The 54,870-nt window shown below is 55.2% G+C and overlaps 1 protein-coding gene across 2 annotated transcripts; it reads right to left on the bottom strand.

The window, feature by feature from the left end:
- Window positions 1-12,800: 12,800 nt before the first annotated feature.
- Window positions 12,801-51,975, bottom strand: SLC6A3 (solute carrier family 6 member 3). 2 transcript variants are annotated; one of them, XM_070519888.1, is made up of 15 exons: window positions 51,846-51,975; window positions 49,638-49,966; window positions 48,079-48,210; window positions 39,671-39,896; window positions 36,579-36,717; window positions 35,138-35,272; window positions 33,440-33,543; window positions 31,881-32,005; window positions 29,081-29,193; window positions 27,639-27,767; window positions 26,919-27,018; window positions 24,444-24,544; window positions 21,568-21,735; window positions 18,952-19,023; window positions 12,801-14,256 (listed from the first exon to the last, which is right to left on the bottom strand). In XM_070519888.1, the coding sequence occupies exons 2-15, from the start codon at window positions 49,921-49,923 to the stop codon at window positions 14,233-14,235; spliced, it is 1,854 nt and encodes a 617-aa protein (XP_070375989.1). In that variant the 5' UTR covers window positions 49,924-49,966; window positions 51,846-51,975; the 3' UTR covers window positions 12,801-14,232. The 2 variants fall into 2 exon arrangements, with proteins under 2 accessions (XP_070375989.1, XP_044634064.1); XM_044778129.2 differs by having other exon boundaries at window positions 49,638-49,961; window positions 51,846-51,964.
- Between the last annotated feature and the right edge of the window lie 2,895 nt (window positions 51,976-54,870).

Here is a 54,870-nt window from a genome sequence, read left to right as displayed (position 1 = left end):
CACACCCATAGACATGTGCACACTCCCCCACACGCACACAGATAGACATGTGCACAGACGTGCATACACACACATGCAAGCACACACACCCATAGACATGTGCACACTCCCCCACACGCACACAGATAGACATGTGCACAGACGTGCATACACACACATGCAAGCACACACACCCATAGACATGTGCACACTCCCCCACACGCACACAGATAGACATGTGCACAGACGTGCATACACACACATGCAAGCACACACACCCATAGACATGTGCACACTCCCCCACACGCACACAGATAGACATGAGCACAGACGTGCATACACACACATGCAGGCACACACCCATAGACATGTGCACACTCCCCCACACGCACACAGATAGACATGTGCACAGACGTGCATACACACACATGCAGGCACACACCCATAGACATGTGCACACTCCCCCACACGCACACAGATAGACATGTGCACAGACGTGCATACACACACATGCAGGCACACACCCATAGACATGTGCACACTCCCCCACACGCACACAGATAGACATGTGCACAGACGTGCATACACACACATGCAGGCACACACCCATAGACATGTGCACACTCCCCCACACGCACACAGATAGACATGTGCACAGACGTGCATACACACACATGCAGGCACACACCCATAGACATGTGCACACTCCCCCACACGCACACAGATAGACATGAGCACAGACGTGCATACACACACATGCAAGCACACACACCCATAGACATGTGCACACTCCCCCACACGCACACAGATAGACATGAGCACAGACGTGCATACACACACATGCAGGCACACACCCATAGACATGTGCACACTCCCCCACACGCACACAGATAGACATGTGCACAGACGTGCATACACACACATGCAGGCACACACCCATAGACATGTGCACACTCCCCCACACGCACACAGATAGACATGTGCACAGACGTGCATACACACACATGCAGGCACACACCCATAGACATGTGCACACTCCCCCACACGCACACAGATAGACATGTGCACAGACGTGCATACACACACATGCAGGCACACACCCATAGACATGTGCACACTCCCCCACACGCACACAGATAGACATGAGCACAGACGTGCATACACACACATGCAGGCACACACCCATAGACATGTGCACACTCCCCCACACGCACACAGATAGACATGTGCACAGACGTGCATACACACACATGCAAGCACACACACCCATAGACATGTGCACACTCCCCCACACGCACACAGATAGACATGTGCACAGACGTGCATACACACACATGCAAGCACACACACCCATAGACATGTGCACACTCCCCCACACGCACACAGATAGACATGTGCACAGACGTGCATACACACACATGCAAGCACACACACCCATAGACATGTGCACACTCCCCCACACGCACACAGATAGACATGAGCACAGACGTGCATACACACACATGCAGGCACACACCCATAGACATGTGCACACTCCCCCACACGCACACAGATAGACATGTGCACAGACGTGCATACACACACATGCAGGCACACACCCATAGACATGTGCACACTCCCCCACACGCACACAGATAGACATGTGCACAGACGTGCATACACACACATGCAGGCACACACCCATAGACATGTGCACACTCCCCCACACGCACACAGATAGACATGTGCACAGACGTGCATACACACACATGCAGGCACACACCCATAGACATGTGCACACTCCCCCACACGCACACAGATAGACATGAGCACAGACGTGCATACACACACATGCAGGCACACACCCATAGACATGTGCACACTCCCCCACACGCACACAGATAGACATGTGCACAGACGTGCATACACACACATGCAGGCACACACCCATAGACATGTGCACACTCCCCCACACGCACACAGATAGACATGTGCACAGACGTGCATACACACACATGCAGGCACACACCCATAGACATGTGCACACTCCCCCACACGCACACAGATAGACATGTGCACAGACGTGCATACACACACATGCAGGCACACACACCCATAGACATGTGCACACTCCCCCACACGCACACAGATAGACATGAGCACAGACGTGCATACACACACATGCAGGCACACACACCCATAGACATGTGCACACTCCCCCACACGCACACAGATAGACATGAGCACAGACGTGCATACACACACATGCAGGCACACACCCATAGACATGTGCACACTCACCCATAGACGTGCACATACACACATGCACTGGCATATGCACACCTGACCCACTCCTCTGACGTGTAATGGGGCTTCCTGACCGTGACACTGGTGGCACGGGGAGGAGATTCTCTTTGCAGTGGCCGTCCTGCCCACTCCAGATGCAAGAGCTGGAGGCCGTGGGCCAGCCCTGGGTCCCGTGGAGGCTTAGATGTGGAACACCAGCAGGGTACACACCCCTCGGTGCAGGAGGATTGAGATTCGAGCCCCCCAGGGTTCTGACCTGTGGCAATTGCTGAGGAGGAGATGACGGGTGTGGGCCCCAGATCGCTGTGCAGCCACTGGTGAGAGGCGTTGGGGCCGTCCCAGGGCCCAGGTGCAGCCGTTGCTTTGGGAAGGACATCGACAGTGCAGTCAGACATAGCGATCTGGTTCCTGGGGAGCCACTTGCTTCCTGTCGTCTGACTCGCAGCCTCAGACAGGAAACACAGCTCACTTCTCGGTCCTGTGCACACATAACGCGCACACATGAACGGAAACAATTCTCACCTTTGTTACATACAACATGCGGTGGTGTTTCCTAATATAAAAAAAGAGTCACTACCCACTGTGTGGATTACCCCTTGATCCACTACTGGTCACGACCTGCAGCTGGGAAACGCTGCCCTTGACCCCTCCTGTCGCAGGAAGGACGTGGTCTGCGCATTTCAGGCGGGAACCCCAGAGCAGGCAGGAAGGTTCCACTCCTGTACACCCCACCAAGTTTCAGGCCCCTGCCACAGGGCCTTGGCACGTGCCAGCCTGTTTCCTCTTCTCTCCCACGTTTCCCATGAGCTCTTCGCATCATTGCAATCACAGCAGAAGCCTCTCTTCTGCATCCCAACTGCTGTGCTCAGACCACGAGGCTCTGGGCCTCCCAGCATAGCAGCGCCATGAATCTGCAGGTACGGTTATTAGAGTCAAGAGTTGCTCTGGGTGGGCTGTGCACCCCTGGGGTGTGGTCAGGTCTGTGGGGGCCGTGTCTCCGCAGCACCTCATGGGGCGGGGCCCTTGGTGGGAGGTCGTGTGTATTCACTGAAGGAGGAGACTTGTGGGTATCCTGGAGCTGCCTGACCACAGTTCTGGAGGCGGAAGTCCAAGGCCAGCGTGGGCAGGGCTGGCTCCTTCTGGGGCTCTGACGGGAGGCCCCTCCAGCTTCTGTCATCTTCTGGCGTCCTGGGCTGTAGAAGCCTCACCCCTTTTCTGCCCTTGTCTTCACATGTCATCTCCCCGTGTGCATCTGTCATGTGTCCAAATTTCCTGTTTGTATAAGGACACTAGTCCTACTGGATCAGGGCCGCCTCCTCCAGCAGGACCTCATCTGAGCTAACTACATCTGCAAAACCCCGTTTCCAAATAAGGGCATGTTCATGGCTGCTGGGGGTTAGCACTTCAACTTACAAATGGGGGGCCAGATGCAGCCTTTAGAGGAATGAGGGGTGCGGGTGAGGTCATGGAGTCCCCAGGCCAGGAGGGCTGCCTGCCCCTCCTCTCCCTTGGGGCCTCCTGGCCGTGCTGACTTTCTTCAGCCCCAACTCAACACACGCACGCCAAGTCCTCCCCAGCCAAGGCCTCACGGCACGTGGGGCCCAGCTGGCTCCCGAAACTGAACACAGGAAGGCCCACGGGCCACCGCAGGGGCCCCTCGAACTACACGGCCCTCCCGCCACGGGGCCTCTCCTCTGAGGGACTGGAGTCAGTCTGCCCTGAGCTGTGGCAGGACCTCGTGTCCCAGCCTGCTCAGCCACTGGTCTCCTGGTTTGTCTGCCACTGCCGTGACGGTCACTGGAACCCACAATGCACTGTAACCTGCCGGGAAGGCTAGGGCACGGGGGCAGCAGAGGCCTAAGCTGGAGAGCACTGGGGAGCATTTTGCTCCAGGAGGAAACCAGTCTGCACAGGAACTGGGCATTGGGTTGAGGCTCGGGGCAAATCGCCTCTCTGGGTGGGAGTGTCAACACTAACGTGTGTGCCCCTGGGCTCAGCTGGGCCCCCGGCCCCACAGCTGGGCCCCCAAGCCCTCCCTTCAGCAGGCCTCTGGCGTTCCATCCCAGGGAGTGCCAGCCTTTGGGAGGCCACGTGCCTTCGGTAGGAGGAGTTCCCGTCGGCTGCTGGGGACAGTTTCCTGAAAGGGGCACAGCCCCTCCCCACAAAGGCTGAGCCACCTCCCCAGAGCCCCAGCCCAGAGCGTTCCACGTCCCAGCACCCAGGGGTACCTGTGGGGCCTCGGGCACCTCAGCCAAGTGACAGCGAGTGCGTCCGAGTGACCATCACGCTGGGACGCTGTCCCCAAAGCATCTGCCATGGTCAGACAGGGAAAGAACGGTCAACGATGGTTCCAGGTGCACATGCATTTCCGATTAGAAAATCAGAAGCCTAAAAACTACTAATTGGATTAAAAAACAACTTTTCTCTGTGCTAGGGACAATCGGTCAGTGTAATAGAAAACATGATCTCGTTAACTGGAATGCCCTGAAGAGCCGGTGGAAACGGCATCACACCCACAGAGTCGTCACCCCAGACTTCTCAGCACCTGACACTTGGAAGAGCTTTCCATATTTTAACTCATTTAATCCTTTCAACAACCTCTGTCTGATGTGGGGATGGTGAGCCCCCTATTTACAGGTGGGTATGCCGAGGCACAGGGAGTTCGGAACCTTGCCCAGGAAATAGCAGAGCCAGAGTTATTGGCCGGAGGAGCCAGGCCCCAGCCCGTCCTTCCCCTCACTTCCTCCTTAAACCACCAAAGTCTCCACCCCAGGGAGGGACAAAGGGCACAACACCGGCCTCCCGGCAGCATAACGCTGAGATGAAACCCGGAGCACCAAGACGCCACAGCAACACATTTGAAGGGCCAACATTTAGTCTGCTGCCTCGGGAGGGGACTACGGGGCACTTTTTCCTTCTCAGCATTTAAAATGATCATCTCACGGTGTAACAGAACATTTTAGATTTAGTTCTCTGTGTGAAAAAGGCTTAAAGGCTTAAAAGGTAGAACGTTTGATAGCTAACGGGGTCTAATGCCGTCTTTGAATACGTTTATTGAAAAGCTACTCCAGATAAAAACCCTGATTCAGACCCCGAAGGGGCTCACGGTGAGGCTGGACCCCAGGGCTCTGCCAGCTGGAATGGGCGGCTGCGGCCGGGCAATTGAAAAGGGGGCGCCGTGTAAATACGTCCACAATTCAGGTTTTAACCCAATAGAATGCTCTGACGGAACCCTTCATCAACACAATGTATAACTTTAAGGAAACAGGGACGTAGCTCCTGGAATAAGTAAAGTTATTTAAATTCTAGAGAAATAGGTCAGGGCACGAGTCAATACTGGCTTGATTTGTAAAGTTCAGTTATGTAAACGTAGGCTTTTTGCATTCAATCTGGAAGAATAAGTTTCCTGAGCAAATAGCGTTCTCAGTATTTTCTTTACGTCATCTATCCGCTGGGTGGGTGAACTCAGAGGACCCTTGGGCTGGAGTACCCACAGGGACAGCCCCTCCCCCGCCCATGTCACCCCGACTGAGAGGGGCACTGCCACTCAGGGCGGAATTCCCTAGTGTGGCGACGGTCCCTGCATTCATCTAAGCGCCCCGAGACCGTAAAGGGAGGCCAGGCAGGGGAAAGAGAAGAAGGGCCAGGAGGGCGTGGGTGGACACGTGCAGCCCGTGGGGGTCAGAGAGTCAGAACCACATTGTTTCCGAGGCGTGTTCTCTCATCTCCGAGCTCAAACACAAACCTGTGTAACAAGCCGTCCTGTGTTTCCAGGATGGCCCCGCTGGGTGAAGCCACAAGAAACGACAGCATGACTGGCTGGGCCCAGGACCCCACCCTCACAAGTCCCCTGGGCCCTCAGCACCGCAAGGGATGCTGCCCGGGACCCAGTGCCAGGGGCAGCGAGCTGGCAGAGTGCACATAGTGCAGCCATCACGGGGGTGTTGCGGTGGGGGCGGACCCTTCCTGCTCGGCTTCCTGGAGGGTGGCTGGGACGTTCTAGCAGCGCCCACTGGCCTCCTGTGCACCTGGGGGAGGGGGGCTCCTGTGGCCGAGGCTGTGGTGGTGGCTGTGGGAGGCATGGCTGTGACCAGGGCGGGGGCCGTGGGGAGGGGGCAGCCAGTCTCCTCTGCTGTGATCAGAGGGCAGCCAGAGGGATGTAGGGCTGCCCCACCCAGGGTGGCTCCCCGTGTCCCCTTCCAGCCTCTCAGCCGTTCCTGGGGGCCTCGGTGAGTGATCCCATGTCCTCCTGGTCCGGTAGAGGTGACTGCCACTGCTGCCACCAAGAATCCTGATTAATACGGCTGCCCATACTTCAATACAAGCCTAAATTTCTAGCTTCCTGAAAAAAAATCAGACATTTTGTCCAACGCTGGACTCACATTTCTGTGAGATCTGACAGTTCTCTAAAATTAGCAGCACCTGCACTCGTTGCTCTTACCTGTCCACACCTTGGCTGGTCTTCACTCATTGCCCTTACCTGTTCACACCTGGGCTGGTCTATGCTCACTTCTGTTACCTGTCCACACCTGGCTGGTCTACACTCATTGCCCTAACCTGTCCACACCTGGCTGGTCTATGTTCATTTCTGTTACCTGTCCACACCAGGCTGGTCTATGCTCTTTTCTGTTACCTGTCTATACCTGGGCTGGTCTACACTCATTTCCCTTACTTGTCCACACCTGGCTGGTCTGTATTCATTTCCTTTACCTGTCTACACCTGGGCTGGTTTGGGCCTATTTCTGTTACCTGCCAACACCTGGCTGGCTGCTCTGGCATCCATGACCTGTGGCCCTGGCCCTCACTGAGCTCCTGATTCCACTGTAGACAGCAGTGCAGGTTACACACTAAAGTTTGTGAGGCGTCCTGCCCAGGGAAACAGGGTAACTCAGCACCCCCAGTTCACTGGGACACCCGGGCCCTTCTGTGTGTGCACACAGTGGCTGCCACCTTCTCCAGTCACCCAGGGACACACTGGGACAAGCACAGTCTGCCTTCAAGTCCCCCCCCCCCGCGCTATCTCCCTCCTTGGGACACAGGGGCCCCTCCTCCCGAACTCAAGGCCCCAACTGCCACCAGCCTGTGCCGAGGGGCAGAGTGGGGGCTGTGGGGGCTTTGGACCAAGGTGACCAACCGCCCAGGGCTGAGCTGGGCAGACTAGGGTGGTCGCTCACCCTGCCCAAGGCAAGGCCCCTAAGTCTTTGACCCCCACTTGCAAAGGCCTGTGTCTCCCTCCCTCCCTTCTCCCCTCTCTCTCCCTGTCTCTCTTCCTGTCTCTGTGTCTCACAACATGCACACGCCCGACACACGTTTCACAAAACCACTCTTCTCAAGGGCACTGATGGATATTTTCTATTTTATGAAATTAAAAGAAAAATCAATCCCGACTCACTAAATTGCAGCACTCTGACACTCCCCACGCTGTCAGGGCACCAGCGCTGCTGGGCGTGGCGCGGGTGGTGCCTCTCACATCGGGCTTCACGGGCTGCCCGGAAGCTGTGCACCGGGCAGCGGGGCTGGTGAGTGGCTGTGGGCTCTTGTTTTGTTTTTGCAGCTCCTGGTGAGCCTTCCCCACAGCCAGCTGACACCCCAGTGCTCGGGCAGGTGGTTTGTGGGACCTGATGTGCTGGGCGGCACCAGGCCTCGGGCTTTGTCAGCTGTTTGTGACCCGGGTCCTCGGGAGGAGGAGGGAGCAGGCAGGTCCCTCAAGGTCGGGGCATCGCAGCATCTTCCGTGGGGACCACAGAACACAGCACTTGCTAATTAACTGCCTCAGGCGAGGCGGCCTTTTCCTCTGCTGCCAGGAATCAGGAGACAGGTACGGACCTCGAGCTTTGGCTGGTCAGACGCATCTGCAGAGATTACAGGGGATTGCGGAGTGAAAACAAGAAAAGCCAAACATAGAGGAATCTGTTTAGCCTTTAATTCACCAATTTCACCGTTCCTGAACCCTTATTAAAATGCTTCTCTCAAAGGAAACAGCACACGGCTTTTCTGGGCTTTAACACCCAGACTTTGTGTCTAAAGGTCACTGGGCGAAGTGTGCAAATCCGATGGTAAAGTGCAGTGTGGGCGGAGGGACTGAGCTCCCACCACCAGGACGAAGGGGCGCTGCAGGCTCTCCCCTCCCAGGAGCTCGGGTTCTGCACCAGGTTAGCGTGGCAGGAGAACACTTCTGCAGGTGTTTTGAAATTAACAGTATTAAAGAGCCTGACTCCTTGGGGAACAAATGCCAAATACAGCATTCATATGTCTAGCCCCACAGGGGGTTTTGAGATTGGACCAGAATGACAGACTTTTAGATTTAATACAGGACCTTCCACCATCTATGCCCCTGTTCAAACACCCCACTCCCACTCTGTCTATCCACCCATCTATCCATCCATTCATCCATCCATCATCCATCCATCAACCCAACCACCCTCTCGTCAACCATCCAACCACATATCCATCCATCCACTGTTCATCTACCTACCTGTCCATCCATCCGTCTACCCATCTGTCCATCATCCATCAATCCATCCATTCACCATTCATCCACCCATCCATCCATTCATCAACCCAACCACCCTCCCATCAGCCATCCATCCACACACCAATCCATTCATCCATCCCTCCATCATTCATCTATCCATCCACCCACCATTCTTTCTTATACTCCTCCCTTCCTCCTTTCTCCCCTTCCTCCTTCTATCCATCCATCTTTCTATCCACCAACCCCCCATCTATTCATCCACTCACTCATCCATTTAAACACCCACCCATTAACTCATCTATCAGTAAATATATACTAAGTGCCACTGTCTACTGTGTACCAGGTCTACTCAAAACACTGGCAGAAATAAATGAGACCAACTCAGCCCCTGATCCTGGGGAGCTCCCAGACAAACTGGGAAGAGAAACAATGAGCACTCTCCCCTCCATGCAACACCTGCTGGGGAAACCTGGGGAGAGTGGGGGGTCAAGGAGCACTGACCAGGGGCTGAACCTACAAGCAGGGGTTGGAGTAGGCTTCCAGAGGTGATGTCCAAGAGAAGCTGGAGAGGTTTTGGGAGTCAGTGGTTGGGAAGTGGGGGGTGGGAGTGGAAAGGAGAGTGTTCTAGACAAAGGGAACAAGTGGGAGGTGCAGGGCAGGGAGATGAGAAGCTGGGAGAGGTGTCCTATTAGACTGGAGGCTGGAGTGTGGTCTCAGGGACCTGAACTCCCCCTCAGGGTGGCCCACTGTCTCTGATATCCTGGACAGACTCACCACCTGTGTTGGTTTCCTGGAGCTGCTGTAACAAAGCATCACAAACCAGGGGACTTAACAGAAATTCATTCTCTCACAGTTCTGGGGGCAGAAGTCTGGAATCGAGGTGTCAGTAGGGCTGGTTCCCTCTGCAGGGCCCTTAAGGAGAGTCTGCTCCAGCCTCTCTTCTACCTTCTGGTGGTGACCAGTAATCCTGAGTGTGATTGCTTTACCTCCAGTCTCTCCCGCGGTCGTCTTGCGGCCGTCTCCCCAGTGTCCCCGTCTCTAAATAGCCTTCTGCTCCCTCTGTGTCTCTGTGTCTCTCCTCTTCTTATAAGGTCACCAATCCTATGGATTAAGGCTACCCTACTCCAAGATGACCTCAGCTTAACCTAAAGAGTTACGTCCTGTTAAATGTATTTCCTGCCTGGGAACACCCATTCACACCCACCACAATAGCTGCCTTTAGAAGATAACTTGTGTTGATGAGCATGTGGGGCAGCAGAAACTTGATGCTCTGGAATACTCTCTGAGGTGACACCAAGACAATAATAAAGACATATTCCAAATGAGGTCACTTCCCGAGGTGCTGGGGTTAGGGCTTCACTCTCTCTTTCTGGGGACATAAATTAACCTGTTGATGCCACCCCATAGCCAATGCCATCTGCTAACAGGTCCTCCCTTGCTGAGCTGAAAGATACTCACCCCAACGCTGACCGGTGTTCCTGTTGTTTTGGGGTTCACATCAGGAACGCTGCTGCACGTGTGTCATGACAGACGTGTGTGGATGATCCACTGGGCACACGATTGGAGGTGGAATTGCTGCATTTGAGGATGTGCCCCTTCTCAGGCTAGAGCTGCTGAGAAGCAGAGCTGAAAGGGGAAAAGGGGGAGGAAGCACAGGAAATGGGGTGAGGAGGGAGGGCTGAGGACGGGGGGTTTCTGGGGAGGTCGAGCCCAGCCTGGCCCATGGGGAGCCCTGGGGCACGATCTGCCTTATACTTGGACCTGTCAGTGATGGCGATAGACTACCCTTGGGGCCTGCATCCCAGGCGTGTCTGGGTGAGGGGCCAGTCACCCAGGGAAGTCCCTGGGGTGGTCCAGGTGTGAGCTGATAGGGTACAACTGTGCAGGTGGGGAATGGCTCACACCTGATGGCAGGAAACCACATGCAATGGGATGGGGCGCCAGCAGCCTCTGCGACTGATGTTCAACTTCCCAGACAGTGGAAGCACTTTCGCAAGTCGCTGTGAAATTTACTCTCTCACGTGACATGCATCAGAGTCCCTGGGGCCCTCTGGGGGCGGCGGGGGACAGACTCCTCAACTCCAGCTGGTGTGGTGAGTGGGAGGTATTAAGCCACTACCTGCACGTCCTTGATCACCAATGAGTTCAAACATCCTTTCATAGGCTCATCGACCGTGTTGACATGCATCCTCTGCTACATGCCCGCTCGAGATTCCTGCCTGTTTTCCTGTTGGATTGTCCCTCTTTTTTTTTAATTGCTTGTAGGAGTTCTTTGCATATTCAGGGTATAAGGCCTTCATCACTTCCATATGTGGCACGGCTTTGGGCAGTGTGTGGCTGTCTGTGCAGCTGACTGCCTAGGCAAGGCCCCAGCCCAGACACTCGGGGCCAGGACACCAAGGAAACTCCAGTCATAACCAGGGCTGTGGAGATAAGAGCTGTCGGCAGTTCTGGGGTGGCCTGGCTCCGTGGAACCAACTCCCTGGGACTGTCCAGAGAGGCACTGAGTACCAAGGCTGTTCCCAGCTCACCACTAGGATCTCTGCTGATTGCGTGGACCCAGTGAGAGAGTATCTCTGTGTGTGTGCTCGTGTGCACATGCATGCTCACGTGTGATGTGTGCAGATGCATGGTGTGTGCATGTGTCCACGTGTGAGCTTGTGTGTATGTGTGTGTAGGTGATCCCACGTGTAGGTGTGGTGTGTGTGTCCGTGTGTGTATGACGTGTGCAGCAGAAGTGTCTGTGTGTGCAGTGTGTGACATATGCAGCATGCATGGCGTGTATGTGCACATGCAGGCTCATGTGTCCCTGTGGGCCAGGGGATATGAAGGAAGGACAACCGGGCCCCTGGGAGTTGTGGGACATCTTTCCCGCTCCAAGGCTGTTCCCACCCTGGTGTGTGACACTTGGAAGCTTCCATGTGGGGCTAGATGGAGCCTCTGCCCTCAGTGCCCTTCAGGCTGTGGCCACAATCAGGCCATCGTTTCACAAACTCCTCCCGGGGTCTGCAGGTGCCCACGCTACACCTGGACGAGCGCACAGCTGGAACAGAACAGGTCAGGGTCCTGCCCGCACCCATGGAGGCCACAAACAGTCAGTCAAAGTGGATGACTTCTGCTCCCAAGGCCCCTGGTGCCCTGGAGCAGAGGGGACTTGGCAGTATGGAGGTCCTACCAGCTCACTCAATCCCCTCAGGGCCGGTTTGATGGCCAGGCCGGGGTCTGTCGGGATGGCTCATCTTCCATCTTCCCCTTTGATATCCAGAGGCTGAGAGAGATGGAGACACCTGCGGGAGCTGGGAAGGGAAGGCCACAGCCAAGGGGCAGAGGGCATCCCAGGGAAGAAGCACCAGGATGTGCTGGATGGTTGAGGTGTGGCTCACTAGCATGGCCAGTGGGGTGGAGCCAACAGGAGGACTTTGTGTGGCTCCCATGGTCCCTGGGAGAGTGAGACCCAAGGGAAGAGAGGATGTTTTTTGGGAACCTGGGGTGAGAATGATCATGTGGGCTGGGGGAGTGACCAGTGTCCTATCATGGGGGTCATGGCCTGGCGGGAGTGACTAGTATCTATCATGAAAGTCACAGTAGGGGCACTGGTGTTTATTGTGGTTGTAATGATAAACCACAGAAGTCTCTGGTCCGTGGCCTGAGCTGACCAGTGTCTAGAAGAGCCCCTCTGGCCACTGAATAGGACACTCTTAGGGGCCAAGGGCAGGGAACCACTCAGGACTCTGGTGGCACATCCCCAGAGATACGCTTGGGCTGAGTGGTGGTAGTCAGACCGCAGGGCTGGAGTCTGGGTACATGGGGAGGCCGCAGGGGAGCTGTTCGGGCAGGTGAGAGCTCGAGAGAGGCAGGACAGGATAGTGCTGAGCTGTGTGCACAGGGGGAACCTGCAGACACAGCCCTGGGGAGGGGCCAGGTGAACCCCTGGCTGTGCTTCCCCAGGGCGGGGAGGAGCCCAGCGAAGGAGAACTCGTGAGGGGGTGGGAGCTGTGAGCCCGTGGCAGCCGCCCAGCAGACCAATGGGGTCGAGCAAAAAAGTGTCCACACAGCCACGGCCGTTTTCCCACATAGCTTTTATTGGTAGTGGTAACCCACACAGATGCTGACTATGGAGACAGACAGACAGATAACACTGGTTTTCTACACAGAGTACTCAATGCTCCTTGAGAGGGCAGACCAAGTCCTCTTGGCCACAACTGCAAACAACTCTGGTCAACAAGCTAAAGCTTCCCTGAGTGGCCAGTTCCACGGGCCCTGGGCTGAGGTCCGCCTTGGGGACGGCTGAGCAGGTTCCCCAAGGGCCTGTGTCAGCAGAATGCGCAGCGCGACTTCCCTGTGGCGGGCACAGAGCCGAGCTCCTGGTGCACCTTCAATGGTGCGCTGCGTCCGATTCCCAACAGCCACTCTTCCCTTGGGGACAGACGCCAGTGTGCTGGGGACAGCAGCCCTTGGCCAAAAGTCTTCACCTCATATGGCTAACGTTCTCGTCCACAAAACCCGGAACGTCAGAAACAGAATGTCAGAAACCGACTCTGCACTCTGAGCATGGGTTTTGATTCACAGGTAAATGTGATTTTAAAAAGCCATTCCCTAACACAGAAAGTGTTATTGATGTGATGTGTGCTGGAGAGAAATAAAACTCTGATGGGCTCTTCCTCCCCAGGTCAGGGCTCGAGGCTGCCCTGGTGGGGTCTCCAGGAGGCCTGCCCCAGGGGCTCTGCGTGGTCAGGGTCCAGCCGGTGGGACTGCTTTCCTGCTCGCAGGGAGCTTGCTTTCCCCTGCAGCCAGGGGATCCATGGTGAGCTGACCATGAGCTGATGGCGACCCCCCTGGTGGGCAGGAGAGGTGGCAGCCCACACAATTCCATGGAGTTTTGTTTGTCTCAGCTACAAGGAAATAAACAGCATCCCCATCACTCACACCAGGGCCCACCCGGGGGGCTCAGCACAGACTGTGTGAGTGACACGGAGACGTGTGGCCCACTTTCTCGCCGTTTGCACGGTTTCTTCCATTTCACCTTCTCCACAATTAGACAAGACAGGATACTTGGCTTTTCTAATATGAGCAAAATAAATGGTCCAGGGAGCTATGCGAATGCCAGGATTCTCAGCAGAGAGCGTCTACAATTATCGTATTTCTCCTCAACATATGAGGGCCGCCAGACCCGTGCCTGGGCAGCCCCTGGGTAAAGCGAGGGGGAAGGGGGCGGCTCGACACGGATAGGACACAACTCGGACGCTTTCTACCTGTGGGGACAGGCACAGATCTACGGTGTGTTATCACAGCAACTTGGGACGGGCGCACATCCTCTCCCAGAGCACAGGGAGGTGTGAGTAGTCAGAAGGCAAAGCCCATGCGTCTCCAGTGGAGGAGAAGTGAGAATGGAAGCAGCCCTCCTTTCTCTCGAGACTTAGAGCTTCCTCCTTGGCCTGTGTCTCTCCCACGGTGGGACAGCCGCCCTGTGGGTTGTCCTTCTCTGCTCCCCTCTACACCACGAGCCAGTGGCGAAACTGAAAGAAAACAGGGATTATTCAGAAAACAGAAACTACTTGGATGAAGGTGGCTCCTGGGCCGACGACCAGCTTGTAGCTGAGAGACACCTTGGCAGAGCAGAAGGCTGTGGCTACACGACCGGGGAGCTCAGCAGGGGGCTGGCCCAGCCCTGCTCCTGGGGCATCTCAGACTAAAGCCCATTTTACCGTTATATCAATCAGTCGCTGCTGACAGAGACGTCAGCCAGCACAGCTACAGCCAGCGTGATGTCAGCTGCCAGGCGGACCAACAGTGGGCACGGCAAACCTGGGGCTGGCCGCAGAGGGCACTCCTGCTGGCTGGCATGTGACCTGTGATGCCCCCTGGTGCCCACGGCACTTTCCTGGGGCCTCAGATTCCTGCAGTTCTGTCTTGCTCCATGTGACCCCAGGCGGGCGCGGGAGCAGCCTCATTTACCGCCGGGGATGGATGAGATCAACAGGAGGGCTATTTAGTCGTCCAGGAAATGTCATCTCTGCTATTATGCAGCTGTTTGTTCAGCCTACTCTGAGCACATGCCATTCGATCACACTAAATGGCAAGAACTGTGTTTTTCAAACATTTCAAAACAAGAGCCTGCAGGCCTGACTTCTGACACAGCCACACCGGGGATGGGAAGATGCTGAATCTGTGCTGGTCACACCCCTTTGGGGCGACATGCAGGGACATCTCCAGTCCTGGTTAGGACACACTCCCTCCACCGACTGGGCCTCCAGTGCATGCTGAACCAGGTGTGGTGTGGTGCGAGGCGAAGGGGCTGGTGGAGCCCAGGAGGGGTCCAGTATCCAGAGCGGAGAGCATCAACTCTGTGGTGAGCACCCCACTTCAGACCAGTGGTGACAGGGGAGCCACACTTGGGGCCCAGCTCTGAGCCCAAGCCCCTGGAGGTGAAGTGGTCCTCTGTCCTGGCACGGAAAGCAGCAGAAGGGGACTTCTCTGGAGGAAGGCATGCTTTGGGGACTCTCAGAATTCTCACAGATTAGGACCAAGGTATAAGCTTGAAAAGAAGGAAGCCCAGAAACAGATGGCAGCCCGCTCTGTCCAAGTGAGGTCAGCAGAAACCAGAAAGTTTAATTCAGACCCCCACAGACCAGAGAGGCTGTGACTGTCAGATTATCGGGCAGCTATGTAAGAGATGTTTTAAAAAGTGATGTATGCAACCTACAAGGATGCACATTTCACAAGACACAGGTGGACCAAATGTAATTTTCAGAGATGAAGTAAAAAATACAGCTGTCAGTGAAGCGTAACACAACAAGGCAGGTAAGAGGTAGAGAACGCGAGGTGGAGAATGCAAGGTGGAGAATGGCTGACTGTGGTCCTTCACATGATGAAATGTTGTGTGGCCGTCAGAGTGAATGAACTATAATTACACATAAAGATATTTCTGGTCGAGATGGAGTAGCAGGGACTGAATTTACTCTACCCTCTGAATCAACCCCAAATGATCAAAATGTGTGTGTAATAATGGTTTCAAGACACAGGACATCAGATGACAAAGGACAGTGATCCCTAGTGAGCTGTCCAATTGTCCCTGCTTGCTGCCTCAAGGAATTTCCAGGTTGCAGCAAGGGGAAGGGGGAGCCCAGGTAGGGGCAGTGAACTCTGTGGAGACGAGTGCTGGGGAGACCACGGCAGCTGGAGCTCGCAGGATGGAGTCCAGAGGGGAGAGAACTGCACCGAGAGCCCCAGTAACTGCACAGGGTCCCCCAGGCGTTCAGCTGCATACTCAGGGTGCACGAGGTCCGGGAAAGAATCGCCCAATGAGATTCATGGGAACAGTCTATGAAATGTGCACAGACTGAGCATGTCATGGCTGGTGGGGCCCTGGGCAGAGCACTCACGAAGGTGTCACTGCAGCAATGGAAATAATGAGCCTGACACTAAGTGCTGCTCTGGTCCCACATAAAAAATCTGAAAAAGCAAGTCCCTAGGAGATCACACCATCTCCACATAGCTTGGCTACATCCCGGAACAAATGCAGAAATATCCAGCATCTAACAAGGGAAAACTCACAGTATCTGGAATCCAATAAAAAAATTTACCAGAATTGCAAATAAGAGGCAAAATTTCAACCCCAGAGAAAAGTCAATCAACTGAGACTGACCCAGAACTGACACCAATGTTAGATTTAGCAGATAAAGACATGAAAACAGTGATTATAACTGTTCTCTCTACGTTTAAAAACTGAAGTAGAGGCATGAAAGACATAAAAAGACCCAAATTGAGTTTCTAGAGAATAAAACTATAATGTATGAGATGATAAATATGCTGGTGAGATTAGCAGCAGATTAAACATTGCAGAGGAAAAAAATTTAGTGAACTGAAACAAAAAGCAACAGAAAGCACACAAAATAAAAGAGATAGAGGAAAGAGAATTAAAGTGGCCTAAAGTATGTGCGATTCAGCCCTTGAAGGGGTGGGTAGAAAAAATGTTGAAGAAATGGTAGCCAAAAAATTTCCTAATTTGATGAAAACTATAAGCCCACAGTTTCAAAGGCCCACTGAACTGTGGGAATAGGAAACACAAAGAGGAGGATGAGGTACTGTAATGTGAGCAAGTGGGAAAACGAACTCAAAAGAGTCAATTGGCATGACACCTTTTTCATAGAGTTAAAAGCAACTGAAACCAAGAAATCTACTTTTTAGGAATATAGGAATGTCCATAGATGCACAAAACTATATAGTAAAAGAGACAAAGGAAAGATTCATCTAGATGAAGGTCCTTTACTTCAGGGATGGATGGGAGGGGGCAGACAGGGAGGTGGATGTTACTATGAATGTGCAGTTTTCGTGTGGTGGTTCACAGGGTTTATTTTGTCCTGTAGATAAAAAAAAAAAAACAAGAAGTAGCCATCTGTGCACTAATGACAAGAGTGTGTTGTACAACTGAGCAGCTGAGACATAAAACTTTTTAAAAAATTCTGCAAGAGTTTGAGACTTGGAGGACCCAGGGCAAGCCTCACACCCTAGAGCCCCAAAGTGAAACAGAGGAAGGCAAGAGGCAGGATTTGAAGGTGTGGCTGCAAAGTCCTCAGAACTGACAACAACCATGGATCCACAGACCCCATACCCACACAGTCACAAGCCTAATCTAGTGGACAGAAGAATTGTGTATCAACAGTGGGGAATAGACAACTACCTAAAGTGGATCAAGTACTCAGCACACTTCAAAGAATAGGTAGCATAGAGGTCTGAGCACAAGGCATTAATTTAGAAATTAATAACAAATAGATGAATTAAACATCCTCATATATCTGGGAACTCAAAAACAGATTCTAAAAAACTCACGAGTTGAAGAAGTCACAATGAAAATTAAAATACACTTACACTAAATAATAAGGAAAATATTACGTTAATAGTTGTGGAATGCAGCCAACAGGGTATTTTGAGGGAAATTCATAGCCTTGAATGCTTATATTAGAAAAGAAGAAAGGTTAAAAATTAACAGTCCAAGGTCTAAATTAAGAAGTTAGCAAAAGTATAACAGAGTAACCCAAAGAAAGCAGGAGGAAGAAATAATAAAGAAGGGAGCTGAGATGGATGAGGCAGAGAGTAGAGAGCCTGCACCAATCCTCTGTACATCGAGCTGTATAAGAGTGAGTTCTCTGCCTCAGTCTGTCTCCCCACCCACCCCTGCCTAAAACTGTGCCCCTCAGATGGTTTTTGAGTCAACACATCCAAGTCCTGGAAGGGTTAGGTGGTCCAGCATTCATGATTGACGTTAGTGTCCTCGACTAAGTGGGGCTTTCTCACAGGGTGATGGAAGAGGGAATGCCCACCAAGGTCACCTCCCACCCGCCGACCAGCTGTGAGACTACGAGGTGTTCCTTAGCCTCTTGTGCATCAGGGGCCCCCTCTTGCTAGAGAGAGTAATGACGTTCCTTGCAGGGTTGTGGTAATTAAGACAGGTCACGTGCTTCCTCTGTGCTCTCAACAACCTTAGGACTGCTTTCCACACCTGCTCTGTAATGCCTGGGAAAAACACACGAAGCACACAGGTGAAGCACACAAGCTCCGATGGCTCCCAGATGTAGAGCGAAGGGAAAGAATCAATCCTGCTACAGCCCTGGTGCGAGCCCCACCCTCTCCTACCTGGGCCTCCCCTGACATCCCCAGGCCCCCTGCGACCCCTTCCGACCTTCCCAGCAGCCTTTGTGACCCTGTCAAAGGCCATCAGACAGGCAGGCGGCTCAGCCAATGTCCAGAGAGCTGTCCAGGTGCTGAAGCGCCTCGCTGGAGGCCGGGAGCTGTCCAGGTGCTGAAGTGCCTCTCTTGGCCTGGATGGCAGTCCACTCCCTTCGCACAGTGTCTGCTCAGATGAAGTGACTCTCTTGGCCTGGATGGCAGTCCCCTCCCTTCGCACAGTGTCTGCTCAGATGCCATCTCCTCCGGGGGTCCATCCCTGGTCACGCCTCCCCTCTCTGCTTTCTCTTTCTCTGGTGCTCCTCTCCACCTGACACATTTCGCCCGCTGCCTGCCCCTCCTCATGCAGGATCCTCAGGGGGGCCCTGCAGCACCCGGACCAGCCAGCAGGCGTGCATGCTCACAGAGTGCTTCCTGAATGAGGGAATGCAGCCTCATGGCTGTCTGGGGGCTGTGGTGCAGGCATAAGGGTTGCCCTCCCATCCTTCTGAATTCTGCCCCGGGTCAGTGGGGAGACCATCACTCACCGTGAACTGGCGCACCTCCCCTCTCTCCACCAGCTCGCGCTCCTTCTCAGGCGTGATGGCATAGGCCAGTTTCTAGAAGAAAGGAGAGAGTATGGGCGCTGGCACATGCTCAGCAAGGTGGTCGACACGGAGTTGGACACGGAAGCTGACAGCCCCCAGTCCCCTTGGACTTGGGAGCAGAGTCCATCTGGCTGGAAATGAGCAGCGTGGTGAAGGTTTTGTGTCTACATCGAGCTCATGGTGGGCTCAGGGTGAAGGTGAATGGCATGCACTCTCCCCCCGGGCCAGGACAGGACCTTACGGCACCTGAAGGTCACTGGAGAGAGGGAGCTGCTTGATTTGGTTGCATTCAGCCTTGGGAAGCTGGCCTTCCTTCTGTGCAGCTGATGCCCCCTGCCTAGACAAAGAGCAGAGCGGTGCTCCTCAGGGGTCCCCTGGGCCGCGGCTCAGCAGCTCACAGTGTCTGACTTTCTTGGGCCACATTTCCCCTCCAGGTGTCATGGCCCCAGGGGACCCTCCCACAGGTCACCGCAGCCCCACCTGTCTCAGCTACTGAGATTGTGTGTGCGTTGTGTTCAGAGTTTGCCCGGTGGGACGTCAGGGACAGACACAGGCTCCACAGAGGGTGGCACAGAGGGGTCCCCACAGGGATGGCCCAGACACCCGCTGTTCCCCAGGCTGGGCTCTGCTGGTCAGTGAGGGGGGTCGTGGGACAGGTCTTCACTGCATGGTGCCATCTGGCTTTGCTGGGGCCATGGGGCCCCAGGGCTATCTCCCTCTCCTCACAAGAGGCCTAGGCTGTCAGAGGGCCCGGTGACCCTGGCCACATGCTGTGCCTATCTGCTCCAGGCCTCGCCTGACTTCTGAGGGATGGGCTGAGTGCCAGCCCTGTGAGGGGCACCTGCCTTGGCCTCCAAGCCCAAAGGATGCTGTGTGGCCCCAGGAGGAATCCCTGGGCCAGCAGAGGTGCAGCAACAGGGCTTCACTGTCCGTGCTCCCAAGAAGGATGGCTGAACACGGGCACAGAGAAGCCTCTGAGAACTCCCGACAGCAGCTCTGAGCAAGCTTGCAGGGTGTTCCTTCCAAAGTGGACCCTGTCCTTTGTCTCTTCCAGGAATCCCAGCACCAGGATGTGAGGTAATGGGACCCCTGTGACTGGTTCCCGCCCCCTCCTTCACAGGTGACAGAAGCTGCCCGACTCCGAGGCCCTGGGGCAACCCCTCAACCCACAGGAGGCTCCTGCCTGGTGGCTCCTGCTGCCCTGCTCAGCCACAGGTGGACTCGGCCCCAGGAGAGGGCAGGGCTCACCCCTGATTCTACCTCCACCCTCAGACCACTGCCCTTCCCACCTTCACTCGACATTATAGAGCACGTGTGCACACACATGGCACATACGTGGGCACAGACACAGGTAGGTACACATGCACACCTGCACATGTGAGGACACAAAGAGGCATGGACACATGCACGCACACAGACACACATGTACACACAGGCGTATGTGCACAGACACACATATAGACAGACATGCATAGACACGCACACAGACACAGACAAGAACACATGCACACATGCACACAGGCGCACATGCATAGACACATAGACAGACACGCACACAGACACAGACAAGAACACATGCACACATGCACACAGGCGCACATGCATAGACACATAGACAGACACGCACACAGACACAGACAAGAACACATGCACACATGCACACAGGCGCACATGCATAGACACATAGACAGACACGCACACAGACACAGACAAGAACACATGCACACATGCACACAGGCGCACATGCATAGACACATAGACAGACACGCACACAGACACAGACAAGAACACATGCACACATGCACACAGGCGCACATGCATAGACACATAGACAGACACGCACACAGACACAGACAAGAACACATGCACACATGCACACAGGCGCACATGCATAGACACATAGACAGACACGCACACAGACACAGACAAGAACACATGCACACATGCACACAGGCGCACATGCATAGACACATAGACAGACACGCACGCAGACACAGACAAGGACACAGGCACACATGCACACAGGCGCACATGCATAGACACATAGACAGACACGCACACAGACACAGACAAGGACACATGCACACATGCACACAGGCGCACATGCATAGACACATAGACAGACACGCACACAGACACAGAGACACATGCACACATAGGTGCACATGCATAGACACACAAATAGACATGCACGCAGACACAGACAAGGACACATGCACACATGCACACAGGCGCACATGCATAGACACATAGACAGACACGCACGCAGACACAGACAAGGACACAGGCACATACACGTAGACACACCTGTATACACAGGTGACCACGCATAGGCACACACACAGACACGCACACAGGCACAGCCCCCCTTCCACCCGCACCAGCCCATGGCCGATCAGCCTCTCGTCTCTCCACTGGCATCACTGCCCCTCCAACCCCTTCCTGCTGGTCAGAGATGAACAGGTGGGAGGAGACCGGGGACATGGACACCACCTGACCTGGTGGCCTCATGACCGGGCAAGAGGGCAGGGTGAGCAGCCCTGTCTGAGTACGCACCTCCCTCCAGGACCCAGGCAGGCTGCAGAACTTGTAGGCTGCGTAGATGGGCACCATGGACATGGAGGACACAGCAATCGCCCAGCCCAGCACGTTGGCCCACTCAGGGAAGACATAAGCTCCGTAGTGTGGGGGCCTGAATGTCACGATGCTGACCACGACCACAAACTAGAACAGAAGGACAGAGATCAGGTGGTGGCTCTCGGCTGGCAGAAGTGGGGGATGGAGCAAGCATTTCGTGGTGGAGGGCCTCCCAGCCACGCCTGCTCAGGGAGCCCGGCCCTGCGGATGAGGCAAAGCCGGGCAGCGAGCAGCTGCTCTGCAGACCCTGGGGGCTGTCACAGGATGGTGCAGTGGGGGGGCCCATGCTTTCAGTTCTTAATGTTTGATTGGCAGGAATTCTCTCCACTGTCCTTTGAAAACCTTACACATTGTCACATCCAGGAGCCCTGAGCGTGTAGTGAACGGAGCCCAGGACACCTGGCTTGTCTGGAGTCACACACCTAACAGCCTCCAGGCTCCGTGCAGTGAGAGGACACGTCAGAGACAGGCCTCAGCTGCCAGGCGGGGAGGAAGTAGTGGCTTCTGAGCTTCGGGGCACAGCTCAGTGAGAAACCCTGCTGATGTCTGGAGCCGCCTCCGGCTCCTCTCTGTCTCTCTCTCTCACTAGCTCTTGGGTTGGCCCAGGAAGGGGTCTGCCTGAGCCGCCTGCCCCATCCGGTCACAGCTGGCTGACCACTGGGCTGGCTGGGGTGGGCGGAGGGCCAGGTGTCAGGGAGGTGCTTGGCCCTGTGTGTGGCTCAAGGGTCTCTCTGCACAGACCTGGACATCCCGGGAATGGCTGTCTGGGGTCACCTGTGCAGACTGGGCATGAGCCATTGGGTCTCTGCTGTTGTGTGGGGACGGCCGCGGACAGTCCATAAATGAATCGGCAGGGCTGTGTTCTAATAGAACAGGTGCTGGTAGACTTGGCCCGTGGGCCAGAGTGCCGGGAGCCGTGGCTACATCATTTGATTGGCTGTTTGACAGGGTCCAGCCAATTAATGCCTAGGGGTGCAGGGTCGCCCCTTGGTGAAGAACAACCGGCCGGCCCCTCACATAGTTCTGAAACCTGTACTGCTTCTAATTGCCCTTCATTCCTTTTCCTTTCTTAACCTCCAGTTTTCACTCCTTTGGGTGGCTGCTTGGGAGGCACTACCTCCCGGGAAAATTAGATATAGTAAGAGAATGTGACCACCTGCAGGTAACTTTCAAGATGTTTTTCAGTTAATTATTGGAGGAGCACACAGTCCCATTTGAGACAAGCAGAAAGGAATCCTGCCCAGATAAGATGTCGAATTAGGTTTGTAGCCTCCATCTGGTTAATGTTTCCTTCTCCCTCCAGTTCTTTGTCTAAATATATATATGCATCGTCCTTCTAAGTTTGCTGGTTAATTGGATGATCAAGAAGTATCTATATATTATTCTTGACCTTCTGCTTTCTGTTAAAATGTTATAGAGGTTTTCTCCTAAAAGCAATAAATAATAAACAATTGATGAGTAGAAGGGCCGAGGGGTGCAGGGATGCCCCTCGGTGAAGAATGGCCGGCCGACACCCCTGATATTTTCTGAATTATATGCATGCTTTCTATCAAGGTTATGTCTATACTTATTTCTGTTTTTTATTCTTGAAGATATATAGTTTAGTTTGGCTTTTCAGCCCTTTACTTTACTAACAAAATGATACTTTCTCCAGCAGTGTGCTTAAGGGACTGTTAGCTCCACAATCTAAAAGACAAAGGAATACTTTCACCCACTAAAGGGCGCAAAAATGTAAAGATGTTTAACTGCCCGCTGAGAATGCCAATAGCCCTGGGGATAAGATACCCTGGAGTCGCCTTTTGTTCCCACTAACCATCTACACTAATGGCGTAAATGATTGAGGGAGGCAGGGATGGCTCTCCCAGGATGTAAACAGATGGACTGCTGTCCTGTCCGGAGGCCTGGACCTTCTCTCTTTGATTTAACTTTACCATGAATTACAACAGGTGTCTAGGTACCTATCTCTTTTAGCTTAGAGACAACAAACACTAGTTAGTTGCGGAGAAGACTACCATTAACCTTATGCTCTATAGAATGGAATGCTAATAAATATTCTTGTGCTCGTTTTTTTACTTCCTTATCTCTCTGAAAATATTTGTAGAACCATTTCTGTACTAATCCTGAAAAATATATAAACGACACTTGTGCACAGTAAAGTCGGACTTGCTAACACCAACCTAAGTCTCACGTCCCCTTTATTTTCCCCCTCCCTCATTGCGCCGACGCCGTCCAACCCTCAGGAACCTGGACTCAGCCGGGGCGGGACCCCGGCACCAGAGAGAGTAGACCCCTGATCCAGACAATAAAAGCCAGCAGCTACTGGCTGTGCGGGTGGTGCCGTGCCTCGGGAGGGTGCTGAGGGCAGTGCTGGGACAGAACCTAAGTCACTCTTGTTCCCTGGATTTGAGTACTTGTCAACCCTAAAGGTCTAGACTGTGTTTTGGTCCTTAGGGCAGAAGTCCGTTGACGACCTCACTCATCTCCAGCCTCCCCTTCAAGGCAGAGATGTGGCTGATGAGGGATGCACATGGGCCTTGATGGGGCGGGAGGTCTCCCTGGACCCCACGTGAGGTTATTCAGTGGGTCTCATGGGGAGGCCCTTCAGGAGACCAGAGAGGACTTTAGGGCCGGCCTGTGACCCCCCAACTCTATCCCCTGGTCTCCAGGCAGCGCAGAACTCTGTCCCACAGCCTCAAGTGCATTCACTTCACTCAAGTGAAAACCCACTGCTGGATGTTGGGGCAGGCGTGAGAGGCGGGGCCCAGGAGGGACCTGCCCACTCAGGGGCCCCTTACCAGGAGGAAGCAGGGGCTGACGAACTTCCAGCACAGCCGCCAGTAGAGGCTGGGCCGCTTTCCGGTCATCTGCTTGATGTCGTCGCTGAACTGCCGCACACCTGAGGGGGAAGCAGGAGCCGGCGGTCAGGACAGCACATTCCTGACTTGGCACCAGCCAGGGTCACGCTGGTCCCCAGCCCTGCCCCAGCAGGCCTCGCGCTCAGGCTGCACGCAGGCACCCAGCCTCCTGCAGTGGTGGCCAGCCCCACTCCAGACTGCCCAGTGGTCCTGCTGACCACGGGTCCCCAGGCACATAGCCTGGGGTGACACTGGGTGACGTTTGCTCCTCAACCCTGATGATCACCAAGGGAGGCCCCAGGGGCCTGGTGACTCTCCTGCCCGCCCTCTGCCCTCCTCCCGCCCAGGTGTCCCACGGCTGTCCCTGCCTCCTGCCTGTAAGCATTATTTTTTTACTTAAAGAAATTGTGGTAAAATATATATAACACAAAATTTACCATCTTAACCAGTTTATGTGTACAGTTCAGCGGCAGTAAGTACATTCACACTGTTGTGCAACCATTCCACCATCCGTCTCCAGAACTTTTCCATCTTCCCAAGTTGGAACTGCATCTCCATTAAAATTAACTCCCATCCCCTCTCCCAGCTCCTGGCCCCCCGCTCCATTCTGCTTTCTGTCTATGAATCTGACTCTTCCAGGGACTTCCGTATAAGTGGAATCATGGGATTCATCCTTTTGTGACTGGCTTAGATCACTTAGAATAATGTCCCCAGTGTTCATCCACGTTGCGGCAGGCGTCAGAGTTTCCTTCCTTTTTAAGGCTGACATATTCCATTCTATGTATACAATCATTACTTTTTAAGGAAAGCTATTTCCAGAAGCTTAAGGAACTGATATTTTCTCCAGGAGATCTTAGGGGCGATTTCTCCTGCCCTGAATCTGGCCTGGCCTCTGGTCATACGACGGCAGCTGGTCTGCTGAGTTGTGGGTAAGTCTCGTAGACATGTGGGGACACATTAGAAAGATGCCTCCATTGAGAATTCCCTCCTCACACTCCAACGCCACCATCAGAGCCCTGGACACGGAGATGGACGCAGCTGGTAAACTGGAATGGAGGAGGGTGAACCCAAAGGCTAGCAAAGAGGGGAGCATCCCCCAGGGCCCCTTGTCCCCTCTGGACTTGGCCCCGTGAGCAGGCCCAGGGCAGCCCACAGCTCCTCCTGAGCTGGGTCACGGGCTCTAAGACCCACCCGGAGCTCGGTGCACTGAAAGGCTGGTGTATCCTGATACCATCTTACTGGAAACACAGATTTTGTTTCATTTAGATTGGGGGGGGGTGTGAATTGCTGTTTGGAGAAGTAACTTGGATCTCCATCTTCTGAGGCTTCAGGGAGCGTGTGGATGCTGCAGCGCCGGCTTCTCTCCAGCCTCCATGCACAGAGACTGCGGCCAGGGGATACGGTTGACATGCTTTCTCTCTTCCTCTGAGGCTTTATTTTTGGGGTAGGAGGAGAGATGACAATTTAAAGTGACAGACAAATATTGGCTCCAGGTGCCATGGAAGGCACAAAGAGTTTGATATCTCCCTTTTCTGTAGTAAAGAAAATATAATTTCAAAAACGTTCTTGAACTATGAACTATTTGTCAGGTTAAGCCTCTTGAAGCCAGAGCATTTTTTAAAGTTATAATTTCCATGGCTCTGAGGTGGAGAACGTGGACCTCCTTGTACGACAGTAGGGGCCCTATGAAACTGGGGTTGGCACACCACCACAGACCTTTAGCTTTGGGCTGGATCACACACGTTTATAAATCCTGTAACATGAGCTTTCACTGCTAACTCCCTCAAGGAAACCCAGCCAGGTGAGGTGAGCCAGCACCATGGCCCCATTTTACAGAAGAGAAAACTGAGAGAACGTAAGGTGGGAAACCTGCCCGGTCAGCACTCTGGGAGAGGGGATGGCTGCTCCGGTTTGGGCTTTCTGTTGCTGTTAAAACTACACTCGGATACCCCAGGAAACAGGATAAGTGCCCCAGGAGGGCAGGGGGCCATGGCTGTAGATTGGGGCCAAGTTAATGCTAGTCAACTCCTGGTTAGCTGAACACAGAGACCTCACATCCACCAGCAGTCAGAGTCTCCAGATCCAAGGAACCATTCTTTCTCAAGAACCAATTAAAATGTCTGCACAGCACCATTATGTGGCTACATTGTCTGCCTCTGACCACAGCAAGGATTTGGGGTGCCAGCCAGGTGTCTTCATTGATCCAGTTGAACAGGCAGTTGCTGAGCCTTCCATCCTCGAGGATGCCGTGGTAACCACAATGGAAGCTTCCTGAAGCTAACACGCACCTCTTTTCAAGGAAGCAGCACCGCAACAAAGCAAGAGGGTGCCAGCCCGGCTGGTCATAAAAATGGCACAGTGGGGGTCTTACACCAGGTGAAGCACACCAGCCCTAGAGCAAGGCTTCACCCTTACCATAGAACCAGGCCACTCCAATGGCCTCGATGAGCACTCCAAAGAGGATGGACGTGCCAGCCGCAAAGTGGTCCAGCAGCGTGAAGACGTAGATGCCGCCCTGGAAGAGAGGGGAACACCTGTTGGACTCGGGGTGCCCCAGTGCAGCACACCTCGCCCATGAAAGTACTTTTTGCAAGATATAAACCTGGCCTGCAGATTCAGTTTACAGACATTTGCTATTTGACTCCCTATACAGTCTGATTTGAGACACTAAAATTCAATCCACGTGCAGCTTCTTAGGGACACGTCTATTATGCAAAAATAACAACGACCTCTCCTCTCCTTTCCTAGGACTCCCAGCGCAACTACCAAATGCAAAACCTGGCAGAGCCTCAGGGGGAGGGGTGTGACCGCGGCCCCTGCACCCCATGGACAGCACCCCCCCTTGCTCTTTAGCCCCACAAATCCGACAGGCAGGCAGCTCAGCCGAGGGAGCTGTCCAGGTGCTGAAGTAACTCCAGACCCAGTTCTAGACGCACCACGGCTACCCCGTGCAACCACAGCTACCCCGAGTGTGAGCATGGCTACCCACGTATGATCACAAGTCATGGTGTGTCTTTTTGGGGGAGGGGTGCAGCTCTTAGGAACGCTGCAGTTCTGTGTGGCCCGGCAGCACCAACCAGGTGCCTAGCACTGAATGCTGAGACACCATCAGGAGAAGCTGAGTGAGGTACGTACATTGGTGACACAGAATAGAGAGAGGAGGAAAGTTGCCAGGACGATGAAGAGGGTGAAGAGCTCCCGGTGTCTGTGCAGCAGCTGGAATTCATCGATGAGCCCGGTGATCACTGACTCCATCCCGCCCATCTGCAGCCAACACAGACCACAGGATGCGCTGTGGGGCGGGGCATGCTGCACCATACCTGGGCACGATTTACCCGTAATTCAACAGACGTACACCCGGGAGATGGACACAGAGTAGGGAGGTGTGCGGTGCCAGGTGCAGAATGCCCTAAAGACAAGACAGCTCTGGCGAGGGCTTCTCTCATGACATGGCCATTGGGGAGGGAGGACCCAGAGGTGGATGCTCTCTCCACTGGTGGGGACTTTCACAGCCCGTCTGTAGCCCCCGGGTGGGTGAAGTGCTGCGTGGCAACATAACTCTCTCCACTGCATCACCGTGAAGGCTCAGCTCTGCTGGACTTGTCCAAGGAAACATCCCTTCCACAAGCACTGCTTCATTTTGTTCCCAGGGAGGACCTGGCCTGGCCACTGGCTGTGTCCCCGGTGAGGAAGCATTCCTGACTCCGAGTGTTGTCAGGATGGGGGTTGCCAAGGCAGCCAGCCAGCTCAAGGACCCTGTTTGCCCTGCTCTGTCACAAAAACCTCCCCCAGGAAGTGGTGTTCATGGGATTCATCCCCGACAGCCCTGTGGTCCAAGTGCTGTGGTCCGCCCAGTGGGCTGGTGACCAGGCTGGTTGGGATGGAGGTGGAGGGCTATACTGCATGACGAATGCTCACATGGGGAGGGACTTGCGGGCTCTGCACCCTCCGGGAAGCTCAGGCGAACAAGACACCCATGGCCTGTCATGAGACCTTGACTGTTGGTCCTAAGCAGGCAATGGGGAAGGAGGAGCTGGAGGAAGTCCAGCAGGACCAGAGCCAGACGTGGGCCTATGCTCTCCCTCCTTCGTGCACGTGCACATGCACACGCAGAGCCACACGTGAGATGCTCAGTGGGCAGGCCTGGGCGTGGCTTCGGCCTTCTGCTGCCCTACCCTTCAAGCACATCCATTCCTCCTGGGGACTATGGGGTCACAGAAAGTGACGAGGCAGGAAGGGCCTGCTGTGACCCTGTGTGGTCCCATCACCCACTTTTCCTGCACTACCCTCTCATTGCCGGCCCTGCTGCGTGTGTGTCTAGGACCCCGGAGGGCTCAGGCAGAGGGCACAGCTGGAACCCCGAGTGAAAGAAGAGAGGTACGTTGGTCCAAACACCCCATCCTAGGAAGGCTCTCAAGTGATCATGGGATGCCTCCCTCCCACCCCTGCGGGGGCTCTGTGTGAGTAAGAGGGACTTTGGGGGACCCTGGGGAGCCCCAGGGGCTTGCCTGGCCCTGTAAGGGCCAAGAATGAGCCCGTGGGGTCCCAGGAGCACGCAAAGCGCTGAGGTGACTCACGGCACTGTCGATCCCCAGGGTGAGCAGCATGACGAAGAAAACCACGGCCCAGGCCGAGGACAGCGGGAGCGTGGCGAGGGCCTCGGGGTAGATGATGAAGATCAGCCCGGGCCCTGAAAGCAGACCCTGCGGTTGTCCCCACGTCATCGCCCTCACTCCCACCCACCTGCAGAGGCCTCAGCCCCTTCAAGAGCCTCTGGAGACGAGACCACACACGCTTCCATCGCCTTCCTTCCATCATTCTGCCTGGAAAGCCCTCCCCCATGTGACTTCAGTGGACACCTGGCCCAGGACTCTAGAGAATGGAAGCCCACAAGAGTCGGAGGCCTCTGTTCGGCCCCCACCGCCCGTGCGTGGCCTTGTTCCTTCAAATCACTTGTGTCCTCCCGGCCATGGGGCTCCGGGAGAGGAAAAGGGAGAGCAGAACCAGCACAGGGGAGGGAGCCCAGAGGAGGGCGAGAGGGCTTCCCGGGTCCTGCCCTGCGTCCCTGACAACACTCGGTGGCACCTCCGAGTTTGTTTTTCCTGGGCGTGTCACAGACACACACATGCATGTGCTCACACTCACACTCACTGTGGTTCACTCTGCACTTGCTACACATTGTCTTCTGTGTCGATGAATTTCTCTAAGTATGACCTTTTAAAACCACCTAATGAGTACAGAGATACTGCGATTTGGCGAATGCTCCCCCCATGCGTTGCCGGAAAGGGGAGTGTCTCTGCTCCCACACGAGCCCTCCTCTGCTCATCCCCTTTGAAACTGTCCTGGGAGTGCCATTGCTGGGTGGAGGACAGGCCGGCTCCCAGATGGAGGAGGGGAAGGCCGTGGGCTTGGAGGGGAGCCGGGAAGGACTCAACCAAGACTTTACGCACTTTGGCCTCGAATGACGCCAAAGTAGAAAAGATTCCCACAGGAAATGGGTAATTGACCATTTTCACACTCAATTTTAAAAGACGTGCGTACTTAGCTCACTGGCACATTCTTGGAGTATCTGCTTACAGAGACGTAACTTACAACTTTTCTGCTTTTCCTGGGCCTCAGCAGGGCCTATGTTGGGCCAGCCCATAGGGATGGGCACTCACTGATCTTTGTAGAGAATCGAACAAAGGCCAGAGGCAGGGTCCACCCCCCAAAGTCCCTTACGGGCTCTGTTCTCAGGCCCCGGCTCCCTGAAGTTCCTGATGCACCGATGGAAGGGGCATGGTTTCCAATGGAGGAGCTGGGGCAGCTTGTCTGAGATGCTCTGAAGTCTAAACGCCGTGAGCACGAACCCGGGAAGACCTCGTCAGCTCAGGAGAAGGTAATGTCAACACCCCTGCCTTTCATTTCTGTGCCTCAGTTAACATTTCACCCTGTTTTCCTGAGAATTAGAGCTATAAGTGACATTTACTTTGCTTGTCGTGGAAACGCATAGAAGACGCACAGCTTTACTTTGAGGGGTTAATGAAGGTTTTTGCAAGCGATGGCTATTTATCATAATAAAGGGCAAAAGGAATGGGGAACATGCATCAATGCACCATGAGCAAATTTCACTGCTGCGTATGTATTTGCATTATGCTCCCTTTCTCCCACCTTTACTGGATTTTTTTTTTCCTAGAGCAAAGGATATGGACGGAGATCTCATGCCAGCCTCCGCCCTCCCATTGCAATCCCTGAACCTCTCTTTCCTACTTCCAAGGCAGAGGGAGGTCCTAACGCTCGACTCCCCAAGAATCCGGATGGATGCTGAGGGAGGACCCAGGAGAGCTCAGGGCACTGGCGGGGCTTGCCCTCTGCTCCCTCGACGCCCTCCCTGCAAGACCCCCAACTCAAGAGTAGAAAGACCCAGGAGGAGATGAGTCAGTGATACCACAGGGGCCTTTCTGAGTCTCAGGAGCAGTGTCCAGGAGAGCAGGGGACTTCCCGGAGGAGGTGAGGCCTTCAAGTCACACTCTCGGGCCAGGAGCTGGCCTGGAGCCGGGGACAGTCTCCAGGGGATGACCCTGCATCGCTCAGCCCAGAAAGACCCTGAAGGCAGGCAAGGGGTTCCAGTGATCTGGGGAGCCCTGGAGCTCTGGACTGGCCCAGTTTGAGGCTGCCTACGTCACGACTTTCCACTCACGTACTAGAACCAAGCAACCCCCCACATGCCCAGGGGGCTGCAGCAAGCAGCATCCCCTCAGTGCCTGCCCTCCTGGCTCTCTCCTGCCTGGCACACGTCCTGCAGGGCCAAGGCCTGTGCCCTGTGTCACCGGAACCCACGGCCTCCACCAGCCCCACTCCTACACGCTCACTGCCCGGCACACAGACACTGGTGTCTGCAGGCTGGCTGGGGAGCAGGTTGGGAACACGGGCCACCAGGTCTCGGCCTTTAGGGATTTCTCTGGCTATTATCCAGATCCCATCTAAATGTGTCGTCGTCAATGGGTCTTTGGAGGGAAAAGGTTTGGAACAAATTAACTGCTCACAGTGAGTGACAGCGTCTACCCAGAGACTGGGAACCAGATCCTCGACCTGCAGCCTGAGGGGCCACTGCAAGGTGCCACTGGCCACGTGGTCCCAGCATGGAGGGCCCAACAGGGGAGGAGCAGGGAGGCTGCGGGAGGTGTGGCTGCTCCCAATTACTTCGTTCTTTGGCTGGTTCTCAGTGCTTGAACCTGTGCAATTGCTCAAGTCAGCGCCTCTCACGAACCGTACTCAAGGCCTTATGCATGTCCATCCCTCCCATCTTGCAGGGAAAATACTTAGAGAACTGGGCAGCCAGAGCCACAGGTGCAGGCAGAGATGTAGGGGCCCCGGGCCTGCCCTGAGGGGACTCACCATCCTTGGCCACGTCCCCGATGGGCACGCTGTGCTTCTGGGCCATGTACCCCAGGAAGGAGAAGACCACGAAGCCAGAGGAGAAGCTGGTCAGGGAGTTGACCGAGGTGGTGATGATGGCGTCCCTGCAGGGATAAGACACCGCCTAGCACCCATGCTGGAGCAGCTGCGATTTCCAGTCATTACCCTTCATTTGTTGTGTCTGGGGGCCAGTGGGCTTTGGGAGGGCACTTTCCCAGACAAGCACACCAGCCCCTTCTGCAGCCACACAGAGCTGTCCTCGGACTGGTGCCCTCACAAGGACAGGACCTCCCACCTGGGCCCTCCTGGCAGAGGGGCTCCAGGCTCTGGGCGTGTCCAGCCTTTGGCCCTCACAGACCACACAGTAACCAGCTGCCTAGTTTGCCCGGGGACCAAGAGGCTCCTGGGACTCTCGATGCAGTGCCGAAGGCCAGATGGTCCCAACGGGCAATGGCAGGGTTTGGGGGTGCAGAACAGACGACCAGGTAGTCCCCACCCATGCCCAGCGGGGGCTGCAGGCAGAGCGATGCCTCCTGGGGACCTTGTTAAAATGCAGGTTCTTTCAGGTGGGTCTGTGGGCCCCATGTGCTGCGTTCCCTGTGTGCTCCCAGGGCACAGAACCACTCTAAGGCCAGAGCAGAGTGGGGAGGACGTGGGGTCAGGCCACCTGGGCACCCCAGCAGAAGGACGTGCACTTTGTCCTGAGTGCCCGGAGCAGGCAGGTCCGGGAGCGGGTGGAGGCTATCTCAGGACCTGCCATCCAGAGTCCTCCCTCGTTTGATACCTCCCTGTCTGTCCCACTGTCTGTCAGGCCGTTTTGCTGCCAACACTGTCTTTGTATTTTTACCCCATTTTTATCCCCATGATGTGAAAGAGAATAAATACAAGCTCATGAAGGTCAAAGGAAGCAGGTCCCTGAAGAAATTCTCTTTCTGTTTTTACAAGGATTTCGGGACAGCATGTGGCTGCAGGCCGCTCAGGTCATCCTGGGCCAGGTGGCAGCGGCTGAGACACCATGAGGGCTGTGGGCCACTTTCCTGCCTGTCCTCATGCTGGGTCACCTGGACACCTCTGCATAAGGTCTCGGAGACCCTCCAGGGCCCAGGGTCCCATGCGGGCTGGGAGGGAACACACGCAGGCATTTCCTGGTGGGGTAAGTCTGGGGGCCCAGCATGACCCAGAGCATTGGGAGGAGGAGGCTGCTGGGGCCCAGTGGGGATGAAGGAGAGGGGCGAGGGGGGCCCTTAGGGGGAATCTGGCTGCACTGTCAATCCTGGAGTCTTCCTCCCAGGGAGGCGACAAACATCTTCCGTGTTTCAGTGCCGTCCCTAAAGCAAGAATCAGCATTCTGCCTGCAGCGTCCTCATTTTAATTTCTATTCAGGAAGCCATTCTAGCTAGGAGGTTTTGCCAGCACAGCTTATTTCCTCTCCTTTCATCCAGCGACAGGTGACTTCCAAGAGTCAATGCTGCACCCCGCTTTGGTGATGCCCCCACCTGATTTTGCAGACCCAGCGGCATCGGGGGCTCAGGACTTACCTATAGCAGTTGTTGGTGAATTTATTGTAACTGGAGAAGGCGATGAGCACACCAAACCCAATGCCCAGTGAGAAGCATATCTGGATGGCAGCGTCGATCCACACCTGTGCAGAGCCGGGAGAGAGAGACTGAGCCGGGTCCGAGACGAGGGCGGCCTGAGAGCTGAGCTGTCACAAGGCAACTGTGCAAACGGCCACTGCAGCTTCCTGTCCTCCCTCGAGCTCTCTCAATGGCATCTGCAGCTGAGCCGCTGTGGGCTCCATGGAACAGAGTCGAATTTGAACCCAACATCATCATCAACGAACAAATGGCACCGACAACGTGATCAGCGGCAAACGCCCCCTCTAGGGATAACCCTCCTGTGTCGTGGGCCTGGAAGAGCCCAGAGAGGGCGGCGTGCATCTGTGCATTAGTTTAGATTTCCCATGGGCCAGCAGGACTGTGCTCCGCATGATGAGAGCCAGTCAGGTCCGCACCCTTGTGACAGCACTCATTTATTGAAATGCTAAGTGATGCTGATACCTCGATTAGACACGCGCTCACTAATATCCACTGTATGTCTTTCCCATAGGCGATTACAAACACAAGAGCACACGGTGAGCACACAGCAGCTCTCGTGCAAAGGCCCGTGAAGCTCAACCGTGGCTCAGTCACTGGTGCGTGCACGCTTGACGCAGCACAGATGACATACCAAGAGTAGCTTACACGTGGGAAAGGTGAGGGCATGTGGACAAGAACTGGACCAAGATAGTACAGCATTTTAAAAGCGAAACACAACCTGCTGGAGTCAGGACGATGTGGAGACCACTGGGTGACAGGGCACCCACCTTGCCCCTGCACAGCCTCGGGTGCAGGGTGAGAGGGAGCAGCTGAACCTCCCGTGGAGGGATCACCCTGGAGGAGCTGGCCACCTGCCAACAGCCACTTCCCCTTCTGGGCCTCATTTCCCAGCAACGCTGCAGCCCCTCTGTCTCCCTCCCTGTCCCGTCGCCTGGCCAAGACCCCTCCCTTCAGGCGGCTGTCTCTACGTATTTTAACGCAGAATGACTTCTTCCTGTGCTGGAGAAATCTGCAGCCCGACTCTCGACTCAGTCTTTGACACAGCACGATGTGGATAGCCCTCTCGTGCCGCGAGTACCCAGCAGTGTCTCCCCGTCGAGGTTTGTCTTCCCCAGGAGGAGGCCCAGGTTCATGCCACACTGACATGTCTCAGCCTTGCTCAGATGATGAACACGGAGCCAGGGCTCAGGCCTGGTTCCAGGTGAGCGCCAACACTCTCCAGCACAGATGGGCTGCCCCGTCAGTGCTCATCCGAGGAACCGAGAGCGTTCCTCCAAGAAGTGGGACGGCCCAGGGGAGGAGGCCGATCAGCCGCAGCCTTCTGCTCTATTTCTGAGGAGACAGCAGGCGACCTGCTCCCCTAACCTCCTTATTCGGGTCCTTGCAGCTCCTTGCTGTGCCCACATGTCCCCCTTCTCAGCCAGATGGTGACCTCTGCTGGGGGTCGGGTGTGCAGGTCGTCCTGCAAAGCCCGGTGCACGGCAGAGCAGCCTCCACCTGCTGGATTTACAGGGCCAGCAAGGAGCTCTGGCTGAGCTGCTGTCTTTGGGGTTTCCTGCCCCAGAACACAGGAGCCCCACAGGACGCAGCCTGCCAGCCTGTATGCGCTGCAGGGCCGCGAGCGGAGGGCATACTCACGGATGCCTCGCAGAGCCGATGGAAGTCAACGCTCAGGTAAGCTCGGATGCCGTCCATGGCTCCAGGAAGAGTGATTCCTCGTAGGAGCAGGGCGAAGAGGACCACGTATGGCATGGTGGCTGTGATCCACACCACCTGGGGAGAGGACAAAGTCACGGGGCTGCACCAGCCACCTCCTGGCAGGGAGTGGGCCCAGGGTCACCCCGATGGTTTGTGCTAAGAGAGAGGTGGCCTCTGCTTGGGAAGCCCAATGTCCCCACATTCAGAGGACGCCAGCTCAGCAAATGCTCGCTGGACTGAGACTGTTAAATGCCTTCTCTCCTGCTCATCTTTCCCAGGGATTAAAATAGGATGAACAATTTGGCAAGGAAGGGGCACTCCTTTTCTGCCTCTGGTCTGTCACAGTGGGCAGGAGTGGCTGAATTTCTGATGAGCGAGATGCGAGCGAACTTGCACCGATTGTGCAAATGTGCACCTGGCTTATGGGCAGAAGACAGACTCTGGGCTGCAGGGGGAGGGGGAAAAGGCCCCTGTCACTACTGGAAGGTCTCATGTGTTGGCACATCACTGCAGGTATTACCAGGTGCGTCAGGCACATTGGGGCAAAATTGCTTCAGTGTGTAGATAATAACCAAAATATTTTAACTGGCACAAAATAATTTGTTGTGCTTGTATTCATGCTGAAAACACTCTGCTGTGGGCGCTTCCCCTGATACCACTGCTCGATCACAGCAAAGTGCTGACTTCCCAACCAAATCTCGTCCCACCTGTCCACTCCCCAACCCCCTGTCCACTCCCCAACCGTGGCTCACCCATCCACTCCTCAACCCAACCACAGCCCACTTGTCCACTCTCCAACCATGGGCACCTGTCTACTCCCCAACCATGGTTCACCCATCCACTCCCCAACCCAACCACGGCCTACCTGTCCATTCCCCAACCACGGCCACCTGTCCCCTTCCCAACCATGGCCCACCTGTCCACTCCCCAACCACGGTCACCTGTCCACTCCCCAACCACGGTCACCTGTCCACTCCCCAACCATGGACCACATGTTCACTCCCCAGTCACAGCCACCCATCCACTCCTCAATCCAACCATGGCCCCCTTGCCCACTCCCCAACCCAACCACAGCCCACCTGTCCACTCCTCAAGCATAGTCCACCAGTCCACTCTTAAACCCAACCACAGCCACCTATCCACTCCCCAACCCAACCACAGCCACCCGTACACTCCCAAAACCAACCATGGCCATCTACCCGCTCCTCAAACCAATCACAGCCACCTGTCCACTACCCAACCCAACTATGGCCATCTATCCACTCCCCAATCTAACCACAGCCCCCCCCCCCATTCACTCCAAAGCTCAACCATGACCCCCTGTTCATTCTCCAACCACAGCCACATGTCCACTCCCCATTGGCGAGGCCTGCAGCCTCACCTTCCCAGAAGTCTTCACTCCCTTCCACAAGCTGAAGTACAGCAGGATGATGACCAGCACCAGGCAGAATGTGAGCTGCCACCGGGGAGGGCCCAGGTCATCGATGCCACGGCTCTCGTGGAGGTGCAGCATGCCACGCCTGGAGAGGGAGGGAGATGGGGGTTCTGGAGGGGTGCTGCCTCCCCACCCAGAACTGGAACCGGACAGCTGAGCTTGCCCAGAGACCTGCCCTCCCCAACTCGGCATGGCAGAAAGCAGCTGGCCCATCGGGACCAGAGAAGTCAGGCCCACAGCTGAGAGGCAGGGTCCGCCCTCCAGGTGAGTGGAGAAGGTGAGCTGCAGCATGCTGGGAGCCCACAGAAGCCCACCCCACCCCCTCACCCTCAGCACCCTGCTTTTTGGAGCTGGGGCAGGGAAGGGGCGCCTTGGGTCTTTGAAGGAAAGGAACTGCAGAAATCAGGGGAAGGTGCTCAGCGGTATGGTGTACCACTGCTGCCCACGGGACCATCCAGGGCCCTCTGCAGGGGCAAGGCTGCACAAGCAGGACACGCGGACACCTGTGCTGTTCCCCGAGGGAGACAGCTGTCGACACTGGCTCACACAGCTCCTGCCGCTGCCAGGAGGATCCGCACAGAGCAGACTGAGAGGAGTCTGCTCGGGGTGTCAGGAGCCCGTCTCCTGGAGGGAACCCACCATCAGGCAGAACATGAGGCCATGCGGAAAGGAGATGGAACTAACGGCAGGCGGGGAGCGCCCTTTGGACTAGCCGGGGACAGCCCAGTGTCTTGTTGAATCCTCGAGAGCACCTGTGGGAAGGTGTGCCATCGTGTCCGCATGCTCCTGCCACGCCACTTTCTGAGCCAGCTCTGAGCCGGCACCGACTCCAGGGCTGGGCCGGGAAGAGGAGAAGCCATGCCAGGAAAGGAGCCGTCACTGCCTGGATTTGCTGAGGTCCCAAGGAAATAATCCTGACACGTGGGAGGATGCAGCTGGCTCCAGCTTTCCAGAGCTTTCCACCTGCCACAGGTGGCACTGTGCTGCACGGCAGGAAGTCAGATCTTAACTCTAGAACCACCTCTTGAAGGTAGAGGAGGTGGAGACAGCATGGAGAGCCCAGCTCAGACTCCCGTCTCACTTGGGGCACAGCCAGGCCCAGACGCCGTGCCATCCACACGGTCCCCATCATCCTCTCTTCTCCACGGAGCCCAAGCCACCGACCGAGGTGACAGGAGCCTCTTCGTGCTGTGTGCTGCACAGTGTGAGGTCGGGGACACGGAACTCCCGGAGCAGGAGGAGGAGTCCACCACTGGGACCCTGCTTGGCCTGCTGTGTCTCAAAGCCTTTACGGGTCCTGCCCTCCCTGCGTCCTGCCCTCCCGGGTCCTGCCCCCCTGGGTCCTGCCCTCCCTGCATCCTGCCCTCCTGGGTCCTGCCCTCCCTGCATCCTGCCCCCCTGGGTCCTGCCCTCCCTGCATCCTGCCCTCCCGGGTCCTGCCCCCCTGGGTCCTGCCCTCCCTGGTGCTGCCCTCCCTGGTCTGGCCCTCATCGGGTCCTGCCCTCCCTGAGTCCTGCCCTCCTGGGTCCTGCCCTCCCGGGTCCTGCCCTCCCTGCGTCCTGCCCTCCCTGCGTCCTGCCCTCCCAGGTGCTGCCCTCCTGGGTCCTGCCCTCATCGGATCCTGATCTTGTTTTAACCTCACTGTTTTTCGACTCAAAACAAGTTTTTCAAATGTACCTACTTGCTAAAACCTGAGTTATTTTATTTTATTGGTTAAAGTTCCTTTGGCTAAGTTGTAAAGGGACTTACTTTAACACACAAACATTAATAGAATAGATCTAACTAGACAGTAAGATTTCAGCCCCAAAGTGGGAACATCACAGTCAATGTGAAATTTTGGAGTTGATGGGAATCGCTGCTCATCTCCGAGACAAACACCACATTTTAAGAGAAGCCACCTCAGGACGGGAGAGCCAGCCCCAGGGGCCCACGTCTAGGGGGCCAGGGGACTCAGGGAAGGGTCTTCCAGGGCCCGCACACACTCACGCCCTTGCACACTACCCCGGTCCACCAACCCCCGGCCGGCCTTGGACGGCCCCCCGCTCACGTTTATGAATTTGTACGCCTCTGTAACTGCAGTGTGTTACTCAGCTCAGGGTGACAGCCCAGCTCAGAATCGCTTCGGGGGGGGGACGGCCCTGTGACAGAGCGTGGCTCCTCATAGTGAGTGTCTCTCCCACATGTGTCTGTGTTCTAAGGGGAAATGGTGCCCCCCCCCCCGGGGCAGTGACGGCCCTTCCAGGCTGAACTGGACCACATGGTGATGAAGGGGGCAAGGGCAGGAGCTGACACAGTGCCTGAAAGGATTCAGAGAACATATTTGAGGAGAGGGACGGACCAGCAGGTGGTGGGGTCAAGCAGTGTGGACTGCGGAGGGCCAGGCAAGGGGACGGAGGAGCAGGACACCAGCCTGGCTGCTGGACATGGGGACAGAGGGGGGACCATGAAAGAATTAACTCTGTGTTTGTAAGAAGAAAGAGCATCTCAGGAAAAGCAGACGGTCGGTGAACCTCGGAGACAAGGTCTGCTTACTGAGGATGGAGGTTGAGTGATGCTCAGAGTGGCCTCGCTTCTGGAGAGGGCTCGGCCTCAGCTAGGGGAGGGTGGAGGGGCAGTGGGAGGGTGGATGAGGTCACGGAGCCCAGCCCTCGCTGGAGGCGACACGGCAGCCCCCAGGGCCCGGGCCCCAGCACCTTCCTTCCATGCAGTGTCTGAGGCATCTCTGGCCAGCCTCTCCCACCCAAAACTGCTCCTGAGAGCAGGATGGAGCAGCCACAGGCTGTCCAATGTCCCATTCCTGCCGTGAACTCACTCCACAATAGCTCAGCTGAGCCACTGGAAGTGTCTTTCAGAAATACACCCCACAAGAACCTGAAGGAACAGAATTTGGGCACAGGACAAGAGGCTTGGTCCTCTCCACACCCTTGTGGGGTGGCACGGGCGGGTGGCTGATGTGCCCAGCCCTGCATCCTCCCCTCCCCAAGGCAGACACAGCAAGTGGAGTGTCACTGACCCAGAGGCACTAACCCCCCACTTACTCAAAGTACTCGGCAGCGGGCGTGGTCCTGAAGGTGTCGTTGAGGCTGGAGCTGGAGTTGCCGGAGCGGGTGTCTGAGCAGTTGGGGCTGTTCCAGGTGTTGTTGCAGTGGGTCCACGGCAGCTCCGTGGTGAAGGAGGAGAAGAAGTAGTGCAGCGCCCAGGCGATGATGACGTTGTAGAAGAAGCCGACGTAGAGCGAGACGAGGATGACCGCGAAGCCCACGCCTAGGGCAGGTGAGAGCACAGAGCCACCATCAGCAGGGCGCCCCTCTCCACCTTCCCTTACAGGAGGCATCTCCAACCCTCTGCCAGCTCTTCGCTGTCATCCCCAAACCAGGCAACGTCTTTAAACACACAAGGGAAGACATGAAAGGGCAGATGCTAGACTTCAGGCTGTGACCACAGAAGGGGCTGCCCCTTTCCAAAGCCATCTGTGGCCATCTACATCCACCCAGAGACATGTAGGGTCATCTAGGGCCTCCTTGGCACAACTAGGTCACCCACAGATGTACAGGTAACTAAGGGCCATCCATGCCTATCCACAACCACTCACAGCCACTCAGGATCAACTGGAGTCATCTAGGGCCACTCTGGGTCAGCTGGGGCAACCCAACCCAGAGTTTCCAGGGCCAGTTGCCATGCAAAACCATCAGAATCATCCACAGTCAGCCATGGCCACCCAGGGCCACCCAGGGCCATCTAGGGACTCCCAAGGATACAAAGCACCACCAAGAGTCAAGAAAGGCCACCCTTTCATAGCCACCAAGAGACATCCAAGGCCACCTATGCCAACAGGGCCATAGAAGGCCATCCAGGGTCACCCAAGAATACCTAGTGTCTCCCAGAGCCATCCAGAGACACCTAGAGTAATCAGTACTCACTGGGGGACAACCAAGGCACTCCATGGCAATCCACAGCCACCCAGGCTCATCCAGGACCATGAAGGCCATCCAAGACCATCCATGTCCACTAGGGCTACCCAGAGCCATCCAGGGCCATTTATGGCCACCCACAGCTACTCATGACCCCCTCTAGACCACCTAGGGCAAACAGAATCATCTGGGTTCATCAACAGCTATCTAGAGCCACCCAACATCACCCAGGACTATGCATGACCATCCAGGGTCTCCCAGGGCCATACATGACCATCCAGGGCCTCCTAGGGCTGCCCAAGGCCATCCAAAACCATCAAGGACCACCCAGGGCCATGCAATATCAGTCAGGGTATCCTAGGGCCACTCAGGGCTATTCTTGACCATCCAGGGCCTAGTAGGGCCACCCAGGGCCTTTCAGAGTACCATTCCCAGGATCATAAAGCCTGGAATTTGGGATCAGTTACTGAGGGGTTCCTTGCTCCTGGTAAACTGGAGCAGAACGAAGTGGTGAGCAGTCTTTGGAATGATGTCATCCTGACTATGGTGGGCAAATAGGTCTGGCAGTTAGAAGACCTCTTCCCATTGGTCAAGGAGCTCTTCCTTATTCAATGCCAGACAAGCACCGCCACATTCTGCTACTGTGGTTGACTTTATTAAGCTCCAGGCAGAGTTCCTTTATTTCAATGTTCCTTCTCAGCTTTGCTGGTGGGATTAGCTTGGGCTATAACTTTAATGTACTTTATCAAAACCCGGTTAGGTGCTGTGCCCTGTCTTGCCTGCTTGTGGCCAGGGGTGGAGCATGCCTTCAAGCTGACTTTTGCAGAGAGTGGCTTGGGTTGTTTTTTATGGGTATAATCCTTAGGAGAATCTATTTTCATGCTCAGGGCACTTCATTAAAGTTCTCTTCCTACCCTGCAAACAAAAAGAGAAGCACTAGAATTTACTTATGTATACGTATTAAACAGATCCGGTATCAGGAGTGGCCTAAAAGAAAAGAGGCCTCAGCGTGTAATCCCTCTTGGAACACGTGCTTAGTAGCAAAGATGATGAAACCAAAATGGTTTCCTTTGGGAGGACTTTTCCAGTGTGGAATTGGTCAATATCAAGTAATTCTATATTGAAATTCTGCTCACTGAGCTCCTTAGGAGAGAGGCTGGGCCGTGATTTACAGTGAAATCGCCCAGGCAGCCATGTTGTTGGGAAGCTGTATTATTGGGAAGCCATGTTGTTGAGAAGCCATGTTGTTGGGAAGCCATGTTGTCAGGAAGCTATTTGTCCTCAAGCCATGCTGTCAGGAAGCCACGCTGTCAGGAAGCCACGCTGTCAGGAAGCTGTGTTTTGAGAAGCCATGTTGTTGGGAAGCCATGCTGTCGAGAAGCCATTTGTCCTGAAGCCATACTGTTGGGAAGCCATGTTGTCAGGGAAACCATGTTGTCAGGAAGCCGTGCTGTCAAGAAGCCATGTTGTCGGGAAGCCGTGCTGTTGGGAAGCCATGTTGTCGAGAAGCTGTGTTGTTGAGAAGCTGTGTTGTCGAGAAGCCATACTGTTGGGAAGCTATGCTGTCGAGAGGCCATTTGTCCTGAAGCCATGTTGTCGGGAAGCCATGTTGTCGGGAAGCCGTGTTGTTGGGAAGCCATGTTGTCACGAAGCTGTGTTGTCTAGAAGCCATGTTGTCGAGAAGCCATGCTGTTGAGAAGCCGTGCTGTCAAGAGGCCATTTGTCCTGAAGCCATGTTGTCGGGAAGCTGTGCTGTCGGAAAGCCATGTTGTTGGGAAACCATGTTGTCGAGAAGCCATGTTGTTGGGAAGCCATGTTGTTGAGAAGCCATGCTGTCGAGAAGCCACACTGTCAGGAAGCCATGTTGTCTCAAAGCGCATCAGAGAAGGTTTTCCCTGGCAGTGAGCTGACTGTGGATGCCTGAATGGAAATCTTTTCAAAGTTAAAACTTTGTATACCAAATCCTCAGCTTGAAACTTTGGGAACTTATAGGAGGCTTTGATTAAACACTGGAGTAGGTTCAAATTCCGTGTCTGAAGGAAGAGCTGACTGCCTCTGGTCCTTCTGGAACCTACCACTGTGTGGATAGCCCTCCACGGGGGCAGGCCAAGTTTTTCAACCTTCACAACAGAGTGACACGGTCGCCACAGGCTGATGTGGCTTCCGGAGCCCATGGGCTCACCCCGTCAGCAGCACAGCACACCAGCCCCGCAGGCTCTCCCCCATCCAGGACCGCCGCCTCTTCTGTGCTGCTTTCCAGCTGCCCCAAATGCCCCAGGGAAAGGGACGATCCCCTCGGAAGGTGGGTGCAAGTGTCAGCCATTTGATTGGTCACTCCAAGCTCTGCCCTTCAGGAAAAGCCACAGAAAGCCACAGGCCTGGGCCACCTTCACCACGTTCCTCCTTGGTGTCACTTCAGACTGGGCCACACAAAATCCATTTCTCTGTTCATTAGAAGAATGTTCTCGTGATCAGTGTTCATCACATCATCATATCCTCTAAATAAAGCTCCACTGACACAGTTCTTTCATCAAGTGCCACAGGGAACTGTCTCCCCCAAGAAGGTGGCAGGCTCACTCCCTGCTAATATTTCTGATGAAAACATTAATGCAAACTTGAGGTTTTCCTCTTTTATCTGACTCCCAGGAAGCTCAGGGCTAAATGTGAATTTCAATCGCAGCTCTTAACGTCAATTTTCTTAAATTTCTATTTTTCTTAGTCTTTCTTATATTACCTTGTGCATATTTTGTCTTGTTTTATTTTGTCACCTAAAATTCTTTTTAGAAAGAGTTGGATAAATCACACTAAAATATTGACTACAAAATATCATAAATTATTTTATATTCCTTAAAATAGGAAGCGGCATCTCCACAGCATAGGTAAAACGGGCTTGTCTTTGGCAATTGACCGGATGACCCAAGAAGACGCCTCCTCAGGCCTCAGGAGAGCACAGCAGCCGTGCTTCTCCACCACCCTCCAGATCCAGTGCGGTCCAGAGGGTCCACCAAAGCCAGCTCAGCAGAGAGTGCCATGAACAAGCTCTCATTCCAGGAGCACCAGCGAGAATGCGCTCCCTGGTGGAGCAGCTTTCCCATTCTTCGCGAGAGTCACCGGCAGGTCATTTGGAAGAAAACAGGAGAGAATTCCTGCGCTATTGGTCTGGGTGTCTTCAGTATCTGATGGGGTGTTTGTGTGTGTGTGTGTGTGTGTGTGTGTGCATGTGTGCTCACATCAGAGAGAGACAGAGAGGAAGGCGGAGAGGGAGGGAGACAGACTTCTCCCCAGGCCCTGAGATGACACTTCTGGGTGCTGAGGGCCACCTGCCGCCTCTCGGCCACGTGTCCACCTGAGGGCTCTGGAGAGACCGACAGAGAACCGAGTAAGTCCTGGGCTCTGCAGCAGCTCACCCTCCCTGTGGATGCCGCCACCTGGCTTTGTCTCGGGGCCTCAGTGCCAGTCAGGCACAGGAGCGGCTCCCAGGTCCCAGGGAGGGAAGGGATGGGGACGCAGGCTCTCTGGAGAGTTCAGCTCAGTGTCTACAGGAGAAGGTGTTCACAGCGGCACGGACATGAGGACTGGATGACCTTTAGCCCCAAATGACTATCTGGGTTTTTAACTGATGTCTTCATTTACCATGCAGCACCCTTCTTCAATGACATATGGAGGGACATGAAATTTTATGAATTAATTTCTTTAAAAAAGACAAGGGAAGAGAAGGCACTGTGCCAGGGCATCCAGAACAGCGTGGTTAGGACCTGAGCGGAGCAACGACAGACTCCTACCAAACGGGCATCGTGTGGATAAAATATAAGCTAACCAAGTGGGAAACACCTGCCGGGACCTGCAGCTCGATTAGGGTGTTAAACTTGTCCAGGTGTCTCTTCCTTAAAAACAAAGGTCTAGTGTCCTTGCCCCGATCCGCTTATCTCTTCAGCAAACACACACCCTGTGCTGATTACACAAAGATTCCAGAGCTTGAGGGTTGGCTCTCTGCGACCCATAACCCAACTTCCAGGGTGTGTGTGGGGTGACTGGGCTCTGACCAAGATTCTCCCACAGGGGCCACACTGCATTTCTTCCTGTGGCGTCATTCGGCCCTGGCACAGTCCTCCTCGTGGATGAGTTTTCAGAAATGGACAAAAGCTGACACGGGACACGAGAGTGTGAACGTGGGGCTGGATGAGGAGTAGATGCCTGGACTAACGCATGTCTGCCCACCTTCCCTCCAGGCGTGGACGCGGTGTCTGGGGGCGCGTGGAGAAACGCCCGCGTCTACAGTCTCCGCTCCTCTACAGTGTGGGGCTGATATTCATTCCTACTGGAGTCAGATTTTCTGTCTTAATGCAAATTTGTTAGGACTAAGTAGTGCTTCGAAATCCTTGGAAATCGTTGATTGACATTTTATAGACGGCAACACAAAACCCTTGGGGTCGTCGTCCTGTCCCCTCCCCTCAGGTCCCTCCAAGCCCTGCCGATCACAGGCAGGAGCGGATTTCCTGTGAGTCAGCACTGGACTCCCTGGTGGGAGGTGGCACAGGGTCACGTCACTAAAGAACCCGACATACTCCAGATGTGAGGGGCGACTCTCGGAAGTCCAGAGGTGCGAATTTGTGTGTGGAGGCATCCTTCCTCAACTTTTCCCCAGAACGGTCACCTGAGGGTGGGGACGCTTAATTTCTGATTTGGCATTTTAATGCTATGGAAATACTGACCCCAGAGCGCTGGTTCGTCACAGCGGATGACTGCGTGACATGTTAGCGCTGCCCGGCGGAGCCCAGGAGAACATGATGAACTCATCTGTGTCATGAACTGTTAGTCTGGGTTCACTGCCCTCGACCGGATCAACACTGTGCCAGCCAACAGACGCTGAAATGTCTGATTCGACACACGCATCTGTCGCTAAGAGGTGCCTGGTGCCTGCAGCTACCACCGCACTCCTCCATCCAGAAACAACGACGGTGCCAGCCGAGCCTCAGGCAACGCATTTAAGCTTTGACTTCTGCATGCACACCCACCCAGGGGATGCCAGCTCCTGGCTCCTGAACCCAGAGTTGTCCCTCTCTGGCTCTGAAGATGTGTGTGGGGGGTGGGGAGGGAGGTCTCTCTGTAGCTCCATTTTAAGGTGGGCCCATGAATCAGCTAGCCCAGGAAAAAATTGCTAACATCTTAAGAGTCACCAAGCAGGCCATCAAGAAGGAAAGCAGACAGCGACCGGGAGGAGCCCTCACGCCTGGCCAGCCTCAGCGCTTCCGCCGCCTCAAGGGGCGTGTCCTCCTCGCAGAGACGACCGTGCAGCTGTGAGATGTTCTCACCCCGAAGGATGGATGAGTTGCTGTCTCTGATCATGAACCCACTGACCCACCCAGAGCACGTCCTTGGGGACCGCTGGGGCTTCCGCTTTTCTCAAGAGAACCAACTTTGCAAGAACTTCCCAGAAAATCCAAAGAATGATTTTTTAAAAGCCATTTTCTTAATGAAGCCAGTTGTCTGCAGCAGGTGCCTCCCTGTGTCTCTTTGAGGAAGTGCCTGGACCCTCGCTGTGCCACCAGCTCCTGAGATGCAGTGCTGGCCCAGTGGGCAGGCGTGACCCGGTGGCTGGACTGGGGAGTTAGACAGCTGTGGGGTCAAATCCCACCCCGCCCCTGTCGAGGCGATGGGCGAGTCACTCAGTGCCTCCAGTCCTCAGTGCTGCACCTCTGAGACGGGGACAGCATGCCGTGGTCTTCCCCAGGGCTCTCGTGAGGAGGAGCAAGGTGATCACGGGAGGGTCAGTCACCAGGCATGCCACCGGGCTCGGCACGAGCTGTGTTTGCCCCATGGCACCGTGGCATTGCCTCAGCAGTAGGGAAAGCTCAATGGATAACTAGATAGTTAGATAGATGATAGATCCATGGGGAGGTAGGTAGATAGATGATGGATGGATGATAGATGGTTGATAGATACATGATAGATAGATAATAGATAGATAGATATGATAGATGATAGACAGACAGGTAGATAATAGATAATTGATAGATAGGTGATAGATGGTTGCTGGAGACATGATAAATAGATGGATGACAGACGATAGCTAGATAGAGGGATAGATTGATGGATGGATATATAGATGATAGATAGTGTTATGCAGTGAATTGTGTCCCTTCAAAATTCATTTGTTGAAGTCTAACCCCCAGCACCTCAGAATGTGACTTTATCTGGAGACAGGGTCTTCACAGAGGCAATCAAGTTAACATGAGGTCATTAGAGTGGGCCCTAGTCCAATATGACGATTTCCCTACAAAAAGGGAAATTTGGATATAGAGATGCACATAGAGGGAAGACGGTGTGAAGACACAGGGAGAAGATGGTCACCCACGAGTCAAGGAGAGAGGCCCGGAACAGATTTTCCGTCAGAGCCTCAGAAGGAACCAACCTCACCGATACCTCCATCTTAGACTTCTGGCCACCAGAACCAAGACAATAAATGTGTATTGTTTAAGCCACTCAGTTTGTGGTACTTTGTACGGCAGCCCTAGCAAACTCATGCAAATGGATGGATGGATGGATGGATGGATAGATAGATGATAGGTAGATGTTAGATAGATGACAGATAGATAGATGACAGGTAGATAGATAATAGGTAGATGTTAGATGATAGATAGATGATAGATAGATTGATAGATAGATGATAGATAGATAGATAGATGATAGGTAGATAGATAGATAGATGATAGGTAGATAGATGATGGATAGATAGATAGACATGGATGATAGACAGATGATGGATAGATGATAAATAGATAGATACGGATGATAGGTAGATATGTAGATGGATAGACAGACAGATATGGATGATAGGTAGATAGAGAGATAGATGATGGATAGGCAGATGATGGATAGATGATAAATAGATACGGATGATAGGCAGATAGGTAGATAAATAGACAGACAGATGTGGATGATAGATAGGTAGGTAGATAGAGAGACAGATGATGGATAGGCAGATGATAGATAGGTAAATGATAGACAGATGATAGGTAGATAGATAGATACATGATAGGTAGAAAGATGATGGACAGATAGATGATGGATAGATAGACATGGATGATAGATAGACGATGGATAGATGATAAATAGATATGGATGATAGGTAGATAGACAGACAGATGTGGATGATAGATAGGTAGATAGGGAGATACATGATGGATAGAAGATAAATAGATGTGGATGCTAAGTAGACAGACAGATGTGGATATAGGGAGCTAGATGATGGATAGGCAGATGATAGATAGTAGATGGGTATATAGATGGATGTTTTATCTTATCTACCACTTTAACAAAATAGCACTGCTGATGAATTGCAGGAGGCCTCAGCTGGGAGCGAGAGAACACATTCTAGAATCCTTGGTCATTACAGATCTTTAAAGGGAGGACCACAATTAAAATGGTGGGCCCATGTGCACGGTTATCCAGCAAAGCAGGACCGGATGCACAGGATTGGTCCAGGGCCACTGCCGTGGGCCGCCTCCCCCCAGGTGCTAGGAGGCGCAGGTTACCTTTCAGGACGGGGCAGATCTTCCAGACGCCGGCAGCCCCCTCCCTGTTGAACTGTCCAAGGGCCAGCTCCATGTAGAAGAGGGGCATCCCCGCGATGACCATGAAGAGCAGGTAAGGGACCAGGAAGGCACCTGTGGGAGGACAGCACCTTCAGCCCGGGGCTGTGGAGGCCCTGCCGTCTCTACAGCTGACCGTGCATGCCGCCCCACTCTCTGCTCCTCCCTGGAGCTCCCCAGCGTGGCCACCCTCCAAAGGGAAGTCACAGGCTGCACGGGGTGCTCCCTTACCTCCAGCCCGGCCCCACTGTCACCAGTGCCCTGACACATCCCTAGTGAAGCCCCCAACCAGTCCCCCAAGTGATGAATTCACCTCAAGAGCAGAGCAGGTAAGGCCTCACCCACATTGCAGCCCTGCTCCTGGGTGCAGCCCCTTCCCTGCCTGCCCAGCAGGCCTGGCCTCTGCCCCGCTTGCCCCCCTGTGGAAATGTCTGCCCCTCTTGAGTTCTGAATCCTCTGGGATCTGTGCTCCCAACTCTGGCCATACAAGGGTTCTGGCCTCAGCCTGCCCCGACTGAGGCCATGGCTGAGGCCTTCTGCTGACAGGTACTGCCCGAGGGGCCAGAGTTCCTCCAGGGCAGCACCTCACGCCTCCTGGAGCTGTGCCCCACCCTGGGCACAAAGTTCAGGGCCCTGGGCTCTGCCTTCTGAAGCCCTCTTGCTCTCCCTCAAATAACAGGGAGCTTTGTCATGGCTCTCCTCCTGGGATGGGGAGGCCCCACAGCTCAGTCTGTCTTTGGGCAACTTACTGTGCCTGCTTAGGCCTCATGACGGGCATAGTAATGCCAACCTACCACTCAGCGGCAGCTGGAAGGCCCTCCCAAGAAGCTCTCCCAAGGTTCTCCAGGTTTGCAGCACAGTGACCAGCGAGGCATGGAGGACCGGCAGGGGACATGGAGGCGTCAGGAGGGCTCATGGGAAATGAGCACCAACTTAACTGGCTTCTCAGCTGGAACTTTTGGGCTGACCCTGCCCCTTATCTTAGTTCTCTGCCTCGCGTCCAGGGACAGCCGTGGTCCTAGGTCTGGCTGAGGTCAGGGAGCAGTGGGAGCGCAGGGAGGCAGAAGGGCACATGTCCAGGGCATCTTCTGCCACTCCAAGTTCCCTCACAAGCACACTTTGTAAACACCATTGAAGTTGCCAAAGATGCCCTTCTTTGGGCCTTTGAGAGTTTTCTTTCTGGAATGAAAATGACCTTTGGAAACAGAAGGCAGAGCCATGGCACCTCCAACCACTAACTCCAGCGTCTGCTTCCCTGGCCCCCATGTCCCCAACTTTAGGGTACAGACACGGAAGGACGTCATTTGAGCTCTACCCCCTGCTGCCCCTACAGTTTTGTGACATCTGTCTGGGGGAACCTGCACCCCCCTAGTGCTAAGTCAGGAGCCCCATCCCACCTAAGAAAGCAGTTATCTCGCCAGAGTGCGCATTTCTCGAAAGCACCTCCAGCCGCCTGTGGCTCTAGCTCAGCAGGGGCTGGGGAGGGCGGGGTCTGGACTCACCCCCGCCATTTTTGTAGCACAGGTAAGGGAATCGCCAGACGTTGGCCAGGTCCACCGCGAAGCCGACCACCGAGAGGAGGAAGTCTACCTTCTTGCTCCAGGTCTCCCGCTGTTGGTTCTCCACGGGGGTCTGCGGGGGGTTGATGAGGGTGGAGTTCGTGAGCTGCACCCCGTTTTGCTCCTTGATCAGGACGAGCTCCACCGCCTTTGGGCCCACGGCGTTGGGCTCCGTAGCTGGGGCCACCGCGGAGGACATCAGCCCCACAGAGCATTTGCTTCTATTCATGGTCAGACTGGAACCTAGGATCCTGCGCTTCTTCCCTCCTGGGCTTCAGCCAGCATGAAAAATAAACACACACAGGAATGCAACCATTTAGCAGCAGAACCACGGATGTGCCCAGTGGCGAGAGCAGCCATCTGAGAGGTCTGAGGCATTTACGTTCATTTCTTTCAGGTGGAACAAATACATTGCAAGCACCTAAGATGACACAGCCGAGGCTGAGGATGGCTGGAGACAAGCTCGTTCTCCTTGAGGGGACGAGGGGAGACCAGCCGGGGAAACCTTAGGACAGACTCGGCTTTGCGCCCTCTTTCCCCAGCGTCGGTCTCCATGCCCATCAAAGTGAAATGCTGTGTGATCTCTAACTTTGCTTTTAATAATCATGCAAGATGTCACCTCCGCCCTCCCCCACATTCCCAGGGAGTAATTTCATAACTTCAAACAGCATTCAATAATGAGTCTTTATAACAGCACATATGCTTTCTTTACACTCAGCAATAAAAGTAAAGAGCACTTTTCTATAACCAAAATCAGCCACGGTAATTCAAAGTTTAAATATAATGATCACAACGGTTTCTTCAAGGAATGCCTGTGTGACCCACATCCAACCGCCACCTGCGACTCATGAGCCCCACGTGGAAGAGTCGAGGGGAGACGGGAGCGTCCTGTCAGGATCTGCCCAAGGGGTAGGCTAGCTCCTGTACTCAGCAACTTTACCAGGGAAACTGTTTTCAAATCACTTTCCTAAACCAGGAGTAATGCAATCAAGGAGAACAGAAGAAATTACACGGTCCCAGCCAACAGCAGCTTCAAATATGACTTCTGGCATTTGGATCCATCAGCATTGTTTCGAATGTACACACACGTGCATAAACACACACACACACACACACACACACACTGGCTAAAGCAGAAGGGAGGTGGCAGCCAAATGGGATAATTTTCCTCTGCAACCAAGTTTGAACAAACACTCACAAAAGTTATTTTATGCGCTACTTCTCTGTGGCCCCTTCACCCCCCGTGACAAACCCAACAACACATTCCTGAGACGCCTGAGAACAGCCCAGAAGGGGTGGCAGTGGCTGCGGAGCAGGTGGGCCTGGCCTGCAGTGGGGTCCAGTTGGAGAGGGCTGGAGACTCAGATGGCCTTTCCCAGCCATCTTGCTCTGACCACAGCCCTTGCAGGCACATGGGGGACACCTGCCCGGAAGCCCACCCTCAGCGCTGGGGGTGAGCCCACCCCACTGCTGAAATCCCCCTCAAAGGCCAGGTTTGGGTACAGAAAGCAAAACGTGGCCTCTTAGAAAGCGTCTTTCCTCACTGAGCCCAGAAGGAGAAACAGAGCTGGCTGATAAAGTGTGGTTCGCTCCCTTCTCCCCCATCAGCCTGGACGCACAGAGGCCCGCAGCTCCGCAGGCCCACACAGATCCTAGAGATCACAGATGAACTCTGCGAGATGAAGCATTGGTTGAGAAAACCGCCCCGACCGACCTTGGGGTCCACTTTGCCCAGGTCCGCCTCCCCTTGCCCGCATCTGGTTCAACACCAGGGAATCAGCCACAAGCAGCCACGCACCACCCTCCCACCCCGACCTGTGCCTGCGCGGCAGGGACTCTGGGGACGACCTCCCATGTCCCCGTCATCCGAAGCCTGAGGCTGGACCAGGGCCAGGGCCAAGGGGGCGCACATCAGCCCTGCAACTCCCTCTTGTGCACACATCTCTTAGCCACTGACAGCCTTAAGGTCGCGAATGGGACTTTCGGGACGCACTGTGCACCCCTGACTGTTGGCGAGTTTTGGAGACGCTGCCATCCACCGGACGCGGCGCCCCCGACGGTGATCGCCCCAACCTGGTGCCCCTCAGCCACGGCCTTTGGGGTCCGCAGAGAGAAGTGCGGGGAGGCGCCCACGGGGTGCGCCTGCCTTACCTGCCCGCCCAGCCTCGGCTCTGCGCTGGAGTCCTGCCGCCAAACGTGCGCGAAAGCTCCGGCTTGGGTCTTGCTGCGCTGGGCGGCCGCGGCCTCCGGGCTCTTATTCTGTCGCGGGGCCCGCCCTGCTCCTCCCCGCCCGCAGTCAGGGACGCCCGCCGGCCCTGGCTCCGCCTCCACGCCGCCCCGGGTGGGCGGAGGACTAGCCCCGCCGCGCCCCTTCACCCCGCCCCTGGGACCTGGACAGCTGGGAGGAGGAGGTCGCCGCCGGTCTGTGGCCAGCAGAGCGCTCTGCCCGAGGTCTGTGCGTCCTGGACACTTGGACGCGTGGAGCGGCGACATCTCAGGGTCCCAGGCGTCGCAGGACCGAGACGGGCAGTTTCCCGCAGGGAAGGGTCCAGATTTCCTCCCCACCCTCGCCCTCACCCCCTGGGGCTGCTGTGCGCACTGGCAACTGCCTTGGGGTGGGGTTGGGGCCTCCCGTGGCCCACCCACTGTACGGCCGGCGAAGTCCAGGAGGAGCAGTCCGCCGGGAGGGAGCTGGGCGGCGGGCGCGCGGGGCGCAGCGCGGGAACCTGCCAGGCTGAGCCGGCCACGCTACCCCCTCCCCAGCCGCTGCACCGACCCTTCTCCCCAGCCACCCACTCCACCGACTCCTCCCCTGCGGCCACACCTCCCGACGCCGGTGCCTGGGGACGTCTCACAGCCCCAGCCGCACGCAGAGCTGGGGAGGCCGGAGGGGCGCGGATCCCGGGTCGGGCGGGTGGTGTCCGGGGGGCGTCCCCTGCCCCTGCGATGACCAACAGCCTCAGGACCTGGCCCGGGGGCTCTGCCTTCGCTCCTTGGGCCTCGAGCCCCGGTCTCCGGCCCCGAGGTCCCCGATCGTCGGCTGGGTCCGGGCTGTGGAGACGTGGGTCCTTCTGTGGCCCGAGCATCGCCCTCGCGCGGGACTGGGTGTCCGGTGGCCTCGGTGCGAGGAGCAGAGCGTCGCCGCCCTTTGCCCGCGTGGAGCGTGCATCGCTTGGAACTAGGAGCTCGAATCCCGCTCACATCGGTAATGATTTCCGCGGGGGGGGGGGGGGGGGGGGGTGTCTGGAAAGGTTCCTGATACCGGCGCTCCGATGAACCGACTCGGAATCTTTGTTGCAGAGATGCCCCTGGCAAGATTTTTCATTCACGATGCAGAGAAATGGAGTCCCCAGACCACCAAGCAAGGCCCTGGACCCGGAGGTGCGAAGGGGCATCCAGGAGAGTCACAGAGCCCTGGGGACTAACTGGGGGCACTAACCTTCCCCGGCATCCTCTGATTTCCCCCAGTGCACTCCCTGTAGTGCCATCCACACCAGGCCCTGCCCTCTGCACTCTGGGCTGCAGGTCCCTGCTTGGCAGTGTCACAGAAGCAGTGTCCCTTTGTCAGGGGACCTCAGAGCACCCTGGCTCCTCAGCACCATTTCCCCTCCTCGCTGGGGCCTCTGCCCAGGACCAGCCTCACTGCCTTTCCCACAGCCTCCTGACCACGGGCCGTGCCAAGGACGGGGCTGGTACCCAGGAGGCAGCAGGACTTGCCCTTTCAGGCTGAATTAGGACCAAGCGGGGAGGACCCCAGGCTCAGGGTCTCAGTCCACTCAGGCTGCTGCCACAGAACACCACGACTGGGCGGCTTATGAACACGGCAATTCCTTCCTCACGGTTCTGGCAGCCAGAAGTCCCAGATCAAGGCACTGGCTCGATGCCTGGCGAGGACCCCCTTCCTGGTTCACAGCGTCCTCTCGCCCCTGTGTCCTCACATGGCGGAAGGGGCGGGAGCTCTCTCGAGCCTCTTATTTCACATGGGCACCAGTCCCACTGCGAGAGCCCCGCCGTCACCACCCAATCACCTCCCAGAGGCCCACCCCTTAACCTCTCAGTGCCGTCACTTAGGGGGTTAGGAGTCAACACGACCATCTGGGGGGACACAGTTCAGTCCATAGTACTCAGGTGGGTGACAGGGATTTCAGAAGACGGTGACGTGCCACCTTGAATCTGTAATGCACCGATGGCCGTCACATGAGGGCTGCCTCTCCCCACAGAAGCTCAGCAACACGGGCGTCAAGAAAAAGGAGTGCTGGGGCTGGCCTGGTGGCACAGTGGTTGAGTTCTCATGTTCTGCTTTGGCGGCCCCGGGTTCGCCAGATCTACGCACCGTGTATCAGGCTGTGCTGTGGCAGGCATCCCATATGTAGAGTAGGGGAGGATGGGCATGGATGTTAGCTCAGGGCCCATCTTCCTCAGTAAAAAGAGGATTAGTGCAGATATTAGCTCAGGGCTAATCTTCCTCAAGAAATAAAATAAATAAATAAAATTTAAAAAAAGAATAGAAAAAACAGTGCTCCGATGTTGGGACCTTAGTCAATAGGGCCAAGGACACACATGCCACCAAAGAAAGGTTTTTCTTTACATAAAAGAGCACAGGTAGAACCACTGAGTCCAAATATATAATATTAAAAACACACCACACGAAACGAAAACTTTTGAGAAGGAATGTAAGCCCAGCAGAGTAACAGGAGGAGCAGTGACGGGGACACAGCTGCAAGGGGGCAGCCTCCTCTGTGGAGTGTACCACACTCCTGTGCCTGCCCTGGGCCAAGAAGGAGAAGCCCCTGCATCTGGGAGCCTCCGCCCCTGCCACAGGGCTCTCCGGAACCACGGGAATTAGGATAAAGGCCCCTGAGGATGTTCTCAGAGCAGACCGACCAGGGAGCTGGGCCCACAGCCTGGCCCACAGAGGACAGGGAGAAGGCAGAGCTGCTGGCTCCTGCATCTGCACCTTCCCCATCAGGGCCGCCGCCTCTGCGCCTGCACAGGCAGACAACATGTGGTTAAGAGCTGATTAGAGGGCTGACCTTGGCAGGCCTGGACCTCTGCCCCAAGTGCCTGGCCGGCTTTACTATCCTCGTTGTTGCTGCTGCTGTTGGCTCACAGCCGGGGATGGCTGCAGGGAGAGCGTGGAGCATGGCCACGCACGTCTGCCGTGGACCAGCTGCAG

This window comes from Equus asinus, chromosome 10 (genome assembly GCF_041296235.1).
Source record: "Equus asinus isolate D_3611 breed Donkey chromosome 10, EquAss-T2T_v2, whole genome shotgun sequence".
In the NCBI taxonomy this organism is placed as follows: domain Eukaryota; kingdom Metazoa; phylum Chordata; class Mammalia; order Perissodactyla; family Equidae; genus Equus; species Equus asinus.
The sequence above is the reverse complement of the archived record's forward strand: the minus strand, read 5'-3'. Positions and strand labels throughout refer to the sequence as shown.

Coding starts and splice junctions, on each gene's coding strand:
- SLC6A3 (XM_070519888.1), bottom strand. CDS start 49,923: ATGAATAGAAGCAAATGCTCTGTGGGGCTGATGTCCTCCGCGGTGGCC. Junction 36,718..39,670: donor CCCGCTGCCGAGTACTTTGA/GTAAGTGGGGGG, acceptor CTCCCTCTCCAG/GCGTGGCATGCTGCACCTCC. Junction 21,736..24,443: donor TCAGCCCCTGCTTCCTCCTG/GTAAGGGGCCCC, acceptor CTTCTGTTCTAG/TTTGTGGTCGTGGTCAGCAT.